This window comes from Rhyacophila brunnea, unplaced genomic scaffold (genome assembly GCF_057557595.1).
Source record: "Rhyacophila brunnea isolate RB1 unplaced genomic scaffold, BYU_Rbru_1.0 scaffold_11, whole genome shotgun sequence".
In the NCBI taxonomy this organism is placed as follows: Eukaryota; Metazoa; Arthropoda; class Insecta; order Trichoptera; family Rhyacophilidae; genus Rhyacophila; species Rhyacophila brunnea.
This window is the reverse complement of record NW_028232763.1, coordinates 10,359,771-10,431,859: the sequence shown is the minus strand read 5'-3', so window position 1 is coordinate 10,431,859 and position 72,089 is coordinate 10,359,771. Positions and strand designations below refer to the sequence as shown.

Genomic DNA, 72,089 nt, shown 5'->3' with positions numbered 1-72,089 from the left:
GGCGGCTCGTGTTCTGTTTCGGAGTCTGTTGCTTTGTTTACATAACCTACGTATTTCTCGATATTTTACATTATTATTCATCTTCAAATAAATAATGGTCAATGTATTGCTTTTGGCTACCTATATAAAATTGACGACATAGTGTCTTTCCATAGGTATTTTACTTATTTTCTAGCTAAATTTTATATTAAAATTTTAGCTTTAATATTGCAATAAGTAAATGAGATACATGAAATGTCAAATTGAAGTAGAATTTAATTATACACTATATAATCCTCGCGGGCCTTGTAGTCCAGTACGTAAGGTGATGGCCTGTCACCTGGGGGTTCCTGTAAGGCTACAATATTTATGTGATTTTCTATAGTATAATATTTTATTGTATGCCAATAAATATCGACTAGTTGAATTAGCTTGCAATATTAGTTTTTTGCTTTTCATGTATAAAAATTGTATTTTTATTTTGACTGAACGGTTTACGTAGATTAATTTCATTTCAATTGTCCACGTCTCCTGAGGGGTGCATTGTATGACCGTTGCAGTCAGAGCGTTGAATTGCAGGAGATGCATGGATCTCACAGCCAATAGAGGCGACCAGGCGCGCATACGTGCATAACAATGACGGGGTATATAAGCTTCGGCAAACTCAGAAAATTCGAATCTTTTTTTGTTTCGATTCGCGCTTTTTGTCCGTACGCCGTCGTTATTTTTTAATCAAATATATCCGCCGGCCGGACGGATGACGGCGATAGACGTGGGGTCATAACAATAATGCGAAAAAAAGGAATAATCAGGGAGGCAGGATCGGGAAGGGGTCCGTATCGGTCCTTTGTATAAACACTGACGAGACTGCCGCTCAGTGCTGTAGGCGCTTGATTGGTTTTGCCTTTTGATTTATGACTCTCTCGTAGAGCTCTGTGTCCATTGTCTATGTACAATTACATTAGCCAATTGAATGAAAACAACGCTGCTTCCTTCAAGAGGAAAACAGTTCCCCAAAATTTTGTCGAAATAAATACAAGCATATAATTAGAATTAATATTTTTCTCACACATAATAATACATATTATGTACGTAATATTAATGAGATCGCATAGAATTGGATGTCATCTTTCTTATAAGTTTTCTTTTCTGTTTCTCCTTCTGCTTTCGCAAGGGTTTAGACATTTTATATGATATAAAAGTTGCACTGTACAAACAAGTTTTTAGTATGTTGGGATATTTCGTTAAATTAATATAGATATGATACACAAGTTTTTGTAATCGATCGTGTAAAAATTGTATAATGATCATCATCATCATCAGGGGCGCGACAACCCGGTGTGGGTCCTGGCCTCCTCCAACAGCTCCCTCCACCTGTCCCTATCCAGTGTGGCCGCTTTCCAATTTGGTACCCCCAGAATACGGCAGTCACTGGCAGCTCCATCTAACCAGCGAATCTTTGGCCTTCCTCTTCTTCTACGTCCTATTGGATTGCTGGACATCACTCTCTTTGCCGGTTCATTGTCATTCATACGGTGCACATGACCTAGCCATCGCAGTCTCCCAATCTTAATTGATTGAACTGCGCAGCAATCTTCGTACAGTCCGTAGAGCTCAGCATTATATCTTCTCCTCCAATTGGTGCCATCCCTGATCGGTCCATATATACGGCGGAGAATTTTTCTTTCAAAGATGTTCAGGGCTCGTTCATTTCGCAGAGTTAATGTCCAGGTTTCCGATGCGTAGGTGAGCACTGGCTTTACAAGTGTCTTGTAAAGAGTGCTTTTAGTTCGACGAGATAGTAAGCGGGACTTAAAATGTCTTAACAGACCAAAGTAGCATTTATTCGCAGACATGATTCTCTTGTTGATTTCTTCTGTAATATCATTATGTCGAGTTACAAGAGATCCAAGGTAGATGAAACTGTCGACCGTATCAAACTTGTATGCACCAATATCTAACTTTGGTGCGACTTCTCGTGGTGTGACATAGACAGGCATGTATTTAGTTTTTGCCTCGTTTATTTGTAAACCCATTCTTTTGGCAAAGGCTTCTAGTGCTGTGAATGCCTTTTTCAGCGCCAATTCTGATATGGCAATGATGTCGATATCATCGGTATACGCCAGCAGCTGCACAGGCTTAGTAAATATCGTGCCGCTGCCACGGGCATCAATCTTTGCATCCCGTATCGCCTTTTCTAGCGCAATATTAAAAAGAAGGCATGCCAGAGCGTCACCTTGCCTTAAGCCATTTAGTGATACAAATGGCTCGGATATTTCCGCTTGAAGCTTTACCCGGCATTGTACTGGTGTCATTGTCATTTCTACAAGTTTAATTATTTTCGTCGGAATTTCAAATTCTCGCATTGCTTCGTATAGCCGGTATCGATTAATGCTATCATAAGCTGCCTTAAAATCGATGAACAGGTGATACGTGTTAATATTGAATTCAGTGGTCTTTTCTAGAATCAGCCTTAGAGTGAATATTTGAGTAACACATGATCTCCCTCGTCGAAAGCCTCCTTGGTAGTGCCCGAGTATTCCTTCTACAATGGGTTCCAGCCGCTGGAATATCAGAATCGACAAGTTCCCTTATATATATTCTTACGGGGAAACATTGTGCTACCAATAACCATATTTAGTGACGCTGCACAGTTAATTAGTCGGGTACCATTGTCATTACTTTCATTGTGAAGACTATGTTTTCCGACAATGGCAGTGTAGATCTCCTCCCGTCCTATTTTGGCATTTAGATCACCGAGTATTATTTTGACATCGTGATTTGGGCAACTGTTGTACGTGCTTTCTAACGCATCGTAGAAGTCCTCATTTACCTCATCTGACTTATGCTCTGTAGGGGCATGTACACTTATAAATGAGTAATTGAAGAAAATTCCTTTAATTCGCAGTCGCATGATCCTTGGGTTGACTGGTTCGAACAAAATAATTAAATGTTTCACTCGTTTGCTTACGATGAATCCAGTCCCAAAGTGATGTTCACTATCATGGCAGCTATAGAGTATAGTGCAGTCTCGTTTCTCCATCACTCCTTGACCTATCCATCGCATCTCCTGTAGGGCCGTAATATCACATTGGTATTTTATGAGTTGTTCTGTAAGGAGTTTAAGTGCTCCTGGTCGATAGAGTGATAATGTATTCCATGTTCCAAATCGTATTTCCTTAAAGCGTTTGCCAGGTTGTCTGAGTTTAGTGTCCGGTTTCCGAGGCTGTTGGTGTGGTTTCGTAACAATGTGTTTTTTTACGGGATGAGGTTGTTAGTCCCACGCCCAACCCCCTTTTCGGAGGGCCATTTCTTCCTTCTCCGTTAGCCCTGACTACACCTTCCACCAGGGTTGACTACCTGATCTTAGGTGTAGTTGCTCAGGTTTCCAGGGTTTACCACGTAGATGTAGAGATAGGAATTGAGTAGGAGAGGCTATGCGACACTATCAGGATACAGTGTCGTGCGGTACGCATGCACTACCCCGTTAGACCCCGTATAATGATGGTGCATTTAAAAAAAGTTATTTTATTTTTGTAAATTAGAGCATCGCGGACTGGATTATCTAGACAGACTTGTGGTTTTGGGTATCCTCCAGGGAAGACAAAGCAGTAGAAGAGCGTTAGTGCGCTAGAGCGACCAAGTGAAGGAGCTAACTGGTGGTAGCATTCTCTGAGAGAAGCAGATGATCGAGAGGGGTGGAAAGTCTTGGTCGCTCAAAAGATTAAAAAATTCCAAGGTGGTCACGATCCTCAGCCATGAGGAAACGACCAAGAAGAAAGAGATGCCATTGTTATTTCGATGCACTGCTGACAAATAAATTACAGAACATAATAGTACGAAATCAGTACAAAATGATAGTCCACAGGGGAATGAAATTTTATCATTTAGCCTTTAGTAAGTTGTACCATTCCGTTCACCGTGGATAACTTTCATAATATACTTAATAGGTAGCAACTCTATTATATTATAATATGATTTCATTCAAAGCTAATTAATCTTAATTTTTCAATTATTGTGTACCTACTTGATAAGCTTGTATGTAACAATAATAATTGTATAAAGGTTTTATTCAATCAATCTTATAATATTTATTATGTATGATACAATAATTATTATCGGATAAAAGAAATCTTGAAACGGTTTTTTTGCGGTGATATTAACTTGTTAACGCCACTGCTCGGCGACGCGGGTCGCAGCAAAGGTATCGGGCGCAAACGAGTCCTGCCTACGCGACGCTCCACTACTAGCTGGGCGAATTTATTATCAATGCATGGCCTCTCCGTAGGCGAATAAATTGGCAAATGACGCGATGACACACGCCACCTCCTCCACTTTCTGCCACCCTGGCGACTCAATACTGCGGACTGATGAAATAATAAAGCGACGAGTATGAGAAGAACGACTGGACTGCTCGATATAAACGTATCCGGTATTCGGTACTGCGATGCATTTCTCTCTCCGTTGATTTCAGCTGGTACTTACTTGACTGGTTGTCCTCACATTTCCCGACGCTCTCAATCACAATTAAATATGAGTGAGTGAATATGGGGAACCAAAACGAAAGAATATTATATCTTTTAAAATTATAACGATCGCCATAACAGATTATTTCAATGCATAAATATCATTGTCTACGATAGTCACTTTAAAATATTATGTGACTATATGTGACTTTTCTTCTTCTAATGATTTTAATTTAATTAGATTTTTATTATTAAATCAGACCATTTTTCTATCCATATTACATTATAGTCGAGCTGAAAAAATATTAGCCAGGCGATTATAAATAATAGGTGTAAGTCATTTTACAATATTGATTCATTTGTTGCACGTTCGCATTTTGTCACAGGGCTGAACTGAGATATAAAAGAAAAGAAGAAGTTGGATACATTAGTCATGGTCACTGTCCACAATATACATATTAAGAGTGCTTGTTGGAATGAGGTATGTGACTCTCATATGATTTAAAAAAAAATACGTATACAGCATACCAGCCTACCGCTAATATTTTTCTACGGAGATATGCATAATTCTTTATGTCCAATATGACGTCACCGCGGTCTTATTCGGTGTTCTACGCAGCTGCAATAATTTATTGCTTCAGTGGAGATATATAGATGTCAATATACGTAATTTAAAATTTCCAATAAATAACTAACATAATTTGGGGAATGGGACGATTTGACACCGCGAACTGGCCTCCGCCGATTGGCCTCCGGTTATTGGCCGCTGGTACAATCAGACACCGACCCAATTGGCCTCCGGGACGATCGGACGCCGGTACAATCGGGCGCCGACCCAATTGGACACCGGCCCAACTGGCCGCCGGGAGATTGGACGCCGCACGGCTGAATTAAATGCGCAAAGGAAAAGACCTACGTAACGACTTGGTAGAGAAAGTAGACACGACACTTTAATGTGCTTCTATCTACTTAGTGGTTGTACCTTATACATTTTTCGCTTATGATTGATAATAATTATTACTTATGCTTTATGCTGTTTATAAAAAGAGAAGAATTCTTTCCTCGTCAGAACTTGAAGATGTGCATAATTAAGTAAGTTATTTATTGTGTATTCTATTCATATTAAAAATATATAATATATATTAATAATGAATTGGTTAGTGAAAATAATATCTTTCGGCGTTTTCTCGATTTCATGTTATTATAATTGAACTTTATATTTATTCATCATCCGTAAATAAGTATTTTGAAGTTTATGAAATTACAAACAATATAAGTAGGTAAAATACTTGAAAGGTACCTACATATTACATTATATATTATATTATTGTTTGAAATGTGTTGGTCAATCGATCTTTAATAATTAGGTACAATTTATATTAATCAAGGCGTTTACGTAATAAATAAAATAAGTCTATAATAATTGACAAACTATACCGTATTCAGTACCTACATGTATTCTGTACCTACATTATTATATATTATGTTGACAAAGCGAATTTGTATGTAGGTGCATATTATTATCAATAGACTATCGTTTGAAATAGGTGTTAGGTTTCTTCGGCTTAAAATTGCTTATTCCATTTTTATTACTAAACGTATTTTATGAAAAACGCGCTAACTCACATTAGAAAAATTTCAAGAAAAGTTGACTCAAAAAATTCAGCACGGTGCATAGGTAAATGAATATTTTTTCATAGTGTGGTATATTTTTTTACATTATTTTTAAAATAACTGGAGTAGAGTGTACTAGATATTAATTTAAGTCGAAATGTTCATATGTTAAAAATTTCACCTTTAATTTAAAATGTGTACACATATTTTTGTTGAAAGATAAATAGTATGGCTAACATCAATACATTATTATAAACATTATTATGGACGCTAAACCAAGAGATGTTACGGAGACTTGAAGCTTTCGAGATGTGGCTGTATAGATGCATCCTCAAAATTTCTTGAACTGACAGGGTGACAAATGTTGAAATTCTCAATCGAATGGGAAAGGACCAAGAAGTTCTACGTACCTAGTATTAAAACCAGGAAACTACAGTACCTCGGCTACATTATGAGAGGACAAAAGTACAGTATTTCCCAACTTATTATTCAAGGAAAGATCAATGGTAAGCGTAGCAGAGGACGCCGCCGCATTTCGTGGCTTAAAAACCTCCGTGATTAGTACGAGTGCAGCTCCACTGAACTATTCCAGGTAGCAGACGACAAAGCTAATATTGCCTTGATGGTGTCCGATCTCCGCTAGGAGATGGCACAATAAGAAGAAGAAGATAAATATTTATTTCTGAAGAAAATCTCACAAATGGAAAATTCACTGTTGGAATATGAATACGTATAATATAACAAAAACAGTAAAACAAAATAGTAATAAGTAGCAGTGTAAACTTAATAATTATATATCCTCTTTGACAACAAAAGTCAATACCACCACCTGTCACCTGACCAAGGATACTACAAACCATCCACACATTATATATATGGTGGATACAGAATGGTGACATGACTTGGGAAGATAATAAGAAAATAAATAATCTAGGGAAAAAAATTATATTGACTGGTGAAACATTTCACCAAGCATGGATTTATATTTTATGAGTTGTATTGTTTTGTGTAACTACGTCTAAATATATAATACCTATTATATTAATCACTAGGAAGCCGATGTTTGTAATAGGGAATTATTTTTAATTTATCTGTGGAAATACCTGGGTACGTGGGAAAGCCCCAGATATTTAAAAATAATCTGATCTAACTACCTCATTAGCTCGATCAGGGGTTAAAAAATGATTGGCCTTTGTCATGAGAATTATACAACATATTTTAATAGCGTTAAAAATATTTTTAATAGGACAAGAATTTCGAAAAATGTCTAACTCATCGGCTAACAGTCTAAGAGCCGGCTGTCCAGTGAATTCGTCCAAAAATATCAGCTAAATATAATATAAAACATTGGAGTGATCCTGAAATCGATAATTCAATACCTACTTTGATTTAAAATACAAAAGCCGATTGCCAATAAGTAACGCAATTTAGAAAGTGCTTCAGAGACAATTATAAAAGCATTAGCTCACTTCGATACAAGTAGATAGGACTCGTATAGCTTAGTGGCCAGAGCACGCATCTGGGCGCTAATCCTGTTGGATGTCGTATTTTTTTAGTTAGGTTAAATAATACTGGGTAATTATTGAGTTTGGAAGAAAATAAATCATTAAATCGACATTGACTGATTATATTGCAGCACGTTTTTATAAATTAAATAATTAGTATAACACAAATTATGACTTAATAAGTAGAATTGAACAGTAAACATATTATTAAATATATCGATGACCCAATCACATGAACCTTTTTTAACTGCAACCGGTTTCGTCCACCCAGAGGTTAGTCTAGTCAGTACGATAAAAATTGCGTTTTATTAAATTAAATCAATAATAGGATTCATTTCCACCATGAATTTACAGTTAACATAATTAATAAAATAAATATTATATTAAACAGAATTATACGAGTGAACACAGTTTGAAAACCCCTTTTTTGAGAAAAAAATAGGTTTAATAGTATTATTTCGATCAGGGTTGGCGAACCTTTTTACGTACGTGGGCCAAAATGTCCCTATTATAATTGTTCGACTGTCTGACATACCGAGATTCATGAGAAAAAAATGAAAAACAGTTTTTAAGAATGCTATTGAAAAAGTTTAAAGATTATAATTGAGTTCTTGAGATTCTATTTTCACTGTGTTTCTAGCCGAAGGCTAATCTTTTATTCGTTCAATAATTTTTTCCTTGTTTTCAAAATTTCAAGGAGATCGTGGAAGCATTTTAGCAACGTTTCTTTCATATTATTATATTCCCTATCACTAACTAAGCGGTTTTCCGTTTTTAGCGATTATATTTGAGGTAAAATAATAAGCAGCTGTTTATATTTGAATGACTGCCGATCATCATTGTTGGATGAATATTTTTATTTTTAATCTGTCATTTTTGCCTGACTTTCGTTGATTGGTAAAAATAATATTAAAAACCGAAGAAAACATTGCTCTGTCGTCATCATTTTTTAATATTATATACTTACTTATAAGAACATTAATTTATTTGCAAAACTTTCTTGTATATTATTAAATTATTGTAGGTTTTTTTCTCTTTTCAAAATAAAACATTCGCGTGCCATGAAAAATCATCTCGCGTGACACTAGTGTCACAGGTTCGCCATCACTGATCTAGATTCATTCCGCTGTAGGGTTAATGCTTTTAACTTTTGCATTATCTACTTAGTATTAGTATTTTGAGATGTTTAAAAAATACCTAATGATTATTTACCTTTCTATACATAGACCATAATTTCGGAGTATATTTTCGGGGCAAACTTTCATAACAGCTAAATATGGTAAAATAAAAAAATGTATAATCCTCGTCATAGACATTTTCTTTGATCATTGTAAGTGGCAATATGATGCAAATCCTTACTGCTTATTTTAATAATAATCTAGTTTATATTCTAAATTTAATTAAACGTTAAATTTTTTTTCTCACAGTGCTTTAATGAATTAAATTTACAGAAAAGATGATCGCATATACATTACAAGTTTTAGGTAGATAGGTAGGAAGGTACCTAATATTGTATTATTAGGTTCCTCCATTTATTCCTTTATTTTAATGGATAGTAATAAATATTTTGTGTAGTTTTCGTATGTTATTTTGTTATGAGGTTTTTTGAGATGAATATGTACGTATATTATGTTATTTAAATATCATAAGCAGGATTATAAAATACCCATACGATGTGTATTTATGAACTGCATTTTGTTTTTATATTATTAAAATCTATTGTCTAAAATAGGTTGTCATTGAAAATAAATGTATTATTATAATTGTCGTTTTATTTATCAATTTTGCTTAGCACTGCATAATATTGTGTTATATTTTATTATTTAATATTGGTATTGTCTTTTCATCAAGGCTTCACTGTGAGTTAATACCGTTAAAGAAATTCATATGTAAGTATTATTATAAAAATATGACTTAGCAAATAGTGAATATTATTAATTACTATAAGGTTACTTTACATATTTATCCATCAACCTACTGAAATATTTACAGCAGATTATTTTCTTAAATTTTTAAAGATATTTTTATTTACCCTAAAACACACTTTAAAATGTATTGTTTTAATTTAAGAAAAGTCTAAAAGAATATTATTTTCATTCAAACTGGCTCAATTTAACTAATAAACTAGAAACAGACAAAAAAATAAAAAACACACGACGAAATAAATAACAATAGCTTAAGTGTTTTATGGTTGTATTTTAAATCATATACATTTAATAAACTTTAAAAAAATATGTACCATATACGAATACATATATTTTGGTTACTTACTGTTTTTATTTGGTGTTTTTCCTCGCTTTCTGTAAAGTTGAGTTTCGCATAACATATACTTAATTATCCCCTTTATAGGGACACCTACAGATTCGTAAATATAAATAAAAATACGTAAATTTAATTGTGCACATCTTTAAAATTTTTCCATTATTTTTATAAACATCATATATATACTATACTTAAATAAAAATGACTAAAACTTCCAATAAAGTTACAAATTCGCTTTGTCAACATAATATCTAATGTAATATGTATATACCTTTCAAGTAGTTTACCTACTTATATTGTTTGTAATTTCATAATCTTCAAAATACTTATTTACGGGTTATATACACATATAAAGTTCAATTATAATGACATGAAATCGAGAAAACGCCGAAAGACAATATTTTAACTAACCAATTCATTATTAATATTTGTTGTTTTTAATATGAATAGGTAGGTATACACAAAAATTACTTAATTATGCACATCTTCAATTTCTGGCGAGAAAAGAATTCTTTTCTTTTATAAACAGCATAAAGCATGAATAATAATTATTATCTATCATAATAAAAATATATTACGCGCAAAATGTATTAGGTACAACCACTAAGTAGATAGAAGCATTTATTAAAGTGTCGTGTCTACTTTCTCTACGAAGTCGTTACGTAGGTCTTTTCCTTTGCGCATTTTATTCAGCGGTGCGGCGTCCAATCTCCCGGCGGCCAGTTGGGCCGGTGTCAAATTAGGCCGGCGCCCGATTGTACCGGCGTCCGATCGTCCCGGAGGCCAATTGGGTCGGTGTCCGATTGTACCGGCACCGACGTACGTGGCAACTAATGCCAGCGCTCCATTGACGAGCCAAAAGTCCGAGGACAATAAATCCTCCGATTTGTCTATGCTCTGCTACTGATCAACGAACGAATAAAAAAGTCGAGCTGTCAAAAGTCAAAAGTTGCGATTATCGTAATGTCTTCCGATAATCCTATTATGTTGTATTATTTTTATTTATATAGCAGTGAAAACAACACAAGTTTTACGTTTTATTTTATGAATTTCATAAATACAAATAAAAAATAATTGATAAATCTCACATTTTCTAATGTGTAAATTGTTAATTTTGTTAAATTAATCAATGAAAATGTTTAAAACAATTACCCAGATTTTTTTCGGTCCAAATTATCGCGTATGAGAGTTCCTTGGAGAGTAAAATATCAAACATGTTTGAAATCCAACGAGCCTGGTCTGCGGATTAAAAAGTCCGCACATCTGGGCTGCTCCACGCGAAAAAAAGTCCGAAGACTGTAAATCGTCTGACTTGCGTGCCAATGGAGCGCCGGCATAAGAGCTAGGGACTGAAAAGAATGGAATGAGCTAGGGGAGGCTTTTATCTAGCAGTAGATTGACCCCAGATGATTATAATAACGATTTAAATCATTAGTCATCATTCTAATTTATTATGTTAAAAGAAAAATCTATTAGAATTTACTGATAATATATTCTAGTCAAAGGTCTAGCTGGAACCTTAGTTTTAACTAATCTTAGTACTATTACAAATTACAATATCATAAAATAGAGGTAGCAATCGCATCTTAGAATACAATATAAGAAGCTGAAATATTAATATCATAATGTATGCCGCGTACGTCGCATAGCGTAGATGAAGACATATTACGAGTTTTTGATAGAAGTGAGTGTTTTAAAGACGTATTTGACTCTCCCATAGGGTAACGCCATTATCATAAACAATGCATTAAGGTCATAACTCATAGAAACGGTACAATTTTCACGTTATTTATGCACGCACCTTCAGATTCCCGCAAATATTCAAGGCATGCACACATCGTCCTATTATTCGCCTCCCTTCAGTATAGACACTCTAAAACTAGGGTCGTCACTATTACAAAATACGAATCGGGATTAACAATTTTCCATGTATTGTCCGTTATACTGAATATCTTCAGATGTAAATAAATAAACATCGTTAACATTATCTATGATCGTAATAGTTATAATAGACAAAAAAATAAAATATTAAGTGTTTGGGCCAATTATTGTGGCTCTAATCTCCTATAAATTCCTAACCTCCCTCCCACAATCATCCGTTGTGCGCCAAGCACGCTATTTTATGTTACACGCACCGTTTTATCTGCAGTCCGTTAAGACGTCATTATAAATTATTATCATTATCATTATCGTCTGCTATGGTTTGAGCAGACGTCGCGTCTACCATATATCATAAACTTATCTTCATCCCAAGATCAATGTGTAACAGTCAGGATTCTGGTGTGTGAGTGCGTAAACCCGGGATCTGCTCCAGCAATACAGCCTATCAACATCAATGTTAGTTCCTGGACTGAATCCCGTATAAACCGCCCTCCCCCAGCATCCAAATTTTAACCCCAAATACTATATATTATGAGATATACTCATGATAGTATATGTATTCAAAATTATTCAGATTAACCTTTTGTTATATTAAGTTGTTATCAAGTTCCTATGTTTTATTTATGTCATAATTATGTAATCATTAAATAATTTACATTACTCATTAGAAACAATTTTAACTAAGCATTGCTTGAAGTTATTATAACATTAAAGATAAACTTATAATTATTGATGTCGTTCTAATTATAATCTAGACTCAAAAATGATTTATTAGGTCTTTTTAAAAAAAAAATAGGTCGTGGTTCGAACTTCGCATCTGGTAAATCATAATAATGTCGCTTTTTTTAATGCATTTGGATCCAGAGCAGATCCAATATTCACGTTTTAATGCCCAGTTACAGTTACAGTTAAGCAAGCGTAATAAACTCCGCTAAAAATTGTAAAGCAACTTTATAAAATCATTATTTTTGAAAAATGACGGTGATTAAAATTTTCATTAAAAACGCCAACTTCGTGAAAGATTTTTCCTTTATTCCTCCGTTTAAAATACATTATCCAAATTATGCACACCGCTATGACAGATAAGCATTAATTTATTAATATATGATTTTAATAATCTGCAGAGTGGCTGTCGTTTATCGGAATTTTAAATGTGACAACCCTTATTTTAACTTAACACGCACCAGGTTCACAGAAATACAGGAAGTTTACCAGGGTCGCATAAATAACTTGAAGTTTAAACGGTTGCTTAGTGCCATGGACCGAAATGTCCCCACGAACCTTCCAACTAGAGTACTCGTACACCTTTAACGTCTTAGAAACAAAGGCGGCAGTGTTTCAACATGTTTTTTGGTTATAAAATAAATCATGAATAGAATACTTAAAAAATAAATAATTTAGGATCATAATCTTGCTGGTCATGACGTAAGGGACCGAAACTTTGACCATCTTTGATTAAACTAGAGCTCTATGGAGTACTCAATCTTGCACATTAGTTTGTGGGTTTAATTGCATTTAAAAAAATAAAACACACTATTTACACAGTGTAGTCTTAGTGCAATGAAAATAATTAAGTTTAACTGACAAAGTTTAGTTGCACTATTTATATCGAATCTTAATAGCCTACCTCCATCCCTCGCCACTGGTGCATGGTAACTTCAGTCAAGAGTATCTACTCTCCGAGCGTAAAAACTGATCATGACACATCCAAGCGTATGACCTCTTGATACGTTCGATTAAGATCCAATGTGGTATGGGGCGGATTGGTTTGAAGGGGTCTATATTTGAGTTGCCTGGTTACAAAGAAGAAGAAAAGAAATAAATTATGAAATAATTACAAGATAAAAAGAACTTTTTATATACAACGTTTTTCAATTTTCTGTTGAAATATTATCCTCAATATGCTCAAACTTGTACTTGATATGAAGTAAATAAAAAAAACAAACGAACATAGAATACTGAAATGTCATTTTGATTTCCATAGTAACGCACGTATATATTAATAATTTAGTTGCTAGGACCACCCACTTAGCAACCAATAATAGTGGATTGGATTACGGATTTCTCCCGAAATAACTTTTCATAAAAAACAGAATTAACTGAAAATGAATTCAATTCTACTTAAAGATGGCTAAAAGTATTAAAAGAATGCATTGGCATCGTGTTCTGATATATTCTAAAAGTTTCAAATGTCTAGCTAGTCGGGAAGTTAGATAAAAATCGATTGCAAGATTTGTACCGGACAAATAAGAATACGAGCTAATAAAAACGTTATATAAGATTATCAATGCGATAAAACATATTTTTTGGGTGAAAAATTGAATTAAATTTATAATATTTTACGCTGCCACTGTTTTATCAGTAGAGCAGCATTGAAATGCCATCCACGTATATTTCTGCGAGAGCTATTTCAAATCTATAAATCATTTGCCCCAAGATATCTTTATCATAAAGCATACCTGTGTCAAAGAAATTGCCACTGTAGTGAGAGGGCCGGAGTTATCAAATTTTCGCGAGGGGCATGCGGGTACTTATGTAATATGAGGTACATTAAAAAAAAAATCATTCATTATTGTAAAGTTGATTATGAATTAAACTACACATATTTAAATAATTGTGACATTAGCATATATTAATCAAACAATAAACAAAAGTTCTGTTATATGTTATTAAATAGATTGTTTTAATGTGATTGTATAGAGATTATCAGAGTTAGAGAATGAAAGTGATAATACCTACCTTGTTTCTAAAAGTTCAGGAGAGTTTCAAGCAACCCCTCTACAAAATCTTCGCGTGTAATTGTGTTTATGTTTCCTGCTGTAGTTTCTGACCCCAACTTTGAGTACATTCCAATTATTATTATGACTGCAGGGCAATTTGGCGATAAGACCGTCTCGCCACTTACATTCTAATTAACTGGGTCAAGTGTACCCATTTTACACTTATGACCTCCTAATACGAGGGTGTAATATTATCATTATTGCATTAGTAATTAATTTTTCGTTATTATTAATTATCAGTTCTATTAAAAAATATTGAAGAAAACTTTCACAAACAAAAAAAGTAAAACTGAAATTTCTTTCAGTGATGTATATAAGAAAATCTCAGAAAACTCAATCTGGGTGGAGATTATTTGTATTAGAAACCTTTTCAACCTAACAATATACTCGTACATGACTGTATGTACATGCAGTGCTTGATTTTGAAACAAGTTTTAAAATTGTGTAAATTTTATATTTTCTATTGTGTAAATACTATTTATTTAATAAAATTCAACATATTAGTAGGAATAAATGATTTCTTTTATTCAACGAATAATTCAGAAGATTTCAGAATGTTCAAATCTTTATTGAATATACACAATTTGAAAACTTGTCATTGAAATATATAATCACTAGAAGAAATCTTTTTGGTAAAAGGTAATCAAGGTACATGATTAATACTTTGATTTAAAATACAAAATTCCACTGCCAATAATAACGAAATTTAGAAAGCGCATGGGTGTGAACTGTAAATCCAGGGGGGCACAGGTTCGAATCCTGCTGGGTGTTATGAAGATTCAAAATATCTATGTTCAATGAAGAATGTTAGATTCTTAAATCTTGTGTATTATTCGTTGAATAAAAGAAATAGATTATTAAATTATTAGCATGCGCATTGCAACAAAAATTTGGAAAGATCCTGACACCGGTGAGTAATTAAGGTAGGTACATACTTATTAATACTTTGATTTAAAATATAAAAATCGACTGCCAATAATAATGAAATTTAGAAAGCGCTTCAGAGAATATTATAAAAACTACTTGTCAACTTTGTCGCAATTAGATAGGACGCTTATAACTTAGTGGCCAAGAGTACATGGGCGCGAATCCCGCTGAACGCTGGTTCGGAGTCTGCTGAGTATCGCATTTGTTTTAAAAAGATTTTTTTCTAGAAATTAAATATTTCTATGAAGTGTTTTCAACTTATTCATATTATTACAAATTCACAGTTTAAAGGATAATAGACTGCACGCGACCTGGAGATATACCATGAATGTGGGGATTCTGGTACTCCCATAGTCCAGTAAATGCGAATATGGCACTGATGAAATTGCGGAAGCTATTATAATAATTTCTTCCATTGCAGTGTCCAGTTGCGGTATTGATGCTAAGCTGAACGCCAATGATGTAGCCATAAAAGTAGGCAAAATTGGTACGGAAAAATTAGACGCATATATTTCACGGACACGATAGAAAAAGAAGAAGTAGAATATATTTGTCATACGGCGGGGTAGATCCATTGTGATATTTTTATCATTTTACTGTAGTCACTCTCTATCATTTTACACTTGACATAAATGTAAATTATTATTTTCTCTCCTAAGCAGAGTATGTAAGCTTCCACGGCTATGATTTCCAGCTATAGTTCCGCGAAACCTTGGGGCTCTGTCAGATCTGCCAGAGGCTCCGCGAGAATTCAGAAAAGCTCATCCAAAATAAAAATGAAACTTTTCTGCTAATAGGCTAAAATTTAGCACTTGATCTGCATTTAGGAAATGGAGTGTTGGAATGTTAAACTTGTTTAATTATTGAACTAGAGTGAATTTTACTTGGACAGAGATTTTTTTAAACTATATTAAGGGGCAAAAATCGATGAATTTAAGTGTATTGAAAGCTGTTATATTATAACATAGTTTTTAATGCGTAGATACGTATTAATTATTGTTTAAAAACTCTACTTGAAGTGCATACTGTGCCGGTAGCAGGTCGTGCATTGCTTACGCAAGATATAGGGCGACAGATTAAGGAAGGAATCCAAATAATACAACTTTGAATGGTAGATTACGTAAAGATTACAAAATTTTCGCCTGCAGCGCTATTGTCATGTGAATGTCTGTAAAGTTAATTTATCACTCTCAACCTTAATGTGTGTCAATAAAAATTAGGATTCCACCAACTAAAACGGTTTGAAATCACTTCTCTACAGCATGAAATTTCTACTTGACCGGGCCAATGGTCATCCAACTCGAGTTCTCGGATCCATAATGATGATGGTGTCATCTGTTTATCTTTTACTTAAAATCAAGCTTTTCCGTATTATTTTGAAAATAATGAGAGATTAATGTACAACTGAAAAATTATCATAGTACATGTCTAACGAGATAACTGCCGGAAAATGGAAGCAATTCATGCTTAATACCCCTAAGAAAATTTTTAATGACGCAGACGGCTTGTATTCTCCTACTATTAACTGTTTTTATTGCCCTCAAGACGCGAAGGAAACCTGGCAGTATTTACAACATACTGGTATACTTTTGCATAATACCCTTGCTTTCCGGAAGGAATTCATTAATTTTACACGCTGAGCAGGCATTGCGAAACGTGTAATGTCAGAAAATGTCTCGTAAGTTTGTACGAGTTTATAAGGTGACACGTGAAGAGACAATTCATTCATTTTCGCCTTAGAACGTAAAGCACCTCCACACAGATATACCCCGGATATACATAGAATCGCGCTGGGGGAAGGATGAAAAAGTTTCTCGTAAGCTTCCTTAATTTGAGTTAATATTTATGTTGCCTTGATACTTTTGTTTAATTTAAATAATGAGCTTGTCTTATAAACAAGGCAGGTCTAATTAAAAATACAATGTAACGTAACGTGTACTTACATTAGGTATTTAATATAAAAGAGCTGATTTTGGTTTCATTTTAAAATAAACGCAAAACATGTGAAATTTTAAATATTAAAACATTTCGAAACCACTTTGTTTACAATACTAATAAAACTGAATTTACTCAATTTTTGTATTTTGTGTTTATAAATGATACATTAGGTTAGTATATTATCATACTGGGGGGAAAAAAGAACATGGGGTGAAAATGTACATGTTGGGCATAGCGCGTAAGTACAGGAAAAGAAACCAATGAATGACGGAAATGGATTAGAGTATGCGATATAATTATTAAGTCCACCAAACAATAAAATTCGTGATGGACCGAGAATATAGTTAGTATTTAGTATACTAAATATTTTCTGGGCGGATTTAGTTATCCAGCGGTACGTGGACCGATAAGAATGAAGGAAACATGAAGATGTAGTAGATTCAGTAGCTTCGACTATCCATGGTGGGTTTTAGCCTGGTCATGCAGAGATATCAGCAAGTTAGAGGCAAAGGGTGGAGGTAGGTTGTTGAGATCCGACATAAATAGTGCACACTAACCATTTCAGGCATACTTATTTGTTTTCGTGGATCTAAGATAACAAATTTTAGATGGACTAAAAATTTTTGAATTTTAAATTTAATTTAACCCTGCATAAAGTAAAACATCATTGATATTGGATAAACAACATTATCTATAAAATATTTAAAATTATGCTATTAAATCATCCATAACTTTAGATATTTTATAGATAGAAGATTATTTTTCATCTATTATGAGTATGGTTTGATTTTTCATCTGCAATTTATATTCTTAGTTCAATGAAAACAAATAAGTATGACTGAAAATATATGTACTATTTTTGTCGGATCTGTACAGCCTACCTCTACCATTACGATTTAGTCTAGGCTGGGTTTAATTGATTTTTTAAAACTAACCAATTCCATTTGAAAATTACTAACAAATTAAGTATGACTGACATAGTGTAGTGTGCTTTTATTTATGCTGAAACTCCACAACCTGCCTTCATCCTTCGCCACTGCTGCAAGTTTTAACCTTTTTTTTATTTGATTTTAATACATAAATTTTTATGAACATAATTGTATTTAACTAGTAATCCTTTTTTGTGTCTAATACCAACTGTAAATATTAAGTGTGTACTTTCGAGCCAAATCACTAGCGATATGTAACGCCGATTGTATTAGAGATATGTGGATGTAATAACAGTAGCCACCTCCGTCTTGAACGACACAAAATAACTTCCAAGTGGCGATCCAGATAATAAATCGGCGGTCGTTTGTCGTCCACTCTCCACAAATAAAAAGCATAAAAAATGACCATGGATATCGGCCCCCCTGGCTTAACAGCACAGCGCGTGTTGTCAATAAGTGTTTTTTTGCTCGGAGCGAAAGAAAAAATCCGTTGACCGCGTATTAGGCTGGCAGAATCAAAGGGGGTGGCGAGAAAGCCCATCACGGCGGCGAAAATTGAACATTTCTACGGAAAAGCGGCGAGCCAGCGAAAATGTTTATCGACCATTTAATGGCCGAAAGTAGTCGCACATAAAATAAACTTCAACACTTGGGGCTATTGAAACAATAGTTTTTGGTTTCCTAAAAAGTTTTCCCTTACACATTTTTTTATATTTACAAAAAATACAATTCAGCTTTAATAGTCTTTATATCAGGGTAACTAACATATAGGCGTAAGATATTAAAGTCATAACTTTCAAGCAGGTATAAAACCGTTGGAAAAAATAATGAATGCGGACACAAAAGCTCTTTAAAAACCCATGTCATTGTTATCGTGACGTAATTTATGAATTATAGCAAAAGGAAACTCGTCTTTCCACACCGCTTTAGCTACGTAATTTTTCCCGCATTAGCTAGATACATTTTTTTGAATTACTATCTACCCACCCGTTTCTATTATATGCAATTTAGGTTTCCGCTTTGGTAAAAAAGTGACAATTGAAAGATACCAACTTGACAATAATGAATTTTCATTCCGATTCAATTGAAGTCTATATACTGAATACGGTCAGGAGTGAGGACTAAAAATGAAATGTTTGACATCTAAAAAATCAATCTTGTTACAAATCTATTTACGACTTATTTTCGTATTATTAATTTATTTTAATAAAACAATTTTTCATTGTTGACTCATATTTTCGTTTATATACGTATTTATATTGGTTTTCAATCAAGTGGTAATACGTAGGTATTGTAAATTTTATAGACGAATTATTTTTATGTATTGTGTTATTAAATATTGATTATAAGAAATATTTGTTTGGTGATATATTGAAATGTGCTTATTGCTTCATATTTTATTTTATGTTAATTTAAAATATTTCGTTTATGTATTATGAAATATTAATACATAATTTCATTGATTTTAATTTAATTGTTATTGACAAAATATTATTGGATGGATAATCCAATGTGTTGGTAGATTATTTGTGTGACCTTTTGATTTTGTTTTGATAAATGCCTGTTGTATGACAATTATTTAGTTGAAAATGTCCCTTTGACGCAGACGAAACCGGTCCAGATTTATTTATTAAAAGTGGAAAGAGTACTAAAGAATTTTTGCGTTTTATTACATTAAATTAATAATACAATGCCTTTCCACCATGAATTGACAGTTAACAGAATAAAAAAAACTTAATTTTGTATATGTTAACAATTATAAAAGCGTATAAACACATTTTTATGGTGAAAAAAAAACAAAAGAAACCACTAATGTTATTTTTAATTAATCTAGAAAACATCTGTAGTCTGCAAATGTGTATTTTTCTGTGTTATATTAGTAAATGGAGTCAAAATCTGAAAGCTAACGAAACCGACCATCGGATTGTAGTGAGATTCAGACCACGGAGTACATCATGGAGTCATGGAACCTGATGTATTGTATGAATTGGTGCTTTTCGGGTTCCACTGTGGCCTTTTATGTTACTAGTTCTGTGATTTTGTTTAATAATGATTTTTTCTTATTGAACAAAAATTTGTACCTATTTATTTTTACTACCGCCCGTATCAACGTACGGTAACGTTTTTCTGGATTGATTATAATTATCAACATTGAAGGATTTTTAAGACAAGCCAATAAGTAAAAAGAACTTGCAGCTTATAATTCAGGGAAACGTCGAGTCCTAGTATATGTAGAATGGACGAATCCTCTTGGCTGACTACCTCCGTAACTAACACAATGTTCAAGGAGTTGGTAATCTGATACTACTGGTATAATCGTGATGGCCTTCCTAGTGCAATGCGTAATGCTAGCGCTCCATTGGCGAGCCAAAAGTCCGAGGGCAATAAATCGTCCGATTTGTCTATGCTCTGCTACTGATCAACGAACGAATAAAAAAATCATGTTGTCAAAAGACAAAAGTTGCGATTATCGTAATGTCTTTCGATAATCTCATATTTTTTTGTTATTTATATGTAGACTTAGTTAGTTAGTTGTAGGTTAAAGTGAAAACAATACAGGTTTTACGTTTTCTTTTATGAATTTAATAAATATAAATTTAAAAAATAATTGATAAATCTCTCATTTTATAATGTGTAAATTAACAAATTAATCAATGAAAATGTTTAAAACAATCATTGTTTCGGTCCGAATGCTCACGTATTAATGTCAAATCGAATTTTCATGGTGATCGACGGACGAATTCTGGCAACTCGGAGAGTAAAATATCAAACATGTTTGAAATCCAACGAGTCTGGTCTGCGGATTAAAAAGTCCACAGATCTAGGGTGCTCCACGCGAAAAAAAAGTTCGAAGACTGTAAATCGTCTGACTTGCGTGCCAATGGAGTGCCGGCATAATGCACTGGCTTCTAATACCGGGGATTATGGGTTTGATTTCCGACGAGGTTGCAATATATAATATATGCGATTTTCTTTAGCCTATGTACTTCTGTGATTATTAGGTACTGGAATTTACCCTCGTAGCTTGTTGTAAAACTAATGCATACCTGCCTGATATCGGTTCCAATTTAAAAAAAATATTGAATTTAAATTAAATTTCCACCAATTATCTATCCCTATATATAATTTATTTTTAAGAATTCTGTAATTAATATTGTAAATCACTTCTTGAAATATGAAAACATGCTTTTTGTTATTCTTCTAAATTACTTTCCGCTTGCAAATAAATAGCACAAAAATAATTCTGTTTATCTTCATCGAATAAAAATAATGCTTCAACTGTCCCCCTCTTGTAACTAATAATGTATCGGCTTTAGGCGTGGGGCGGCGTAGGGGGGCAGAAACGAGATGGGGTGGCTCGGCGGCGGTCTTGGCGAGGGGGAAGTGGCGATAGGTAAATTCCTTTAATTAATCACGTCCCAATACCCTCGCGTCCCTTCAAGGGGCAGATATGTGGATGTATTGATGCTGCCCGGATACATTTGTTTTCATGTGTGAGGTGTAAATACTTAGATTGAATTTCGGCAATTTCGTTTCATTTAAAATTGAGAATTGAATAATTTTATCCTTCATTACTATCTCAGCATTTTTCGTGATATAATATCCATGAAACTTAGTATATAATATTTAAATCATAATTGATAGTGTCTTATTAAATGGGACGTATTTTTTTCACAAACTGCACAAACATTTGTCTATTTATAATTCATCAGTCAAAAATTTTAAGATACTATTCTTCTACCAGTGGTTTCTTTTCAAAATAATTGAAGCAAGTTCCAGTGTACCGCAGGCTCTATTTTTCTATATTTATAACGCCATTTCTTTATAAAAAATGTTAGAAAGGAGCTGAACATTTAGAAATATGTATTGAATTATTAATAAAATAAGATTTTTTCATAAAAATTTAATTGAAAGAAATTAAAATACCCATAGTATAGCCTAGCTTTCGTATACCTAAAATTTTTCAGGGCTGTCATTTTTCCATGAACCATGAATCGCCATGCCACAACTCCATATAAGTACTACGCCTTTAACGTACACGTGCCTTTCTACTACAATAATCCGACGGATGTCGGTTGCGTAGATTTGCCGTAGGTAGACCTAGGCATTAAGGCACAATATGCTTTAGTACATCTATGTGATATAATGTCACGTGATATTATATAGATTTCATAACCAATGAAATAATATTAATATAACGTACTGTTTTTATAAATAAATTGTGGAACCGTTAGTGGTTTTGCGATTAAATTTTATATCTGATTAAGCAGGCAATCGTATCTAATACCCTGTATTAGAAATAAAGATTTATTACGATATATACCTATTGCTACTTCATCATAATGTATATTTAAAGTATGTGAGACAATAAAAAAGCAGTACAAAAGTACAATTGACTGTATTTTTATTTTTTATTTTAGCTGTTTCGCGACAAGTAAATTTCGACAGAATAACCAACATAATATGTTTTCATATATGAATTCATAATATGCCTTCTCAATCGTCCGAGTACCTAAGAATATATTTTTGGCAGCTGACAGTGAACAACACTGACGATAAACCTACCCATATGATTGCTGGCGATAACTAGAATATAAAGACTTATTTTGATAACGTAAACCGCGCCAGTATTTTTGTTGCAAACGCCACTGTTAGCATACCGATTGTCCTTATGTAATTAATTTCATGTATAATGTAAAAAAATATATATATATATATAATAAATACGATCTGTTATTTTAGTTGTATAACAATGTTCGCTACCACTGAAATCCTAACTTATAGCTCTCTGTCGTCCAATGATAGGTAAACTTAAATCAAAAGCTTAGTAATTATACATGTTAATGTGTTTTTTTTTGTTTCTATTTATAAATTGGGAGCTAGTACATGGAGTACCTTTCCAGTTACGGTCAGCAAGTCTTGAATTATTGTAATGTTTGTTTATCTGTATTCAATTATGTTACCCCAGTAATAGCGTCCGTGCATAAACAAGAGAGGCCCTTGAAGACAAACATGTTTATCCTCCGCAGGGAGGGCAACACCTGACGATGTTTATACTAATAACAACCGTATTTCCTGCAACCCTCAGCGATTTATATCGGAGGGTGGGCTGTAGAACCTAAGACGTCATCCAGCAAGTTTCAAGATGTTGAAGACCTAAAGATTATATATCTGACATGCCCTTAAAACATTGTAAATCATGTTAAGATTGGCCACCCAAAAAACCAAATTCTATGAAAATTACACCAATCTATGAATTTATGTGGCTTACTATAATTATGTTTATTTGTCAGATTGCTTTAATGACGTAACCAGTCAATTTTTCATTATCAGGATTTCATGTTTTCTTACTGATTAATTCAGATACATTTTATTATAGATAATATTATTATATTTTTAATGCGCCTTTTCCATGATTCAAATAATGTTAATAATGATTTCATTATATCATTCATTTAAATTCATTTGTAGCGGATAGTATTTTTTAGTGATTATTAACGGTATAGTAAATTGTAATTGACTGATATAAACTATTTAATTTAATTGAGGTTTCTGAGTTGTTTTTTAATTTGTATGTTTTTAAGTTTTTCTAATTATAGTATGTAAGGTGAATTCTCATCTCAACATAACGGCAGAATACAAATTAAACAATTTGATACATTTTATAAAAAAATTGTAAGTATTTAATACTGTTATTCAATTTAATAAGTTCTCTAGAATATATAATATAGTGCATTTTGAACAATTTGCAATATTAATGTATTTTTTATTTAACTTAAAAAATATCGATTTTTCTAAATAAAAATATGTTCAATTTGAATTAAATTTAATCTAGTTTCAGAATAGTCACAATATTGAAATTCGACATCATAAATAAAAATGTATTGCATTCTAATTTTTTATATATATAATATTCTGTCTTAATTAAAAACTATAATAATATAATATTATCACCAGTCAGATGAAAACTGGGAAATCAACCTTACTGAATTTTTAGAATATTTTTACATAGTAGTTATTTACACATAAATAAACAATGTGCCATAAATATATATGTGCTAGTTGAAGTAGGTACTTAGCCATTTTAACAAAACAATGATAATTGTATTTTCAATATGAAAATAACTGTATCTAGGCAAACGACAATTATTGTTAAAATGAAAATAATTCTGATAGCAGTAAAAAATAAACAAAAGAACACTAAATTTAAATCGTATCCAAAATATATACATTCAAAATTGGAAGGAAAAAACAAACATACTATGCATTGTATTTAAATAAATTGAATTCAATTACTTTTATTCGATTTTTTCAATTTATTTTCTAAAGAGTGACAATATGCAGTCAACTTTTATTGTCCTTCCACTATTTGCAGTTGAAAAAAGTGTTTGTTTTTCCAATGAATCTGATCGGAGACGTAGCTGCGTGCGCATTATATTTTTGTTTGTGTTGCTCTGAATATTTTATAAAATGTTGCATGACCGGCCTGTTGTCGGTATTACCCTTTCGACAAACAAACATGTTTTCCCGTCAATTCGTTTTTTTCCAAACAACACACCGAGCTGCTTCTCTATTTGGTTATTTATAATTCAACTTTGCTAATGAACTAGCTTTGAATCTGCTCAATAATAGAAAGCGCTTGTGTACTCTGACGTTGCATGCAATCTATTTTCTGCTCGAAAATGTTGCCATTCTTTATTTTTTTAATAGTAGTTCCCAAATTAATAGTTTAGTTATAGATTGTGCTGATAAAACTCAACGTTTAACTATATCAGTAGGTATAAATTAATTTACCTATTTGATTAATACATACGTTATATTAGTGGAGAACTAGAGTTAGTAAAAATAATAACTAGAATACTGTTCGTTGAACGATGTACGAATTAATTGACAAACCAATATTTGTTTTAATTAACTTTACAATCCGATCTGTATATTGGCCGCCTGAAGAGAAAGTTCCATATTAGATTTTTGTTTTATAAGTTCTGGAAACACATATTGAAAAAATCAAATGTAATTTTACCAGACCTGGGATTCGAACACGAGATCCGTGACTTTATAAGGCGACATTTTACCGTTCGACGATTGCGAGCGACAAAAAATTATCGATTTTAAACAGTATTACTTCGTGTTAGTATTAACAGATGGCAATATAAATATTTTATTTAGTTTAATGTTTTTAGAATGAAGAAAATTGTATTGAATTTTGATAAAAAGAAAATCAATTTTATAAATTTGGATTGAAAATACCAATGTTATCAACATTATCTATGGCTGATTAGTGTTTATTTTTACTAACGTGTCCGAGAAAACTGCAAAATTAAAACTTTTGTCGCCTGTGTTTGGCACGTCATGATATTTTCTGTATGTAGGTACCAAAAATATTTTCCACATAATCAAAACAATGTAAAATTAAATGTCTAGATCAGTGGTTCTGATGTGCGGCCACCAGAGGATTTTGCTGCGGCCACCAGCGCTTTACAGAATAATATTTCAAAAATTTATTTATCAAATTATGAAATTGCTTGAATACACATGACTTGTCTTAAATTTATTTCCACGCTCAAATGATCCATAATGTGTTCTTGTGCTGAGATCATGTGTGAAATAGTCCGTTTCTGAGAATAAAGTCAATTCAAAGAATTGGCAACAATTGCTTTATTAATATTGTCGATTTTTCCTACTACTGTATACTGTGAAAAATCATTCAGTGTAATGCACTTCATAAAAAACAAATATCGAAGTCAGTTGACAGATGTAAACTTAGAAGCAGCCATGCGGTTCGCATTGGAAAAAGGAGTATTGAGGAATTTCTATTTGCATTGTTTTTAAATAAATAGATACCTATGTACTAAAATGTTCAAATTTCTTTTATTAAATGTACTTGTCTATAAATAAACTGATCCATTTTTTTAGTAACTAAAATTTAGCTTTATTATTTTTCAATCACAACAAAAGTGGAATTTGGTGCGGCAATCAGGTGTTTCCGTAGAACTGTCAATTTCAATTGTGCGGCCACAGTTAAATTTCACGTGAGACCCACTGGTCTAAATGAATGTAAATATGGGAATTACCACAGTTAAGATGTGAAAGTAGAAGACATTGATAAGGTAAGGTAGTCGACATGGACCAAGGCTTTGAAGCCGAGGTCAGTTTATTATACAAGTCATAAATCGCATGAAATAAAGGTCACCGAGTGTCCTAAAATATTGCGAATACTAAATGTGCGTTTCGTTTACGTGACAAACTTTAATGTAAGTATGTTATGTTACTACTGAAAATAAAATATTCTTTAATACGTATTTACGTTTATCCCGTATTTCTCCACACTGAAGATTTAAAACTTGTTACTACCAGTAGGTAACGTATTTCAATTATTCTGTGGTCCCTGAGAACACAGTCAAGTAGTGTAAATAATGTTTTCTTTGATTTAAAAGCAGCCGGCATGCCTAAATATTTCTGACGTGCATAAACATGAAAAAAATAATTGATGCACCGGATGCGCCCACTGCAGATCATAACAAAATAATATTATGAGAGGGAGAAAACTGCCAACTCATCAAAATAGTAAACAAAGCTGCACTTCCTCGGGGGCAACGATGGAGGGGCGCTGGCCTTGCATTACTTGCATATTTTTCGACAGTAATGTCTGCATCTGGATCGGGGTAATGGACTATTGCAAGTTTGCAACACATAAAAATAGATCCAATGATGGCGTGTAATACTGAACCAAAAAATATTAATTTATTATTTTTTATTCACTACTGAGTACTTATATAATATGATTATATATATATCTACATAACGGTTAAATATGTTAGATTATCCACATTTTACAATAATTTAATAAAATTTAATTAAACTTGGTAATTGAAATTTATTCCTTTCAAAGGTTCGTAGGAGACGAATAAGGGTTTTCCTCTATTCCATATTGACGGACTAAATCAAATAATATTAAATCACGGATTTTCCAGTGGCACACCGTGCTTCCGTTAAATGCCGAGAGGAGTGAATCAATACCGTGGAAAAGACTACCTGGTAGCTGAATCACCCGGGTCAAGATATCCAGTCAACAAAGATCCCAACAAAAAAGAAGAAGAAATTGACTAATACAGTCATTTAAATAAATTTTAATATCATTACTACATGTTGAATTATTCATTTTATTTTAGGTATTCCTCATTTGCTAATCAAATTTATTATACCGTCTTCATCTTAAGACTAAATTATTTATTTGTTTACATACACCACAAAATAATATATTATCTGGAGGACACAGCGAAAAGGTTGAACCTACGAGTAAATGTGGGAAAGACCAAGTATTTGAAAATGACAAGAGGCATTGAACCCTCTGGAAACATTGGAATAAGAAACTCCTCGTTCGAGAGAACCTCTCTCTTCAAGTACTTGGGCTCCAACATTACCTCTAAAAATGAAATGTCCCTAGAGCTCTCTGACCGACTGAGAAGTGGAAATGCAGCGTACTTCGCGCTGAGTCGTCTGTTCAGGTCCAAAATGCTGTCCATCAAAACGAAATTCCGGGTGTATAACGTGGTCATCAAGCCAATCGTCATGTATGGATGTGAAACGTGGGGTTTAACAGAAAAACAAGAAAAGGCGCTCCAAGTGTTTGAAAACAGAATCCTCCGGAGAATACTTGGACCCGTCAATGAGAACCACCGGTGGCGCATCCGCACAAACGCTGAGCTCTTCGATCGATACCAACCTAGAATCACTAATATTCTGAGGTCAAGAAGGCTCAGATGGGCGGGCCACGTTGCACGATCTGAAAGATCTAGAACTCTCTATAGGATTTACAAAGGCACACCAGCTGGCACTCGACCTCTTGGCCGCCCTCGACGGAGATGGGCGGACAACATTCAAAGGGATGCGGAAAGGCTGGGGATAGTCAACTGGGAAGAGAGAGCGCTGGACAGAGATGCCTAGAGAAACGTTGTGCAGTCGGCCATGGACCTGAACGGCCCCTAGCGCCAGTTTAATAATAATAAAAATATGCAGCTTACACCAAGGTGGCACATTTTACAATCAAAATAAAATACTAATACGTACGCATATTATATACATAATAAATTTGGGTAGATAATTGAATATGTAATTGATAAAACAACAAAAGATAGACAACAAAAATAAATTTAATATATATATACACATTACGCATCATTGAATATGTCAATATCTTTAGGTTTTGCGTTGGTGAGTTTAACACTTGCAACTGGAATCTCATAAGCTCAACGCGAAGACACAGTTAAACGTAAAAAGATCATGAGATCAATTACACACACCATATCATTAATGCTCCTAGAATATATATATTTGAATTATAAACATTACCTCACCCCTTAAAAAGAAAACGTTAATACAAAAGGAAAAATGATAACATAAACATAGACGACCAAACTAATCCGCCCTGATTGTGGAAACTATCGGTTTTAATTGAGCGTATCATGAGGTCCTAAGTTTGTAAGTGACTGAAGTGTGCTTCGACTAAATTTAAATTGACTTCTTTAATAAACTGAAACCATGGGAGAAACGAGCACAGACAACCAACAAAAATAAAAATTATAAATAATAATATAAGAAACTAATACAAAAAAGGCTACTTCAACACTGATGAATATTCTACGTGAAGAGATTTTTACATCCACTACTTACTAGATGCCACATTTTTTTATAAACATCAATTTGGCCGTTGTAGCGACCAGGTCGGACGACTCGATGGGTCCAATAGCTGGTTGGACCGACTTGAAGACCTCTTCCTTTTACGTATACATTTCAGGAAATTTCCAGAGGTTGTGGAGGATTCTATGATGTAAAAAAAGCCTACTTTCTCTGGAAAAAAATAACATGAGAAAACTGTATTTAAGTATTTAGCAATCGCCGCTTATGCACTATTGAGATCATACCTTACAATAATATTTTTCCATCAAACCTTCTTGAAAGATGAAAACAAGCTTTAAATACTGTCTGAGTTTTATCATCATTAATCAACTAATGGTAAGCTCAAAACATAGTCTTTTGAGCCCGTGAAAAATGGAATTGAACAAAAAAAATACTCAAATGCGATATTTACACAATATGATCATTTAAACAGTGTAATAATATATTATATTGATAATAATCAAATATAGTTCAGTATGATAAATATATAAATGATATTACCTACCTATTATACCTACTAATAAATAATTACAAGATAAAAAGAACTTTTTATATACAACTGTTGAATCATATAAACTTAACTTGACTAGCTTAAACGATCAAAAAAAATTGTGCTTGATAGCAATACCGAATAATGAAATGTCATTTCATATTGATTACCATAGTAACGCAACCAATAATGGTATCGAAATAACTTTTCATACAAAACAGAATGAACTAAAAATGAATTCAATTCTACTTGAAGATGGCTAAAAGTATTAAAAAAATGCATTGGCATCGTGTTCTGATATATTCTAAAAGTTTCAAATGTCTAGCTAGTCGGGAAGTTAGTTAAAAATTGATTGCGAGATTTGTACCGGACAAATAAGAATACGACTTAAGAAAAACGTTGTAAAATATGTAATTTCGTGACAAAAAAAGTATCGTATTTTACTAATATTTTTACATTAAGGCTATACCTCAGTTGAGGCACGGTCTAAAAAGATCGTGGCTAGGCGATGCGCGGATTGCGAGTCGCGGGTGCAAATGACGCATGCAAAACGAAATATAAATCCAAAATGTGTCCATTTAATGTTCTGTTTATTGTTCTATTAGTAACAATAATAATATATTCATTCACATGTTTTCTTTTTAAAGTAAATGGGTAACATTTTAAGTCATCTTTACACGATTTAAGAAGTAATAGCCCCGTCGCCATCACGAAACAAATTGACGAGTTCCCAACTCGACATTCTCTCTCCGAATGACAGCGAGTTTTTGTTGACAGCGAGTTGACAGCGAGAATTTCGTCGCGCCTATAGTTGAAAATTATTCGCCGTTTCACTGATGTATCGCCTTAATGTACAACTTACTGAATATACAGTCTAACGTATCTCTATGATAAGTGATAAGACATGACGTAAGTTGGCAAATAGGTATATATTTTAATAGTTGCGAGGGGTGGAGGTAGGCTGTTAAGATTCGACATAAATCGTGTACACTAAACTTTGTCAATCACACGTATTTGTTTCCATTGACCTAAGAATACAATTTGCAGATGAAGCTGGTTAGTTTTTTTTAAATCAATAAACCCTGCCTAAATCAAACCGTAATAGTTTTTGTATGCTATGGGCGATCCGACAAAAATAGTGCACACTTTTCAGTCATATTTATTTGTTCTTGTTGATTTAAGAATACATATTACTACGAGATAAACGAATATTTTTTTACTATTATTTACTATGTCTGGGATTAGGCATGTTTTAATTGATTTCAACAAATTAACAAACACTATCTAAACATTGTAGTCTTGAAATGAAAACAAATAGGTACGTTTGATTGACAAAGTTAAGTGTTCACTATTTATGTCGGATCTTAACAGCCTACCTCCACCCTTCGCCACTGGTATTTAACAGGTTTGGTTTTATTATTTTACATTTTCTCTAAATTATTCATAAAATACATCAACATACAAATTAAATCACTGCTAGGATGAATACCTCTACAATCTGGTATTTAATTACCCTATCGACCCAACGGCATCTAGGCGCTTCGTATGTATTTCCTATTTGGTAGGTACCTACCTACCACTGGATGAACATATTTGTCAAGATTATAATAATATGTCTTCTTCGAGCTTCGGGCTCATGCATCATGTTCATTTTCGTTTAAGATTGTTTAGCAAACTCTATTACATCCCATCATTCTGTTTGTTCTCTTGTCAAATTATTTCTTATTTGTCGATAATATTATGTCATGCCCAGCATGCAACTTTCCATATTACGCTATGCTGCTCTAAATTTCTGAATCTTTTTTTTACTGAAAAACAAAAAACAACAAAAAAATACTAAATATTTTTTACAAAATATAAAGTCATATCGCAATAATGTTTGATTTAGGTATATATTGAAATAATATTCTTCCATCAAAATCTAAAATAAGTAATAAGTAGGTACTTCAATATTAAAGATATAAGTACTATCAAAATATACTTTATATTGTATTTCAATAAGCTTATAAATAAAATAGAAAATCTGGTAGGAATTAAAATATATTCATTTTTTGTATTCTCTCAACAGTAGTTGTATGTGTTATAAATAACAATACTCCAAAAGCTACAATTTGAATTGTAGTTTTTTCACAAGAAGACCGGTTTCTGGATATTTTTAATATATTCAGTAAGATGGAAGCACATGTGTAATATAATTGTGGAATAATTTCAAATAAAATTCTAAATAATGATTTTTAAGGGTTTTTTGCTTCTTATAATATGTCGTTTCGTTAAGAATTAATAATGCAAAAAATGTATATGCGACTTTAATAACTGAAATATCTACTCGTATGCTTTCCAAATTATGGATACTTCTCTCGAAACAATATATTATATTTCTATTATTTTATATTATGTTTCCGAATTAAATATTAAATAAAAGGGGGTGTTTCCGTATATTTCACCCAAAAAAAGATAGACCAATCATAATAGCATTCATAATTTATTTCTGCGCAGGCTTTCACATTTTTTGGCAAGTCATCAAAACAAGTAGGATTTATCAGTTTATCGTAGAAGGTCAACGACCTCACCATTTCGTCAAAAACAAGGATGATTTTACAAAAATCATGATAATTCGTACAAAAGACGATGGAAACAACTCTGCACGTGTATTAATAAATCCGTGTAACAAATACGTACATGGTACAAAACTCCCCATATATTATATGAACAATATTTTCTATACTAGAGTTATGTGTATTTAAATACAGAAAGAAATAATAACATTAATTTATTAAAAATAGTTTTTAATAGAATTGCAATATCGAATATTTGTTTTTTTAATATTACTTTAATAATATTAGGTATCATTTAGACCTTTTTTCTAAAAATATATATGATTTAATTTTATATTTTATATTATTGAAATTATGAGAAACCTGCAGAGAATTTAATGTTCAACGTATAATTATTAATTTAATAATACTGACGTTTTAACAACTACAATTCTCGGATCGGTATTATGAAATTTTTCGATTTATTTATTACTGATTCAACAAAATCAGCTAGTAAAAGTAACAAAATTTACTATCACATATTAAAGCAGTAAATAGTTAAGATAAGTAAATACAATATGACTCTCAAATTAAATCAAACAACTTTAACTTAACTATATATTTTTATTTTCTTTAGAATTTATACAACGTTAGGTTTATAGTATTTGGTTAATTCGTACAACAGATTAACCTACTTATTTAAGTATTTGCTTTACGTAGAATACGTGTTTGTGTTATATGACAACTGTGTACTAGATTACAGGGAGAATTTATATAATAATAATAATATGTAAATCTTAGATATGGATATGATATCTTAGATTGAACTTTCTGGCCAAGTGAGCCCTCGTGCATCAAGAGAAAAATCGCTAATGGATTAAATTGTATCAATATGACTTAAAATATACACTAAACCTAACGCAATGACAATAACTAACACATCAATAATCTTGAAATGTAATAATTGCCATAATTGTTGGTTAAATATAAATGTTCCAAAACACAATAACACGATCAATCAATATTTGAAAGAATTTGTACCTAAAATATGATAATCAAAAGCACTATGTAGTTTTACAGTGAGAGTTTTTTGAATGTGTAAATATTAACAAAAACATACCTTCATATTATACAAGACGTAAATGAAATTGGTTTTAGAGTTACAATAATATTATATACTATATAGGTACTGTGGAAATTATAATCAAAATAAAAAAAAAATCATAATAACTAACAAAAATAGCATTGTGTTATTCCTTACAACAAATTAATAGTACGAACTTTACATACATATTTAAAGAGATTCAGTTTAGTTGGTGGTGATTCATTATACTTTATAAAATGTATATAATATCGCTTGGTATTCATCAATTAATATCAAAAAATATTACGTTCTTGATTATTATAGCTCACTATGAAAATGAAACATATGTCAGTTACATTTACAGTCAATTATAAAATTTGTATTAGCATGTCACTTTTCCATAAAGAGATCTAAAAAATACGTGTACATATTTAATGAGTCTGAAAAATAATCATTTTAACCATGTTGTAATCTGAATTGATAGTACTTTTTGTTTAACTTGTTGGCTGTATAAGTTAAAAATTCGTTCAAAGAATATATGGATATCGCTATGAATTTTGAATTGTACCTATATTTCTAATTTACATCTAATCAACTAGTGTAGTTGATTAATTATTATTGATATCAAATAAATTGTGACATTCCAATAACAAACAGTCATAGAAGATATCAATATTTAGCCACGTATTTTTTTCGACTTATACGTGGTGTGAATGAGAACTCTGCCATTCTTGGTAGTATTGACTTGTGTGTCCCTGGTAACTATCTTAGAAATCGGGAGCATCAGTTGTTTGTTCTCCCGAGGAGCAGAACTAACCTACCATTGTTGATGCCAATTGGGAGGGCAATAACTCTGTTCAACCAAATCGCTTCGGATGTTGATATATTCCATCTATGTGAGGATGAGTACAGGTGGACGTAATTTTATAAATTCTTAAAATACGGTCTGCTTAACTCATCCTCTGTACTTCCTTGTACACATATATATTTTTTTTGTATTTACACATTTATACTGTAGAATAACTTAATACTGATCTATCTCTTTTGTTATGTACCTAATATTGTTTTAATAATATTTCGTTGTTTCTAAATGTCATGTTGTGAACGTCTTAAACTTATAATTTGTAATGTTCACAATATGTAAAATAAATTAATTGAATTGAATTGAATAATTATCATTGGCTTTACGTTAGTTATTTATGTGTGAATCTTGGATGTTTCTTGAATATCAGAAAATTATTCCTAATACCCCGTTCTCTCATCTATCATCATATTATGCTGACGAAAATTATGAACTGGGTCTGAATAGCATCTTATATAAACAACATTTAGCATTTCTTACGCAGTGCATCGACTTTTGGAGACCATAGTAGCACTTTGTTAGCTAACATTATCGACACCTATTTTTATTTAAAGACTGGTGCTATTTTCAAGCGTAACACGTAACCCAAGATACATTTAAACTTTCTATTATTTCAAAAGTATAGTTATCGACTAATGATATCGAAAAACACCTTCTTATATAGAGATGGAACTGAATAGTATGAGCATAAGAAGACATCTAGAACCGTTAATTTTCATACAAATTCAATAGTTCTCCAGATTGGTATATCTTTCTTTAATAAAAATTTAACAAAACTTAAAATAATTTCAGTGATTTTTTATTGAAAAATCACAGAAAACTTTGGCCCATTTTGGAGTCATTCACACGGTTTTCAAACAGTAGATAGGCTATTTGGATGAGAGAAAAATCAATAACAAAGTTTAGTATATCACCATATTTTCCCACAAGGAAAATTTCCAATTTCTATCTATGCTAAACGCAATATTGAAATCGTACAATTTTCCTCAAATCCGCAATAATTTTGGCAAACGCCTAATCAATATGTGAACAGAGTGATAGTAGCTACTCGCTGAGTATATATTATGGTAGCCTACTGAAGCATGAAAATATAAGATAGACTAATATAAGACGATGGGCGTGGCTTTTGATTGGCTGTGAAAAGCTACAGAAGCTGGAGGTAGGCGTGCCCTACAGAAGGCACGCCCAATGCGGCGAGACTAGGCGGGACGCTTTTCCTGAAAAGACCGTAAAGGCTTTTATGGTTTTAGTGGGCCTTGTTATAAAGTATGCAGATTCTATTTCACTGGAATACTAAAACATTTAAAAGCCTCTCTGGCTTATTTATTTAAGTATTTTTTATCAGTTTCCGTAAGAATTTACATACTTGTAGGAAAATGCGTGACAAAAACGACATATATTAAAATTAATGTATCATGATAATGAAGATCAATTTTTATACAAGTTTTTATCTTTCTTTGAATGAATAACTTTGATATTTTTTTACCATGTCAGTTGGTTGCATTGAAATCGCTGAAGGTTGTAAAATTAAATCAATCACACAAAAACGTATTGTAAAGAAGCAATAAGAGGTTTAGGCAAACTGAGAAAAGACCGACTTATCAAAATGGACCAAGGTCAATATTTCTTCTTCATCTTTCTTCATGATACTTCGACCAGAAAAAAAGAATGTAAGATTGATTTTTAAATACGCCATTGAAGTGGAATATTAACAATTTTGTAGATAGCAAAAAGACAAATTAGAATATATAAAATATGTGAATGACTGTTTCTACAAAATATGTCTCTCTTGTTAATTGATGATAATTTGGAAATTCAATTGTAAATGACAACATCAAGGGCAAATGCGGAAACCACAAGTCCCTCACTCAATGGTGCTACTAAGTGTAGGACGGTACAGCCCTTTTGATACCTTCAGATTCTGGCGGAATCCAGATATCGGTGAAGATAGCCATGGTTGTTAGCAATGAGGAATATCTAAAACAAATAAAAATATAAGTTTCATAAGGGCGTATTATAATATAGCAGTTTCCTTTTCATTTGTATTTTAAAACAATTGAGGAGTTCATTTAAGTAACAGTTTACATAATAATAATATAATATATTAAAACCATAGGAGGTATTTAAAAATTATGATTGTAAAATAAGTTAATGTAAAACGATTATATTGAACCACCACGTAAACGCTGATTAAATTAATATATAGTATTTAGAAACTCGACGACAGAAGAATTTTTAAAACAAATGAAAATAGTGTTTAATGTTATTTTGTTTGTGTGTACAAATAATGGACAAGTTAATTTGTTTTAACTTTTTTACAAATTAGATTATTGATATATTATTATGATTTACTATCAAATAGAAATTCCCACCCCACACCATATTTACTCACATCGGGAGAGGTGCTGGACTGCTAGAAACGAAATTAAATTTACTGCTTCAAATTTCTTACTAGGTACATTATAGAAACATCCAAGTTGAAGGTCGATGAATAAGTAAAATCTTGCTAAATTGTTGTAATGAAAGTGATTTACTGCCATGAAGAACGTCTATAATTATATTTTAGTTTATAAACTTATAACGTTGTAGAGTCACAGAAAGGAAAATCTGAGACATCTTAAACTACTATACTGTATAAGCTTTGTATTACAGTCCTTCCTTACAGTTCTGATAATCGTTCATTGTATGTACACTAATGAAAAGGATTTTTTTTTATATTGGTGTAGTCTGGCAAATAAATCACGTATAAGATAATACCTATATGATATTTGAAATGAGAAAAGTTCTGTAGCTAACTTCATTGTTAGCTTTAGTAGTCTTTTTCAAATTCAGTTTCATATATAAAAGCTCCGTCTCTATAGAAGATTTTGCCATATCTCAATTTAGGATGTACCTAGGGCCCATTTGGAGAGAAAGAGAGAGTGTGATAGAAAAAGAGAAACTTGGCATATACAGAAATGTTTTATACCTACCATCATTATAACTTAACCCGATGAAACCTGATATATCACACACATTTTATGATATTTTTTTTTATTTTGTGTTTTAATAATTTATTAATGACCACACTTCCATAGATATCTAAATTTATTAAGATTTAAACTTTAAAGTATTTAAGAGTGTATTTTTTTTTCGTGGGTTGAAAATTATTATTAAAAGTTCATTTATTGGTTGAATAAAGTAAATTTATTTTAAAGCGTCAATTAAATCCAATAGTCAAGTACCATTAAGCTTTTTCATGATTGAAAGCTTCCATGGTGTCAAATTTTATAAGTATGCCGGAGACGGCACGGCATTCCCGAAGATTACCGAAATTTTCCGGAGCGTAGAAAAGTCTACCCTTCTCGCTTTTCGCGGGAGTACGTTACATAATTTCAGTAGCGAAGCAGCCTTGCTCGCCGTCAGTTGTGCGATTGGGGGGTTACATTTTCAATTTTCAAAAGCTGATACTACGGAAAACTTTTATTGCGTCAAAAAGTATTGCAAGCTTGTTAAATCAAACTTACTTTTTAATTAGTATTATCTACTTTATATAGAACAAAGCAGTGACTTCAGTGGAATATTTCTACTTATTCACAAACTATGTATCTACAAGCTGCGGTGTAAAAAACATTATATTTGTCATTCAAAGGCATTCAAATTCTACAAAACAATTGAAAATGTTAATAAACATACTCATTTTGCTGGTTTATTACTGATTTGTGAATGTATTACAAAAAACCTTCAAATTTCTCAAGCGAAAATGTAAGTATTTTCTTATGTTGTAATATAATTTTATCTGATTTTTTATTCCTCCTAATTTTTTTTATTATTGGCATAGCATTGAATAAGTGTGTATAATAACTTTAAAAGCTTTTTCTCCTATTATGTTTTACCCATTAAATTCATTTCATATAATTATCTCATTTCCCCCATTGGCTCTACAATCCGTTGTGGATATTGTCCGCCTCACGAAGAATTTCCTTGATAGATTTTTTAAACGAGAAATGGATGTTGGTCACTTGCTCAATCTATTAGGTCCAGACATACATTGAAAAAGAACATGTGTTTTTGCCAGACCTGCAATTGTAATCTGAGACCTGCAAGTTAGTAAGTGGACACGTTACCACTCGGCCATTGCAGATCGTTTCATATATATCGATACCTCAAAGCTACGATTAGATATTTAGTTTTTAAAATAATTAAAATATCTCACTGTTGGTTAAATTGATGAACTGTAATAGTGATATACAAAAATCATTGTCAGAATTTTTCAATATTGCATTAAATAAAGCACATGTTTTAGGCTTTTTAAAGCACAGGTATCTAGTACTGACAAACGCAAATTGTCATTAATATATCACTATTTCCATCGATCTAAATTTATTTTTTAAATATAATACCGAATTACCAAACCATTTTATTTGTTAAAAAATACTTGAAAAATAATATAAAATAATCGATATGCTTTAACGTTTTCTATCAGTTGCAAGAAAAATATTTCCGAAATAATCAATTCTATTAAATGTGTCAATTTAAATAAGACATACATTTATTAGGTGCATACTATGATAAAATATTTATTTTATTTGTATTTATAAAAGGATCATATTTTAAATTAGCATTTAAACAAAAAAATATTTTTTAGTACGCGGGCTTTACATCTAAATTAACTGTCACTAAATATGTTTTTGATATTTCTCGTATATCCAGAGACGTCAAATAATACAGGTCACATGTGCTTATATTATGGTGACTACACATTATAATAAAATTTAGAGACTGTCATCAGACTATCAAGTTCAAATAAAATGGATTCTCCGTACAACGTTCATCCAAAAAAAACAATTATTTTGTTTATAATATCTCTTCTTCTTTTTATACTTCATGTAGACTTGTAGAGCATTAGTTCTGTTTATATTAAAATTATTCAGATTTTTGCGAAGTTTAGTAAGAGAAGAAGAAGTTGTGAGGTTGGCAGAGAAGATGACGGTCGACGCGTCCTCCGTGCAACATGATATTTGGGATAAAAGTGTCGTTTATCCTATGCATTGTTAATTAATTATTCATCTAATGTTCCACAACCTAACCTTAATATTTAGTTGACATTGATGCGATGAGAAAAAATATCCTCATCTACGACGGTGATATTCTTATTGTGTTTTTATCATTATTTTACATTTTAAATGTTTCTCATTTTTAGATCGTAATCAATCGGCAATCATGAAAGATATGTTTATTTTAAATAATATCTTCTATGATTTATTAATAATTGGAAATGACATTATATTACCTAATGTAGGAAGGAACATGTGCCGTCTATAACTATTATTTTAGAAAATATTAATTGTTTGTGTTGATTTTTGTGAATGCGACACCTACCAGAGGCACCTAGCGAAAAAATATGAAGTAATGCAATTAATTTGATTGACATTTTTATATATACCTATACCTACTACATTTTAAAATTAAAATAATTTCAAGTTATACACATTTATATTTTTGTTTTTGTATTAGAAATAACTTGATAACCATAAAATGCGATCCTTTAATGAATTCTAAATTTAACGTTATTTTTAATTATTTCTAAGTTATTTTTAAGTTTTCCTTTTTAATATTTTTAGATACGTATTGATAAATTAAAACATATTAAAATATAAATTATCATACATTGCCTCAAATTGTGAGTTTCGTATTTTTTCGCTAGGTACCTCTGGTAGGGGGTTGCATTCACTTTAATAAAAGGCTATACGATATACATAACGAAATGCAAACTTTTACAATGAAAGATACATCGAAATTATTCAGGTAAAAGTTGTTTAATGCGAAATTAAAACAGCAATATAAGAAGGACTCGAGAGAAAGCCAAGGGCCTTCCCACCCTGAGGTAATATCTTACCTTCGCGCACGTATCATAAAGCACACGTAGGGGCAATAATTCATAACACCTCTCCTTTATTCAGACCTCTTGGGTGAAAAATATCAAGTGATCTTTAAACTCAAAAGTGGCTGATAAAAACATGAATGTTCCATTGTAGGCTTTTGCGGAGAAGGGATTATTTTTCATCATTTAAAACTCTACTGATCGCTTTTTCAAAGTTATATATATTATATATAGTTGTATTAGAATATAATTCAATAAATTGTTAATCAATTATTTACAAAACGCGGGTTACTTGAGAAAAGCTTCCCTTATAATAATGACCTATTTTTTGCTGCAATTTCAAATAGGCCATTCTTATTATAATTAATGTTATTATGTTTAATTAAATATAAATTACCCGCTTACTGTTCCGGATGCCCGTATGTCCGCTGTAGCGGGTTCGACTCTCATAAGGTGATGAAATACAAATATTTTTTTATTGAGTGTTTAATTCCAAGCCGCGAACCCAATGAGATGAAAAGTGGCTAGCTAGTTACAACTCCTTGTCAAAGGTCCCTTTAGTACCATCTTCTCGGTTGAGGTTTAAATACTAGGATATGAGAATAAATTATAAACACTTTTACGGTCATGTTATTGGGTATATTGTACTGTTAAGCATATTGAAAAATGTTAACGGATACCATTACTGCAATAACTAATTCAAAAAAATATGTGAATTATTCAAAGAGTATTTTTGATCTAACTAAACTTAGATAAATAAGGATCTGATATGTTTGGCGAACGGTGAACAGTTTTTCATCGTAAAAAGTCTGTTAATGAAGACCCGAAGGAAAGAAATCTGTAACAATGATAATTTTCTTTTAACTGTATTAGTTATAATTTACTTTTAACTATGTAATTATATTACTATTATAAATTTTATAAAATACGTACAATTCTAATTTGTAGAAAGCTGAAGATAGAATAATAAATTTCACATAAAAATATTATAAACTACTTATCGGGAAGACTGTTTGTGACTGATAAAATTATTCTACAATACATTTTTAATATATTATGAATTTACAAAATCTGGATAATCAATTTCTTTTGTATCATCTTTTAATCAGACTGGACTTCATTGAAAAAGTAATGGTTGAAACGAAATAATTAATATCTTGTCCGAATAGAAAATGTTCAAAGACAAAAAAAACCCTTAAGTTTTCGGTGTTGCGTAAAAATTCCGCTTTGAAGAAAGGTGTAAGAGTGCCAGGATGACAGAATGGTCCAGGGGGTGTTATTTAACATTCAACCCCCGCTTCGCTCTTAACATTAGCCGGGCGTTGGAAAACCCCGCCCTTTATTCTTCACTTCCGCCCACACGCGTGCCATCTTTTATCTCAGGGATTTATTTATACGAGACGGATTGCCAACATTAAAAACATTAATATGGTATTATTGTATTTAATATACAATATACAGACATTTATTTAAAAATGTATAAGCTTATCTTTGATAACATAAATATATAGACTCTGTTTTAGCTAGTTTTTTTTATTCTAAAACCATGCACAGAACTAAGCATGCATGCCTACTGTATGTTTCAGTTGTCGAGAACAGTATTTTTTTAAGTTTAATCGAATAATATTACTTAATAATAAGAAAAAAAATGTAATTGGCAATTGTAAAAGTAGTGTAAGAAATTCTTAGAGTATAAAGTATAACTCTATTAGTATATTTTAACATTCCTAACACTTTCAATTAACATTTTTAACAGTTGTAAAATAAAAAACCAAATACATATTATGAATACGATAAATTAAATGCAAATAAACTATATAACTTTGTAAATTGTTCACAAAAAAAAAATCAGAAATATAAGTAGGTACGCATCAGAAAAGGTATTTTTGATATATGTGTTCCGATCGGGACAAGAACATGCATTCATCAAATTCCTGCGAATGTACTTAACCAATTAAGTACAATATCTTTTATTTATGCTAACATTTTAAAATATCTAAGTTTCCTAGGTATTATCTAATATTCTGTTTATATTAGCGACCATCTTTTTAATGTTTTTTGGATCAATGTATTCCCCTGCCAGCCATGCATATATAATTGCATCATTTAAGAGTTAGTCTATTTTTTTCCAATTATTTTTTAGACGCACATAGAAACGTTCAGCTATTATCAGCTTTATTCCAGCACATGTTATGTAGAGATATTTTATTCATTGGATTCTTGCAAGATGTCCTGCTACTTTACACTTAAATTTTGTAAAAATCATTAACCAGTATATTTTCCTACTTTTGCATCTTCTTTGTTTTTGTGCCACATCCGTAATCGGATGTTGACAATGATTTTTGCCATGTCCCTCTCTGCCGCGCCGCTACTCTATATAGGGATGAAGCGCTATGCTCAAACCAATCTCTGATATTCGGTAGGACAATCTTATCTTCTTCTGCCCAAGTCTGGCGGCTTAACAGGAATCTTGATATCTCTCAGGATGCCAAAAAATGTAGCCAAATAATGACAACTTTCTATCCCCATTTACCATACTGACCTTTCTATGAATTTTAAAATAATGGTTCGATGTTAATAGTATTATATAAGTTAACGTTAGGTATTTGCCTATTATTATTGCTAAGTTTGGGCTTGTCGCTTAATAAAAACGGCTGTCGACATCAATAATAATTATAGAAGTAATAAACACAGTATTTTAAAACTTAACTGAAGTTCTACCACGTTATTTCTAGTTAAAAGTGACGTTCCGTGGAGTTAAACAGATCATGCGTTGCTTAGGGGAGGCACATTTTATTGGGCGATGAATGAAGGAACAAAATATACAAATTGCCCTGTTTGATACACGATAGAACCATTAAAAATCCTGGTGTTTTTGCATCGTAATAACCAATGGCGGTGTATCGCAGATAAATGTTCACAGGGGGCTTCCAAACCTGTAAGCGTCTCATCTACCTAAAACAACGCTATGTATGTTTTGTGGAAATGCTCTTATCCTCAGTTGAAGATGTCTAATAACATATGTGGGTAGGTCCCAACCAGACTAAAAATGAAAGGGGATTACATTCTATGTCTGCATACGGGCAGCATGCTTCCTAGGGACGTCACTGCTAGTTAAATTTAAAAAAATAATTACATATTATATAATAATATATATATTATATCTTCTTTTAACAAGATTATTCATGATATTTATTTTAATTATTTTAAGGTACGTACCTATTTACTGGATAAATATATAATACAATCAAATAATATTAATAACACAGCTTCATAGTCACATTTAAAAAAAAGGGCATTAATAAATTGAATTTTCGTTAAAATGTGTAATTAAAACCTTTTTAATCATGCGACATATTTGCATAAAAGGATCTCAAAGAGACAAAAACACCCTTTTACGGTAAAACGATTAAGCCTTTTTAACCGAAAGATAAAAACACGATGTTCCCGAGAAAAAATGGGGAAAAAACATTTGCATAATGCAAAATAGGCGTCGGGACATAAATATTTAAAATATACAAGTTAAACCGCCACAAGCAACGACATAATCCCGAAAATTAATTCGTTTATCACCCCACGAGTGTAAGGGATGGGCATTTATCACCATTATATTCTTATACGGGTAGTATTTAGTACCTAGTGTCTATGTACATTATACGCCATCTCTGTTTCACTACACCAAATACAATACACGCATGCAAAATAGTATCAGGGATGCATAGAAATGAAACATCGTTTTGGTGTAGATAACTAATTGAAAGTTATTCCAACAATTATTATAACATACATTCGCGGGTAAATACTACAGTCATCATCGTCAGCCGGGTTAGGTCTACTGTGAGTAAACCTTATTTAGTTCAAATTTTAATTTGTAGATACAGTGCAGATTAATGCGACCCTGTGATCGTACTTACAGTGGAGTAATTGTATACCCTACTCCCGTTTCTGAAGCTCTGGATGCGGTTTTGAATCATGCGTTTGACAAAAATTACATATTACTTTTCGTCTTTATAATGACCACAGAACATATTAATAAATAAAATTCTGATAGGCTATCACCAATACAGGGTTTTGAATGTGTAAGTGTCCTACGAAAATGAACCACATATTTTAGACGTCCAATAGTATGTATTGCATCCTTCAAATACACCAATATTGAATGAGCGTCAGTGAAAAAACCGAGAGCAGTTTTCAGAACGAAACAAGCGTATTCTCGACACGTGTTTAAGTTTATCTCATATTCTTCCACACTCGAGATCGGTTTCCTGTTACTCCACACCCGTTAGGTATTTCAGTTTCCATTATTTATGAGCTCCCTGTTACAGACCCAATAGGTTGGCCGAATGTCTAACAACATACGGTAAAAAGAGCTTACATACTTAATAATCCAAGTCAAGGATGCAATCGATAGGCCAAATCTCTAATAACTGTAAAAAGGACTTTCATAATTATATAACCTCAACTTTGTATTTCCATTTAGCAACTAAAATAATAATTTACTGTCACAGTACCTAAACTCTGTATTAGATCCGGAAAACGTATGCGCAAAATATACTAAAAATAATACAATACAGTAGCATCGAGCAAAATGAGTGGTAAACCACTGTTTAAAATATTTAATTTTCTCTTTTAATATTATTTAGTGATTTTTTGGTAATAATTGTTAATAAAAAATTCTTTTTCCACAGTAATTATTGTTTATTGAAATATGTGCATAATGCTCGCATCTACCTGTTTGTTTAAATATACCCTAAACATGTTGTGAATTACATTTATCTTAAATAAAACTGGTTATTTTAGAAATAGTAGAATAACATCTAAAATCCTTCTTTTAGGTTATGAATTTATTACTAAATGTTTGCAAATGTGTGATTTTATTAATGTTTTGCGATAGTATGTATTGGTTTATTTAAAACATTTCTCATTTCCTGATACAAAATTATCCGGCGTGTTCTTAATTTTGTTGATTGCATGTTTTCCTAATCACATTAAATCATAAATCCGGTAATGCAAAGCGCGGAGGAGGTACAATTTCATTAATTTGTAACGCAGTTTGTTCAGTAAAACCGATACTGGCGGAATATTTAATCATTTTATGCCTTTGGCTCCGAGCGCTCGTTTTCGCGAAATTAATAATTAATGCTTTTTAATTAATCACATCTCCTCTCGAATTGCAGACCAAACTTCGTGAATTTATTACAAACACACTCTTTACAATGAATGCCAATGAGGGAATAAGTAATTCATAACTTTATATTCTTGTAATCAGTCTCATAACGTCATTTTATTCATTAGATATTGTTACGAACAGCGCTCGAAATAGAAAAGTTTATGAACGGGAGCGCTAAAAAATTAACCTAAAATATAAACCTTGCCTAAACCAAAATATAATAGTTTCAGTATGATATGGGCAATCCGACAAAAATAGTGCACACTTTTTCAGCCACACTTATTTGTTTTCGTTGAATTTAGAATATATATTACAGACGTTGTTGGGTATTTTTTTTTAAATGCATTAAGCCTTAATTAAACCGAACTGTAATCGATAAAAAATATCTAAAATTATGTACCTGTTTCAATGGCATAATTTTAGGTATTTATAAACGATTTTTTTACTATTATCTAGGTACTATCGGTTGGATTAGGCAGGGTTTAATTAAACTTTAAAAACTATTATTGTAGTCTTAGTTCAATGAAAACAAATACATTTGAGTGATAAAGTTTAGTGTGCACTATTTATGTCGAATCTTAATAGCCTACCTCTACCCTTCGCCACTGCCATGTTGTCAAGTATTAAAAGAGCGTAGGTGACAATTTGAAACTACACAAGAGAGCCATTTGAATTATGAATTTTATCAATTTTATTTTTAAAACCCCTATCAAAAACACGTATTACAGAGCAGAAAAAAGCTCTAACCTCTTGCTACTTAAATGTACTTCTAACTGTACTCTACTTCTCTTAAGATGTAGCAGATGACATTTAAAAATGTTATAAGCAATTTACCTATAAATAAATTATATTCACCAAAAAGTTTTATTAGGCTTTTTATAGTGTTTCTGAATAATAGTCTCATAAACATACCTCAACATGGCTTAATAAAATTTATCTCGTACCTATTAAGCCAAAAACGCCCTTTGTTTACTGTAGAGTAATTTGAAACACAAAATTTTATTGATTTTGTCATACATTTTTGTAACAAGCCCTGTCAATAATGATTATTTTTGCGTTGCAAACTAAATAAATAAAATAATTAAGCCATAAATAACGCATATTCACCAAAAATGTTTTTTTAAACATACCACATTATATATAGTGTTTCTGCATAATATTTCTCATAATCAAAACTCAACACAATTTTATATAATTTATCTCTCACTTCACATAATTTAAAAATTAATTAATATATCTAACACATGTTTCGCACACATAGTTAGCTCTATCAATCAAACATTACATACAAAATATAACTATTGACCGAGGTTATTGATGAAATTTGAATTTAAATTATAATTGATTTGAGTTCTGTTCTATATTCTATTACTCAGTGGCTAGGTACATTTGGTGATAACATTTTTCATTCATTAAATTCGCAACAAAATACTTAGTTCCATTGTCTACGAGTAATGATATTTTAATATGCTTACCTACTGAATGTATTAATAGTATATAAGTTATTTACTACGGGTTTATACAAACACTTTACATATTCAAAATATTATAATATTAGTTTTTCTGCCCCATTCTTTATTTGGGTAATAAGGTTATTACCTTGTTTTATTGTATTAAATTACTATATAAACAGTTGCCAGTATGTATTACTGTGTATATGCCATTAATGCGTGTGAATAGTGCCTGAAGATGCCGTAAGGCGAAACACGGATTGCAAAAAAAATACACAAACAGAATAAATAGTACAAAACTCAAAGAATACGTTACATAATTATTATTGACAAAGCTTATTTGCTGTCTTATTACCAAGAATTAAATAAAGCTCTTGAAAAAACGAGTCGGTGTTATTGAAAAATAGCCAGCTTTAAATATTTTCCTACTTTTCATTTTCCGGTGCGGGGAAAGTCTTGCAGTAAATTGCTTCGAAATTCTGTTTAATGCAAACAACAACTGTATCAGGCGCACATGTTGCAGCGAAGGGTTTGTGTAAACAACACCGCCGCTATTTTCCACCCCAGTCTGTTGCTTTCATTTCCCGACAGGGTTCGTGGTATTAGTGTTTACCAACACGCAGATATTCTGTTACAAGGTCATGTTATATGGCTGTCAAGTGAAACGGAAGGAAAATATTTTAAAATTGAAAAAAAAAATTACCTTTTCAATGTAACTGTACCAATATATTGTTTTCTTTTTTTCAGAACCTCTAAGAATCTAGAAGAAATCGCGTGATACAGAATCAATATTGTCAGAATTTCGAAATCCAGAATCTCCTCACACCAGTAAAAATATTAGGTATGTATATAGTAAAGCTACTAGACTGACATACACATAATATGTTTATTTTGTTTTATATCCCATAACATTCTTTTGTACTGTAGAGGTGGAAAAACTGGTCGATTTTGAAGACTAAGTATACTTACTAGTATTTGGAATACTATATAGAGCGGTTGGTGTGCGTATGCGACATAAGTCTCATACTAAACTGGAACTAAAACTTAACTCCATATTAGTATTTGAAATATCGGCTTCAATAGAATCGCTAAAAAACACACTTGAACTGGGGTTTTCGAAATGTCCCATTATAAAATTTTAAACACATTTTAAATGTACCTATGAGTTGTTTTTATGTTATGTTATAATATTATTGTTAACATAAAATGAATAACAATGATTTTTTATTGTTAACTGCGTCACCTCAGTCACCTCACCACATTTCTGAGGGAATAATATGCTGCTACAGAAAATTTATGACATATTTGTTCATACATAAGTTCATTCATCATTCGCATGCATAGACTAATAAATTAAAATATAATTGTATTCAAATGCTACCTCGCTCGCGCGCATTTAATGTAAATATTATTGAAAGTCTACCAACTAGCGAGCGACTCGCGATGATATCATCACAAGTTTTTGGGAACAAGTTTATTGGGCCACACGTACTGAGTATGGGTAATTTCATCCGATACTTGAGTACACAAACTGGTGACAGGATTTCCAACTCACCTCTAGTACTGTGACTAAATTGACAGCTATATAAAAATAAATATTTTTTACAATGGCAGCACTGAACACTTTGTTTTAAAATTATATGTAAATATTGGCATACCGTTGTGCTTCTTTTTAATACTTTCTTACTTATATACTGTTATTTGTAACTTATGGAATGGTTCAATTTCAAAAATTTCAAAAGAAGTCTCAGAGTACAAAGTATCGACGATCTTGCTGAATGTATTCAATGTGCAATCCGATCGGATCAACTTACTGCAGTGCAGTGTCGTTTAGCGATAGTATAATGTCCGCAAAATTAATAATATTAAACTAAAAGTATGTAGGTACCTACACATAACCAGTGACGTCCCGTGGGAGTGGGCAAGCCATGCGTTACTTAGGGGTGGCAGATTCAGGAATGAATACATAAAACCTTTGAATGCAATGGCGGTTTTCTATCAAGCGGACGATGGGGACACTTCGTTAGAAAGAACCGACATTTTAGTTTAAATAAATCATAAGAGTGCCTCCAAACTAGTCACTGCCTCAGACTTTCACGTACCTAAAATCATCGCTATTTGAGAGGAGGTTTCTTAAAAATGCTCTAATCCCCAGCTAATGATAATATGAACCTTGGTACATCATTTTTTTTCCAAGATTGTAAAATAGGTACCCTACAAATGTGTATGTATTTCAACTAAAAATGAAAAGGGACGGCATTCTTTGTCTGCCTAAAGATGGCACTTTGTCTAGGGAAGTCACTGCACATAACACTACCGTATCTGAATCTGTCTGTATTCAGTTATGGACGTATGGTATAGAAATGAAAATTATTAATAAAAGTTGGCAAGTATTGATTATTTTGGATTTATTGTTTTATGTTTGCTTTTGTTTAGGTATATAATATGCACTGTGCTATATTGGTATTGTGCCTTATATATACGCAGCGCTCGAAATGGGAAAGTTTACGAACCGGAGCGCTCAACAGTTTTCTTAAGATATTAACATAGAGTTATCAAAATAATCAATTATTGATGTGTATCTTATAAAAATAAGTGTGTTAGATTTTTTGTTAAATGGCTCATCTAGCTCAGACGGTCAAATTATTTCTTCCACGAGACGGAGTGGTAACATTACCGATTTTATGAACCGGAACGGCGTTCCGGTGCGCTCCGGTCCATTTTGAGCCCTGTATATACGGCGGTCCAGGTCCAAAAAATGTACGGCTGAAACAATGTAAAATTAGTTGATACCTATAATATTCAAAATCTTCCACTATTATATAGAACGACCGGTTTAGAGACAAACTCTCCTCACTTCATAACAAATTCGCCTCAAACCAAAAATAAGTAGTAACGAAAATGCACAATATGGTGGATGGCATGCAATTATTCAAAAATTAATTTAGAAAATAAATATTATCCATAATCAAAAACCGCCACTGATGTAGGTGCTAATGGTGTAGCTTCATTAATTTTTGGAACAAGTTCCTTCTTTTAGTATTCAAAAAAATATTCTTAGATTATTTTGTTGCTTTTATGCAACGTTGCCACACCAGGAGCACAAGCGAATGAGAAGATAAATATCAAACTGAGCATAGAGACTGAGAGGCAGCTGGTATCCATAATAGAACGCGCTCTGTTGGTTGTATATTTTGCGGATTTAAAAAATGGCCCTGTTGTTTCCAAAAGTCGAAACATTCCGTAAAATTCAAATAACAACTATATCAGGGCACCATGTTTTCTGAAAGATGTTGTATGCCAGTGGAAAATTTTGAATATGCGCGCGCAGATCACATATATGTTATTTTATACACAACTATTATGTTATGCATACATACATCCAATGCAAAAAAAATATCAAGTAAAAATGTTCAAATACAAATTACGGCATCGTAATTTTTTCACATAAATTGTTATAGGCAAAAATATTGATGGGCTGGTTTCTCAAGATTAATATTTTTGCTAAAAACATCGTTTTATAAAATAAAATTGTGGTTGATACGTTAATTAATTTTAGGTTTACAAAATACCAGCAGTAAACATGTTTACATCATAATATTAGACTCGTTAGTGAACTGAAAATAATATTGATACTCGACGGTGCATGCACACTGCACAGTACACCGTCTAGCATTCTGGCCGATCGACCGTGTTGTTTTCGTTGAAATAAATATGCACCTCCTCGCTTTTATTATTGCCTGGTATATACGTACATCTCTTGTCAGAAGGCTCCGTCAAACAAGCAAGCAACAAAATTGACAGTGTACGTCGTCGACACCTGAAAAGGTTGACGGACAAAATAATATAATAAATATTTTATTAGTCTCTGGATATAGCAAGATAAAAATAATATACGTGTTTCTCTTTTTAATTAATGTACCTAAACATAAATAAACACCTTTTCTTTCTTCTTATTACAGTAACCCAAAATTAACGAAGTACATACATAAATTAATAATGCATAAACTTACCTGAAACCACATACACTAAAATAAAAATTGTTATTAAATAACTTGCGTTTATAGCCAGTACAAAAACTCTTCTCATATTTTTTTATATTTCAATTTAATTCGGTGTAGAATATTATCAATAAATTACCTACTCGACTATATTCCACAAAAATATTGGCATACATACCGTTTGAAACATCTCCCACCGACAACGTTGGTAAAAACTACACAACAACCATACTAGGGCAGCAGACGCTTTTGAGGGTATAAAATAAACAAGTTCTACCGGCTGGTTCCATAGGAGTTTATACGTTGAGTGTATTTTAGCGAGCCGGGCCGTAAGGGGAAAGGTTATCAAAGTAAGGATGGGGGGAGAAAGAGAAAGGGATACATTCGCATATTTTGATACACCTATGCAAAGGCATGCTGCTCTAATAACTCTTTTTGTGACGATTAAAGGCCATAGACATTTCATTCCTGTTCCTAATATGGTAATATGATTTTTCATAAATATTGTTGTTTTGTTTTCAGATATTGAAGAATGAAGGGAATCGATGCAACTGCCACTACAGCTCCGAGAGCGAAAAAGCAAAACCATGCTAATATACCATGCCCGATAGAAAATTGTGCCAAATTTACATACGGTAAATTACCGGACCATCTCACCAAGCGTCATGGGCTTACAGGAAAGGAACGGGAGACCGTCAACGAAAGACAGCGGAAGAGATTTTTCAATGGCGAACTCTGTCAAGTGAAATTTTTAAAAGAATCTGCCATTATGGACCTTTGGGGAGACACGTACGACGATCCAAATATCAAAAAGAAAATTCACGAAGGATACGCCATGGTGAAGATCAGAATCATACCAATTACTGCCACTACCAATAGAGTCATGCCACTTACTGAGCAAGATGCTAATATTCTCACTAACTACAACGCAAGAACGATTGTAAAGCCACAAAAGGCTGTCAAGAGAAAAAAAGTTGATCCACCTCCCACTGACCAAGACAATGTCGAAAATTCTACTGAACTCGTAACCAGAAGTAAAAGAAGACGATCTTGCGAGTCTTCGTCGAGTGATGGAGAAGAAAATAACAATTTAATTAAAACTATTCCAGATGCAACCGTTTTAAACCCAGTTGAAGCAGAAATAGTAACCGCACGTGAAACATCTTCAAGTGAATCCGAAAGTAGCAATTACTCGTACGAAATTGTATCAGCAAATTCAGAATCATCGGAGAATGATAGATTACAAGATTTGTTAGACACGAAACTGGACGAAAAGTACAAATACGTTATTAACGACATGAAAAAGTCTATGACCATGGGAAGAACGCTGAGCTCAAAAAAGCAAAGAACATACCGGACATACAAAAGATACGCAAAACGTTTAATTGTCTACTTGCAAAAACAAAATCCTTGTTCAGCAGACGATATCGATGACCTGCTTGGAAAACAGAGATACGTTTCCATGTTTATGGAAGCAATGAACAACTATTTCAAGCCAAAGACAGTGAGAAATTACATTATAGCTTGCATCAAACTTCTTGATTCTAGACTATTTCTTATTGAAACCGATCCTTCGTGCAAAGAAAAAGTAGCTCAATTGACTTTAGTTTATAATTTAATGCATACTTACTTGGTCGAATGTATGAAATTATTGCCAAAAAAAGATCGACTGACAAAAAATTCCATCGATCAAAATGAATCTTCAAATAATATCGAAAAGGGTAGTTATTTGAGCAGAAAAGAATCTATACATAGTTAAAATGACAAAATAAACATTTTAACAATTAAGGGAGGCGGTGCCTACTAATGTGGATTCACCGGAGGCATATATTGTCAATATAAAAATAGTGAAATTTAATAAATTTTTCTGATAGTTTGTTTCGATATATATAATATATTAGGTATATTATTTATTTTGTCCATTGTATTATAATATGGTTATTATTATCATAAAAAATATGTTTGATAAATTCTTTTGAAGTTCACATGAATATTTTCGGATTTTCAATAAATGCATTATTGCATTTAATAAAATATTGATTTTATTAAACTAAAACAATTTAAATTGTAAATTATCAGAAAAATTAAATGTAATAAATTACATGCTTCACATTCTGTCGCCAGGCTCCGCTAGTAGCATCACGTCCCCCCTTAAATATGTACTAATTTCGAATGCACGAATAGTAAAAATTGTAATTAACTAGGCTATAATAAGTTAGATTATGTACCTACGTAGTTTTTAAGCTATACTAAGGGTAAAAAAATGATCTCAAGCAATACTAATTTTCTATGAATTATAATGATGTACCTACCTACCCAATATTATGGTTTTAATTCCAAACAAAAATGATGTGCAATGTTTATTTAAATTTGTAATTTGCATTTTTAATTTGAATAAAGTGTTATATTTGGTATTTTGTGAAGTGAGTTCTTTTTATTAATCTTTAAAAAGATAAATTAATAACTTCACTATGGTCGGTATGGAGGAAAGTAATTTTGTCATTTTTTACGGATTTATACATCAATTAGAAAGGGAGAGGAGGCGATCTGAAACACTACCAGTATATTCAAATTTTTTAATCAGCTTGCGAATACAACCTTCAATTATTGGGCGATAATTTCAATCTTAATTTTCGCAATACGACCGTCGAAGATTTGCCATTTTCGTGGTTATGATTGTAGGATTTTTATTTTTTATGTGTTATGCGGTGGAGAAATGGTCCATTCTGTTAAATGGTAGACTTTCTACTGACGATATAATATTATGTCAAAAAATACGCGCGAAATATTTGATATTGACCACGAGTTGGGTAACTCTTTAGCTTTTACCTATCATTACTTGCACACTATTCCTAAACAATACATACAAACAACTATGATAATTATGAGAAAACATTATTAGCAAAATTTTTGAAAAAAGTCTATAATAGTCTTCAATTCTGCAAACGAGGAAAAATGCTTTACAATTTGGTATGTGATTTAGTTTATGTTTATCAGAGGCACCAGCTATCAATTGTTTTTGGCCAACGGTGATGATGCATATTTTTTTACATAACCATTTGAACAGTGAAATTTCGCCGTGGTCATTAGTGAGAGCAAATTGAGTCGGGAGTTCTTGTTCTAAAAGTTTGCACATTTACGATATTATGTTTGAGTTATCGACACTCATCAATATTATTAATCGTATTTAATCCAAATCATTTGTGAATCTTGCAGAGCTTTTACTTTTACTTCGTGACTCGTAGGTACAATCAATTATTCTAAACAAAGTATCTACATACACTACACGATAGTTATTACATTATATGGAAAATTCAGATATCTGTTTTCTATCATCTCTTTTTAAAATTTGCATCAAACATTTTTTTATTTTTTTTTCTAATTTGAGAACTCTGGACTAATAGCCCTTCATATTATAAACCCGGACCTGGTCTTCGTGCTCCAGACGATTTCTGTACTTTCAAGTTCATAAAGGTAGAACATATTCTTGTTTACAAAGGTGAATAGCTTATTGCAAAAGGCAGCATTATCGCTCGCTTCCCCATGCACATTTTTTTAACCTCACTCCCCCACAACGTTCACTATTTCACCATTTGGCGTAATTTATTTCCGTGTCCGGAATTTTGTACGTATGCAGTTCGCCGTATCACACTTCACTGTGAAATGCTGTACCTGTCGTATGTTCGTATATTAAAGACCGTCCAACTTCTTTGGGTCGTATGGTACTAGATAAAATTCTGTCTAAATAAAACACGGGTCTTGTCAGTTTACAGGAAGCCAGCGGCAAACAAATTTTGAAAATAGCTGATATACTGGATTTTTTGTTGGGTGAGGCTAAGTTAGGATCTAATAAAATTGGAACATTAGTGTCTCTAATGCTCCACGAACAACGCATATTTTTTTATCTCTTTCCGATAGAAAGGTCACGGCGAACTGTGCTACGGTGAAATATAATACGTACAGTTTACGTGTAACCATTTATTTCTGTTTGCCAACCCATGGTCTAAGAGAGTGTATCAACCTAAAAAGAACTGATATATAAAGAAAATTCCACTTCAACGTGGTAATTTATTTTTAATTTACCTTACTTATCAGACTACTCTCTTTTACATCTCTAATAATAAATATACCTACTTAGGTACTTGGTATATGTAGGTATATACTTGGTTAGTCGTTGGTAAGATACAGGGCCGGATTTACATTTGAAAGGCCCCTGCGCTAATACTTGGCGGATCTTCTTTTATATTCAATTAATACATTATGCTGACGACATACTGAAAACTATTATAGTCCAAAAAGACGATTTTCCAGGAGAGAAAAAACAAAGTTATAAAGTTAATTTGTGTAGTCATTTTTATATCAATAAAGGTTATATTCTCCAGAAGATTAGCACAAGTTATACTTATAAAACCGACAGGTTGTTGCAAATCATTATATTTTGTTGTGGTTTAAGAGTATAAGTGCACACTTATACATATGGACACGTGACATTAATTTCATTAACGCATACATTATTTTTTTATATTTTTGTAGACTACCTGTGACTTATACTGTCGGTGCAACTGATGCGTTCTTATATTGGGAGTGTCCTTTCAAACTTATCGTAAAATGACCAAAAATGGAGTTATACTCATAAGTCCACCCATCATAGATAATACTTGGTTCACCGTAATTTTTACTATGCATGTTCAAGTTATAAAAACCACCCAAGTACGCACGTACCTACTTACTTTTGTCGAGTTTGACGTGAGGGCGGCTGTTTCATCCGCTTCAAGATGTTTCAGTAGTTTTTAGAAGTTATTTTCGAGCTCCGGAGTCCCCACCGATTAAGGGGTTCTAAGCTGTTACCCCTTTTGGTAAATCCAGCCTTGATAAGATAGGCATCAAAAATATCGTCGCAGATCTACACATTGGAAAATAAGTTAAGTAGGTACCTAAATAAACATTAACTTTAGTGTTATATCTACTAATTTATTTTGTGGCAAAAATTGCTAATTTTCCAAGTACCTAAGTGCTAAAGAGGGAATAGGACAACTGGAAGCCAGGACAATTGGACGCCGCACTGTCGTAGACACGTAAAAAGAACGTAGACGAGGAATTTTAATCAGTTTCTATCTACTACTTGGTAGTTTTAATTCATTTTACTCTTAACATAATGTTTTTTATTGCGGATTTAGAATTACCGTGCCTAAGGCTTTATATAAAAATAAAAAATAAACTCTTTATTCGTTGGAACTTAAACATGTGCACGAATAAAGCATTATTTACTTGTGCATATTTAACTATTTAATCATAATATAATAATTTAAATATAAATAATAATATCAAATATTTTTTTTTAAAGTACCTATAAGTACCTAACGTCTATTTATTTTCGTATTGCGTGACGTCCAGTTGTCCGACGCCAAATCGTCCTAGACCCGCTAAAGACTCTATAATTAGTATAAATACTATACGTATTTTCAAATCATGAAATTACAACGCAAGAAACAGTGACATCCATAAATATAATATTTAAATTTAAACTATTGGTCTGATAATAATTTATTCTAACTAAAATTTGTATATCGTTTACAGAAACATGAAAAATTCAGGCATTTCTTTTCAAAATTCATAATTTTCAAATTAAATGGAACATAATATGTTTTTTAATTAAGTTTTCCTTTCTGTTCTCGTCTTGATACTTGTGAAAACTGGTATAGCTATCGACTAAAAAATAATTTGTGAATTTAAATATACTTAATCAATATTATGCTGTAAAAGACAATAATTGAAAAAATTGAGTGTTGAATGGTACATGAAATTAACAATTAAGTACCTACCTATTATCATTGAACTAAAACTTTTTTCATTAGGTAGATAGGTAAATAGTATTAATTTTCTCGCCAAACAGTGCACATAGCGACATCTGTGAAAGAAACTGCGGAGGTCTTGCCAAAATCTGCTCTAAAGCGGTTTGAATCTTCGCTTTGGCTAACGAATTGTTTGAAAACATTTTTACTATTTTATCTTATGGTATCCTAATACTTGACGTTTCCTTTACCTTCACTTGTTGCTGACGTTTTTTTACAAATGAATGGGAACTTTTTAAATCAGGGCCATAAAATAAGTAGGTAAGTACGTAAGTATAATAATAAAAATATTTTTTTAAAGTACCTACCTATCCTTGGTCCTAAAAATAATGATTTCAGAGCATTATCAAAGGAATTGAATTTTATACAAGATATTTTTATTCAAATTTCAATTTAAATTATACTAAAAGTACGTACTAAGAGTACGCAATGTACTCATGAAATCGAAGCCCTAATTATTGGTTTCCATGAATTTCCAATCAAAGTGATCAATGGATTGGCAATACCGTTATATCCTATCGACTGATTTGGTTTTCACTAGGAAAACATTACCTTTGAGGAGGTAACTAATAAAAGGTATTTTCTGATCAATACGGTAATGGAGAATCGGAATACATACAGGTTTATAAGACGGTTGAAATGAATAATATCGAATATTACGAATACTGCAGACTTGACTTTACACTCATATAAAAAATAATCGTATTAGTTGAGCGACACCCTATTAATCTACAAAGTCTTGTAATGTGTTTCTAACATAATCGTATCATTTTCCCGGTATAAAATGTTTGTTTCAAGATTTCACGACCTTTCGGTTCTTCTGCTGCCTTAGTGCATGGGATTTCCCATGTGGAGCGTCTGGCATTCCACGCGACCTTCTTGCATTCCATCCAGAGCGATTGAATATTTACCATTTTTTGTATCAGCAATTTCACTTATTTTTATCGTTTTCACCATAGAACCTGGAAATATTGAAATTACAATTATTATTTCGAAAATTCTCCAAACCCAGTAGTAAAAAATAACATACATTTAGTCGAATAATTCCTTTTATTTATTTATTAATTGAAATATAAAATATGGAGGCGTTGACAAATATTTTTTAAGCAATTGCTTTTAAAAGTTAAATAAGCACTGATAAGAAAAGTCTCTCTATAAATAAAATAATAATATAATAAAAGTATGTAGTATTACGTGATAAAAATAACACCATTCATAGCGGTCTGTGCGCCTAATACATTTTACTCTGAATAGTGAGATAGGGCGTTAGAAGATACGAGGACAAAAAACATGGCTACTACTTGACTGATAAATGTACGATGAGTAGGTAGACGCCATCTATGCTGGAACTGAACAACTTATTTGAGAAAATTTCCCACAAAAAATATTTCAAATAACTTACATATATAAATAAATAAATAACAAATTATTCCTTATCATTTGAATTGCTAACGATATTATAATATTTTGTTGAATATAGGTACAATTTCATAATATTACTTTGTGGCTGTCCAATATAAGTTTCCCAAATGGACTTTTTTTTAATAAAAATATACATATTACATAAATAAGTTGGTAAAACATGCATGTACATAATATATACGTAAGATTATAATTATTATATCCAGCATTTACTTATCCTGTAGAATTTAATATAATTTAAGTATATTATCACTTTTAAACATCTCTTTCATTTTGACTTCAATCGAACACAACAGGTTATTAATCGTTTTCCAAAAATAAATTTGGATGCAAGCATTGCATCCATGCCAAATCCAAGAATCCAAATATTTTAAGATCTTGACCCAAATTCCAAAAATTGAAAACAAAAAAATTCGTATGAGGCCAGTTACTTTAATAACACCATTCAACTAAAGATAGCAGCTGTCAGTGAAAATGCATTCAATGAAATTTATTAGGAGACGGTTCCAAATTTACATATAAATATGATTAGCTTTCAGAAGGTAGGGGAAAAGACTCATAATTATTAATCGTAATACATTCTAGTAGATACTCGTTTGACGTTGAGATAGAAAAGCTACAATATATAAGTTTATATGTTAGAATTAATTAATTATAATTATAATTAGGTAATAAATAATTAAAGTAAAATAATATCATCTGAGAATAAAATTGTACATGAGCAACAGAAATTAATTATCATAAACACATTATCCACCATATTTATTATAACCGACCTTTTTCTTTCCTTATAAGGCAACATTCAAGATCGTTTACTTACCGTATTAAAGAAACCATTGCCAACAAACTATCTAGGCAACAAGACTTGGAATGAAATACACACCTAAAAAGTCGTATCTGTAATTTAAAAGTAATATTGTCAATAATAATTTATTAGTTTATTGCAAGGTACTTACTTACTTGGATATAGCGAAGGCATATTATAACATGTTGTGTTATGCTAGCATTCACAAAATATTTAGGTTCTTCTAGACCAGGGGCGGGCAAACTTTTTGGATGGAGGGCCAAATTCAAGAATTCAAAATGAGCGGCGGGCCGCAAGTAAAATACCATTTTTAGATATACACTATTTATTATCACGAAAAATAAACATTACAAAAAAATTAATGAGAAGTATGAAAGTGTTGTAAATTTTTTCAAATTCAGGTGTTAATTTTGTGGTTGATATTTTCAAAACTGCTTGTAAATGGGCATCGGAGATATTTGATCGCAAAGAATTTTTATTGAGGTTCATGATCGAAAATGTTTGTTCACATATATAGGTTGATCCAAAAACAACGAACATTTTTCTTGCATGATCTTTAAGTTGTTCGAATTTGTCTGAATTAAGGGCATTGTAAAATTTGAATATATCTTCACGACAATGCAATTCTCTTAAATCAGTGTCACACTGCAGACCAATAATCTCAAGTTGTAGCTCTGTCAGTACACTATCAATATCTATTGAAAATGGATCGCGTACTGTTGCTAAACTTGTCTCAATTTTTCGGAAGTCACCAAATCTTTGTAAAAAATCGTCATTCAGAGCTTTAATAATTTTACCATATTCTTCAAATTTATATTCAGCAACTTCAAAGTTGGAAAGTGGCCCACTTTCTTATTCGATATTTGTCGAAGGAACAACTTGAGTTTTAATTTAAATCCATTCAAACTCTTCACCATATCGTGGGCATATATTTTTTTTCCTTGCAACGCAGAGTTAAAAGTATTTAAATGTGTCACGATGTTCAACATAGAAAATAGTGGTTACATAGTGTGAGACGAGACGTAAGGAAGACATACTGAGATAATACATTAACGAAACATCAAATTCTTCAAATTTTAATCTATTGTGAATATTTTTTAAAAAATATATAAAAAAGTTATTCGTAATCAGAAGTACAATTAATGATGGCGGGCCGCAAAAAAATACCCGGCGGGCCACATGCGGCCCGCGGGCCGCAGTTTGCCCTCCCCTGTTCTAGACAGACTTTACTCAAATGGAATAGGATAAAACTCAAATCCATTAGAATTTAAATTCAAACTCCATCAAGTACCCTCGGTCAATAGTATTAATATTATACTTATTTAAGTACATATAGCGGCTGTACACGTGCTTGGATTAACTGGCACCAATAGTGTGTAAATTAAACTATCGCGATAATAACTATTTACACTCAAAAGTGCTGACTATCTCGCCAATCTCATTCTTCAAGCGTAAATGAAACGCGTTGTTGTCATTGTATGATGACAATTGGTAAACATCAAATTGTTCTGCGGAGTGTAGTTCGTATTTTTTCCGTCAGGTTCGCCACTATCGTTTTCCTGTGCAGGCACAGATATCACATACGTAAATTTTCGTGGCATGGCCGCGACAATGTGTACTGTCAGAATTAAATCGATGCACGCGTAAATGGGCCATTATTCTTCATTTATATTAATAATATTTCTTTGTCTATGATCACAATATGGAAACCAGGGAACTTAGAAACAGGCAACCGATCTCGAGATTAAACACATTGTTTGCCAAACAAACAAGCTTGTCCGTCGTTTTGACAACTACTCTCGGTTTATGCACTGACGCTCATTCAATATCGGTGTATACCACACACTATTGCACGTTTATAATTTGTGGTTCATTTTCGTAGGACACTCACACATTCAAAACTCTGCGTCAACATGCAGTGTATTGCGATATAGCATATCGTAATTATATTTATTAATCTGTCCTGTGATGGAAACCATGCTAGTATCCGTAGCTTAGATAGAGGGTAGCCGTTTATATTTCGGGAATAACAAACAAAAACGAATTTTTTATCAATGAAAACAGTTTTATTGTTTTTCAATATATTCTCCGCGACAATTTTTTATACTTTTCCATGCGTTTGAACCAATCTGAAAAGCATTTTTGCCACTTTGTAGAAGTTAACTCCAAAACATGGTTTTTGAATGCATCAACCCCCTTCTTCTGGTGTAGAAAATCGTTGACCACGCAATTTATCTTTGACTGTCGGGAATAAAAAGAAATCATTTGGTGCCAACTCGGGGCTGTACGGAGGATGACCCTTCAATTTGATGTTTTGAGTGCTCAAATAGGCGCTTGTTTGACGCGATGTGTGAGAGCTAGCATTGTCTTGATGAAGGATGATTTGACGCCGACAGTTTCCTCATTTCGCCAAAAAACTTCTGGAAAACAAATGGTTGTGTACCATTCAGAATTGACTGTTCTAAGATTCTCTAAAGGTACAGTTGCGACATGGCCAATTTTTTTCGAAAAACAGGCAACCATTTGCTTCGAAGTGCTTCGAGCGCGAACAACGTTTGTTGGTTTAAACTCATTTTGGAAGACCCATACGGTCGACTGCTGTTTACTTTCGGGCTCATACGTATAGATCCAAGATTCGTCACTTGTAATAACCTTATAAACAATTTTTGAAGCACCTCGATCGTATTTTTTGAGCATTTCTTTGCACCAATCGACACGCGCCTCTTTTTGTGCGATTGTCAAATTATGCGGGATTCAACGCGAACATAGCTTCCTTAGGTCTAAATGTTCATGCAAGATCATATACACGCTAGTGTTACTAATGCCCAGAGATGCCTCATTCTCACGGTATTTTACATGACGATCTTGCATTATCAATTCACGCACAGCATCGATATTTTCTAGAGAAACAACTGATTTTCGACGACCTTCACGCGGCTCGTCTGTGAGCGAACGACAGCCACGATAAAATTCGCTAAATCAGCGATATACCGTAATTTTTGATGGTGCTTCGTCTCCATATAAAGCATTAAGTTCAGCGATGCATTGTTCCCGTGATAATTCACGTCGAAAGTTGTTAAAAATAATGGCACGAAAATTTTCACGAATTAATTCCATTTTTTGGCCGAGATAGATTTTTCAAATGAATTAAAAAAAAAAAACAAAAGGGCCCGTTTGTTAAAACATTCTTTTGCCGTTAAAAATGTCAAACTTCAAAATACAGAAGTATTCTCTTTTAGTGTGCTGGTAGCACATTGACGAAATAGGTCAAACGTCATAACTTCACCATGGATCTGACAATATATTGTGTATTTTGTAATATGAATATTAACTACGTTAATAATTAGTGAAATTACATATTGTTTTTTTTATAATTCCTGTATCGTCGACCGTATGTCGATGGCAATACCGAATTAATATTGGTATTCAGTGAATCACGAAGCTTGTCTTTTGCCAAGAAAACGCTTATGGAAACACGCATCTGCGGTTTTCTCCAAATTTCTGAAACACAGGTGATTATCCAGAAATAGATTCTAAATATACACCGGTAACTACGTTAACTTTGCATTTTAGAGTAGGCACACTTGGTTTGGTGGAACAAATTTCAACTAAATGCTTTCCTTTCATTCGTTGAAAAAGTTTCGCAAATTTTGGCAAGTTTTGTGAAAATCGAGATACATTTAAAATTGTATTAAAATATGAATCCTTATTTCAACACGTATCAATACTTATTTAAAATTTTGTATGATTTTTGTTTTCATTGGAATTAGTACCTACATTTCTTAAGAGCGTACATAAGTGAAAAGGCAAATAATTTTCAACAGTATGTGGGACGTAATTTCGGCCACGTTGCCAGTCGGAGAGCGATAGTCGACCTGTGAGCACGTCAATTTGTTTTGTTATGGCGTCGGAGGAATATATTCTTAAATCGTGTAAAGATGACTAAAAAACGTTCCGCATGTAGTTGAAAAAGAAAGCATGTCAATGAATATACTATTATTATTACGAATATAATAATAAACATAATATTAAAAGGACGCATGTTGAATTTTTATGACAAATTATATTTCGTTCGGCTCGCGTCATTTGCACAATCCGCGCATCGCCTAGTCATGATCTTTTTAGACGATGCCTCAGCTGAGGTATAGCCTTAACTACAGGTCCTTTGATTTAAAAACCAGAACTTTAAAAAAAAGAAGGAAATATATAAGTACCTATATCTATTTACCTTTTCTACGAAAGTTATTCTATTTTGTCACACCAGTTTTAACTTATTCCAGCTCAAATTTTTAGTTTTCAATTAATCATGATCAATGATTGTAGGTACTAATACAAATATCAGTATGGCTGAGTAGAATTTCGAGTATTTCGCTATCATTAACAACACGTGCATCTTCTAAGTATACTTAAGCAGAATTTATATTATGTATTGTCAATAGTACTATTTTTATAGTACTATTTATTTTTAATGTAACTTTTCAAATCAATAAATTAGGTTTCGGTTATGTACCTATATTATCTATGTTTGAATCAATTCTGTTGGAATTCTATATAACTACATATTTTCTCAGGGCCATATAATTATTGTTATTTTATTGAATGTGCTTAACTAAAAAAAGGAAAATAATTGAAATCGGATAATAAAAATTTGGGAGAGGTTATTATTTTTCTTATTTAAAAAGCGATTATAAATTATGTTTTACATTGCGATTAAATGTTTTGTCAAGCAGGACTTGTTATTAATACAAACGATGAAAAATACTAATGCCATGTGTACCCGTCAAGCAAATTCCAACATTTGAAATAAACAACATTATTAATAGAGTGCACAACATACAATGAGTAAAGATTTTTTTATGTTCAATATAAAATGTTGATACATCGCAGCCGAACATGTTTTCAGTGAGTAGTGATCCAGGAATAGTTTCACGCTACTTTATCACTCTGCAGTGGCACGCTCTGGATGAGATAGATGTCGGGAAAGTGTCTGGTTACTGCGGGTTCGTTTCCAAATATTTTTCCCAGCTTCCAATAATCTTCCATTACACAATTCACTCTTCGTTACAAGAACTATAAAAAAAAACAATACCGTAACGATGTTTCCACAATCACACTGTATTATATTATTTTATTACGTATTTACCAATTTCCGTAGTTCAATGGTATTCAAAGGGGAATAGGACAACTGGACGCCGCACTGTCGTAGACACGTAAACAGAACGTAGACGAGGAATTTTAATCAGTTTATATCTACTACTTAGTAGTTTTAATTCATTTTACTCATAACATAATGTTTTTATTGCGGATTGAGAATTACCATGCCTAAGGCCCGTTTCAGACGGGACACCGGTGTTGCGTTCGATATAATATAGGAGACATTTGAGTCGCCTAGAATCATAACTCACATATTCCAAAAATCGAGTTTTGAGATAATCGCAAAAAACCACCAGAGCACTATTTTTAGTAATTAGAAGAAAAATATTGAACACCATTAAATATTAATGAGTGAGTGAGTCGATTGACATAATTTTTTTTATATATATAATACTCCTAAGGTTACGGGAAGCATTTCAAATTTTTATAATGTGAGTTTTGACACCAACTTTGTGAATATGTGAGTTATGATCCCAATGTGTAGGAATAATGTGAGTTTTGATACCAAGCTACATAAATATTAATACTTGTAGATTGTAGATGCATCATGTTTTTATACAAATTTGGTAGGAATGATTGGAATTTTGAAAAAAAACTAATTATTGTAGGACATTCTATCATATTTTATTTTGTTCTTACGTAATTATTAGCAGTAATTATAAATTGTTTTTTGAATAATATTAGATCATCTTCCTAATGTGACTCCAGACACTGAATTTTATTGATATTACATTTTTTTTATGATCAAATTCTTGCATTCTTATGATTGATAACGATTTGCAAAGATTAGCTCCTTTCTGATGTGTACATAAGGGATATTATAGACATTCCACTTGCCTTGTATCTGAAACCAAAATAAAACAAACCAACTTAATAAACCCTTGGAAGTATTTGCCCTATATTGTGGAACAAAAGGAATACGTAGATACCTACTAAAATATTATTAGGTCTTGGAAAAAATAAGTCCACTCATTGTAAAGTTTATTTTGATAACTCAATGGAATCTTTTATAGGTATTCATGGCTATATATAATATATCAATAAAGCACTGAGCTGAATTTATTTGATAGTGTCATTGTGCAAAGTAATAAAATAACTAATAATACATACCAAATTATTTTAACATAATATTATAACTTCATTCAATGTGTATACTAGTTGAAAACAACTTTTACAAACTCATGTGAGTAATGTCATGTCAAACAATAGAGCCTATAGATCCAGAGCAAATTGACTGGCAACAGCCAATGACAAATTCTTTAAAAGGCTTAATTAAGTTACTGAGACTGCTAAGAATAATTATTAAACATTATATTTTATACAGAAGGTATAAGTAATGACAATGACAAAATACAAGTTATTATCAATGGAAATTCAATATCACATTTTGGTACTGACCTGTCAGTCTTGGATTTATTTTTCTTCCAGTTTTCATGTACTTTCCTCACTTTCTTACGACTCCACCTGTGACTGTGGATACACTTATATCCATATTGAATAATTCTATATTATTTTTAGTCAATTTTTAACAAACAACGCCGAAATTATCAAACACAATGACTACACAAGTGAACAGCAACTTCTTATTGAGATGCGAAATCCGCCATGACACTTTGAGGAATAGAGCTCTCTGATTGGTTAGAAAGGCCTTGGAGTCAAAACTCACATTATTCTTTGAATTATGTGAGTTTTGACTCCAACAGTGAACTTTGTCAACGATTTTCACATAGATTTAAGTGTTTTTTGATACCCAACTATTTTCTGTATATAGATTACTGCATTTAGAATCACTTGGCATATTTAACTCAAAAACGACAAAATTGCAAAATGTGAGTTATGATTCTAAGCGACTCATTTGTATTCGATTAAAGGGGCCTTTGTATTATATTTATGAACGCCCCAGAACGTCCTTTATTTTAAATCCTTTCATCATTTTTATTGCAAATTTAAAAAATGAAATGGTTATATTATGTACCTACTAATAAAAAAAAATACTGCATTTATACTGAAATACTATGCCCGATTTTAATCGGCTCACTTTCAATTGTCAGCGCGGAAAACTGCAAAAAAAATCTGATTATAATTCCGAGTGTATTTTTTTAATTTATAACTTACTTAATCATACATTTTCAGGGCGTCTGTTTACATTAAGGGCTCCGTGTAACGGTGTAGCAATAAATTTGAGAACCACTATATCACAATAAATCTGAGGTGCGATTAGCTGCCGAACATAAAAAATACTTCAGTGTTAGTGATGAACTCTCAATCTCAAATTCCAACTGATTCTTCGTCAATCAGTATAAACTTAGTCGGGATACTTTGAACTTTCCTAGTAAATTGCCTAGGTATACTAGCTTTTTTATTTATTCTAAATTACCATTTTTTCAATTTCTGAGAAAATTTTATTATTTCATACAAGTTTTCTTTTATTTATTTAGTACCATTAAATGGACACGCTGTTATCTGACTTTAATATTATTTAATGATTTCAACTCCACGGCACTGGCATCCTAATTATTGCTATTGAATATTTTGTATTTGTCCACCAAGCACCAACCACATTAAGCGTTTAATTTCTGGAAATATCTGTTGTAACTTTCCACAATATAATATTTTCGCACATATATATGACTCACTTAATGACCGCTGTAAATATTCTCTTCTAAAGCCAAAAGATTTTCACAATAATGTCAGGTGTAGGACAGCCGTGAAAATTCATATTTAACGCTCCATCCAAACTAGTGTGAAATTATGGAACTACTTTCTGACAAGTTTAAAGTAAAATTTGTAATACGCGTTATTAAAAAGTGTAGATTATATCAGTCGACATTTTTTAAATTAATATCTTAAATATTTACAATATTAAGGTTTTCTTTCCTCGTTAATTTAAAAAATGTTAAAACTTAACAGCTTTCTGTTTTATACGAGAAATGTACGTTTACTACTTGCTCGATCTATTATGTCCTTACTCTTGGTCCAAACATATATCGATAAACAACTGTGATAATGTGAATTTTCCTGAGATTTGAATCCGGATTCCACGACATTATAAGCCTGACGCGTCACCGCTCGGAGATCGTGGGCTATAATAGATCTTTCTTTCTTTTCTATTGACCATGTCCGATCCTAATAGGATCATACAGCTTCCATCGAGTGGAGGTTTGTAGTAACAGATTTTTCTGTTTTTAGGAGAAATGGATGTTAGCCACTTGCTCAACCTATTAGGTCCATACTCTGACTCCAGACATAAATTGAATAATAATATTTGTATTTTCCAGATCCAGTATTCGAACTTGGGACTCACGACATTATAAGTCGACGCGTAAGCCGGTCGGCCTTCGGCATATTATATTCATCTATCTATATATTATATCTAAAATGATGCCATTAAATCATACGTAATTTTGGATAGATATATAAATATTTTTTATCTATTATGGTTTCGTTTAGGCAGCGCTTAATTGAATTTAAAAAAAAATAACCAATACCATTTACAGTTTGTGTTCTTAATTCAATGAACACAATTTAGTATGACTGACAAAGTTTAGTGTGCACTATTTATGTCGGAGCAACACATCCACCATTTGCTACTGCAATCTAGAGATGGGAAAACTGGCCGATTTTAATGACTATTTACTACCAGTATAAAAAAAAATACTTAGTATAGAAACTTGTTCCAAAATACTTACTAGTATTTGGAATACTATATAGAGTGTTTCGCGTGCGTATGCGACAAAAGTTTCATACTCAACTGAAACCAAAACCATCTCCATATTAGTATTAATTGAAATACGTATCGGCTCAGGGAACTCAGACTGTATATCGGCTTCAATAGAATCGATAAAAATACGCTGAGTCCGCTTGTCGAAAAGTCCAGTTTATTATAAAATTTTAAACACATTTTAAATTTATGAGTTGTTTTTCTGTTAGGTTACAATATTCTTGGTAACAAAAACGAATAACAGTGATTTTTTTTAAATTTTAAACATGTTTTGAGCGGTCATATAACAAGCTTAAGCCTGTACGTCATATCACCACTGTGCTGCGACACAAAATTTATGACCTATTATTCATACATTCGAACGCAATAGACTAATACATTAAAATATATCTATATTCAAGTGCTATCCCGTTCGTGCGCATTTAATGTCAATAGTGTTGAAAGTTTACCAACTGGCGAGTGCACAGAACAGCGACTCGCGATGATATCATCACAAGTTTTTTGGAATAAGTTTATTGGGCCACACATACTGAGTATGGGTAGTTTCATCCGAAACTTGAGTACACAAACTGGTGATAGTATTTCCAACTCACCTCTACTGCAATCGTCCTAAGACTGGACATGTTCACTGTAAGATGACTTATGTAACAGTTTCCCTTATCATAGTATGTCCAATCCCCCCTGTATGATGTTACTATGTACATATTATTACTGGTCACTAAACGTATTTTTAAATATAAGAAAATGTATGTCATATCTCCATATAATCACTTTGACAGTTCGGTTCTTAGTTTATTACTTTTCTATTTGTACGTAAGTCATCAGTAAGAAAGAAAATGATAGTGAAATGTAAATATCTTAGTATATACTAAGGCCATTTTCCCACCCTTACGTAGAATTGTGTGGAGTGTAGTTACACTTTACACCGCCATTGACAATAATAATAAATTGTTCATAAATGAAAGAATTTTACTTCTCAATACAAAAATACAAATAGGTACACGTTTTCATGTTGTGATCAATGAGCATAAATAAGATTTATGCTTAAAAAAAAACTAAATTAAATAAACAAACACTTCTACATAACGTGCTTCGCTATGACTTGTTGATTGATTGAAGTATGTCTACCTATAGTAGAGTAGTCAGAAGAAATTAATGTATAGAGATACTTATCATATAATAATGAAATAAGAGAATGGCTACATTTGTATTTTCTTTATGAAACTTCTGAAAAAAGAAGGTGTGGCCTGTGTGATAAAATTATGCAGTAGGTAATTCGTATCAACAAAAAATACTTAAGGCTATACCTCAGTTGACGCATGGTCTAAAAAGATCGTGGCTAGGCGATGCGCGGATTGTGCAAATGACGTGTGCCGAACGAACTATATTTAATCATATAAATCCAACATGCGTCCATTTAATGTACGGTTTATTGTTCTATTAGTAACAATAATAATATATTCATTGACATGTTTTCTTTTTCAAGTAAATGGGTAACGTTTTTTAGTCATCTTTACACGATTTAAGAATTAATACCCCCGTCGCCATCACGAAACAAATTGACGTGTTCACAGCTCGACGTTCGCTCTCCGATTGCCAGCGAATCCAAAATTTCGTCGCATCTATAGTTGAAAATTATTTGCCGTTTCACTGAAGTACCGTTTTAAGATTTTCTCGTTTTGAGTCTTTTCAAATGTCTCTGTATTTTTACGTTAACTGCACTGAACAATTGGGCGGAGAGTGTGTTTTTTTTAAAATAAAACGATAACCACCATTGTTTTCTATTAGACTGGCTGGTTTTTATTTTTTACTATCAATAATTTCAACGCATATTTAAACATTTTCACATTGTTGCGTATTATACTTACATCTGTGTAACATACATTCATTCTTACTTCATAATTAAAATTAATGACTTAGATTGATTTTTCTAATATGATCGGAGCAATGCCGTCCCTAGGCAAAGTGGCACCCCTCTTCTTTTTTTGTCTCAAATTGATTGCAAATTTGTTTGATACCTACTGATCTATTTTATTAGTCATCATCTACTGAGGATTAAAACATTTCCACAAAGCATGGTCTCAAATAGCTGTGTTTTTAGGAACGTGGAGGTGTGGGTACCTGATAGGTTTGGAGACTCGCTGTAGAGATATTTCGGTACTGTTCGGTTATCAGGAATACAGCGGAAAACACATTTTGAAAATAGCCAATAAACTGGATTATTTGTTAGGTTAACCTAACCAAACCTAACCTAACCTAAACTAACCCAAGCTAACAAATAATCCAGTATATCGGGTATTTTCAAAATGTGTTTTCCGCTGTATTCCTGATAACCGAACAGTACCGATATTTCCTGTGCGTTAAACTACTATTTGGTATTACAATACAAAAATAGGAATAATATGATAGGTTACCAGGATTTTTAATGCTGCCATAACTAAGTTGTTGGCACTTTTCAATGAATTGACTGCATCTTATGCTTCACGGAAAACCATCACGGCGCTATTCGTTCCTTTGTTTGCCATACCCCTAGCATGATCTGCCCACCTCCAAGGATCACTGATTCAAAGTATCTATGTATTGCATGCTCACAATTCATTCATAAGTTTTGAGTCAATACTTTGAATACTTAAAACATCTGATGTCGTTCTCGTATATGTAGGTACCTACCTACAGTTATTATTCCAATTGATTTTTATAGACTAATAAGACCACACAGTACTGTTGAATCACTTTACAACCACACCGAACAATTGCCGTTATATTCTTTTGTTATTCTATGTGGGAAATCTATTGGAGGAAAACGCGTGGAAGTAATATCAGGTCTAACTTTACGGCGTTGAGTAAGCACAGAAGCTCCGTGACGACATAAACAGCACATTCGACAAAGGTGTGGAGCCATTTTCTCGTATAATATAACATTAGTTATCCCGTGATTATATATGCCTCCATAAGAAAATCATTACTGACTATATACTTAATAGGTTCTTCAATGGATTCACATCTTATTTGCTTTGTCGAAGTTTTTGTGATATTTTTTGGTAGGCACACTTTTTATTTACACATTTGAAGTAAGTCTAATTAAGTAATTTGAATAATACATGAGATATGATATGTTGTTATTTACGCATGCGAAATTATGTATGTAAATCAAAAAGGAATTATTTTGAAAGTCGTCTGTCTGTATGTGATGGTCCAGATTGACGACAAAATGAATGACGAATTGTCAAGTATTTCCCTACATAAATATTAGTGCATTGCTTTATAATATAAATAAATAATCATGTAGAACTTTTCAAATACATTTTTAGTGTAATAAAAAATGATATTGACGTTTTTATTAAAATATAATTATAATGTTATGTTTAATGTAGGTATAATAAAAACCGTTTGACAACAAAATGTACTTATGCTCCAGATTCCAGGGTATTCGTTATCTTTCTCTTAAAATTAATATACTCAGAGTTTTCAGTTTCCTAATAATTAATTATGCATATTGCATATTACACATAATATTCTACACTATATATTTATAGTACAAGCATTCAATTTCGTATAACTACTGCAATTGTAGTTAGAATTAAAATATTAATAATTAAATGAATTATTGAGTCAAAAAACGTCTTATATCTCTTATATAGGAGGACTTCTATTAACCTTACTTTGGAAACGTACTCTACCCTATGCCATATGCTTCAAGAAAACAACTATAATACAAAATGTAGCAATCGTTTGCAATAATATCAGAAGCGATTCTAAATATCCACTTCAAAGAATATATTGCAAAATTACAAGAGCACTTCATGAAACAGATTCACTGTAAACACTTGAACTTACTTAGAATCTCTTTAATCTAATTATGATATCTGCCTAATTTTATGACCATCAACATAATATGATTAATATATGTATGTAATGAACTTCTTATTAACCAACTTAAATAAATTTCAATCATACAATAATTATCTGGGAATGTAACTGCGCATTTAAAACTCTACATAATTTACAGGATTTTTACTTCAGCTTTTCATATTAAAATAATTATTATTATCAATGTCACAAGAGTTACGATGGCAAATCGCGTTAACTCCATTGACCATGCAACTGAATGTATAACATTACCAGGCGATCATAACGAAACAAACAGTTAGCGAATAAAACATTAATACCGTAAACTTCTCATAAAAGGGTAGATATTAACTTTACTGTAATGATTCTGTTTAAAAATGTGCATATTATTTCAAAATAATGCATTACTGTGGATTAACTATTTTATTAAAAACAATTATATTGGTTAATCTTATCGCTGCGACAGAGACGCCATGAGTATAGCTAGTCACTCCGGTGCAGTTTTGTGCATACAACTGCATCGAAGTGCACACTGAGCTATCTATATAAGTATGCACGTACAAGAGAACTGCAGCAAAGTGCATTGTAAATCGATGTATCTCCTCCAACTTCTGGTGCCTTAGTTTACAATTCCTTTTGTGCATTCGAAGGAAACCGAGAGGCCCTCGAAGTTTCCCTTTCGTTGGATATGCTGTAACTAAAACAGAAGTAGGTCGGAGTATCAGACATTTTCGCACTCGTTTTTCTTTTGCACTCTGCTAAAAAGTATCTATAGTAAACATTTCACTGAGTTCGTTAAACTTACTCGATAAGCGCAGAGCCGAGAGTCAACAGCATAAACGCACCGGCTATGCAATTATACAGCATGCA

General features: G+C 32.2%; 1 protein-coding gene across 1 annotated transcript; it reads left to right on the top strand.

Annotated features, from left to right (window-relative positions):
* The first annotated feature begins 37,348 nt into the window (after positions 1 to 37,348).
* Positions 37,349 to 52,330, top strand: LOC147078354 (uncharacterized). The gene is made up of 4 exons (XM_085960554.1): positions 37,349 to 37,675; positions 47,163 to 47,256; positions 50,939 to 51,560; positions 51,648 to 52,330. The coding sequence occupies exons 3-4, from the start codon at positions 50,949 to 50,951 to the stop codon at positions 52,173 to 52,175; spliced, it is 1,140 nt and encodes a 379-aa protein (XP_085816680.1). The 5' UTR covers positions 37,349 to 37,675; positions 47,163 to 47,256; positions 50,939 to 50,948; the 3' UTR covers positions 52,176 to 52,330.
* Positions 52,331 to 72,089: the final 19,759 nt, after the last annotated feature.

Bases quoted from the DNA above. Each gene is read 5' to 3' on its own strand.
- LOC147078354 (XM_085960554.1), top strand. From the start codon at position 50,949: ATGAAGGGAATCGATGCAACTGCCACTACAGCTCCGAGAGCGAAAAAG. The intron at 51,561-51,647 runs GTAACCGCACGT...GAATCATCGGAG, and splicing joins ACCCAGTTGAAGCAGAAATA to AATGATAGATTACAAGATTT.